Here is a 72,089-nt window from a genome sequence, read left to right on the forward strand (position 1 = left end):
AAGACATCCACGAGCATTCTAACCCACTGGAAAAACCTAACACATGTTGCATCCATGCGCTCAGTTAAAATGTGTCAACAAGTTACTTGTATATCTGAGTACAAATATTAACTGTGTTAAACAAAATGCTTCATAGACATAATATAATATATTTAGAATATGCATGCTTTAATCTCGACCCCAACTATATAACTATCCATCCTGCATTCAGGACCATTTTCACCATATGTAGAAAAAGGACTTGTTCACAACCAAGTTCCATGTCCATGTCCCCGTAGGAACTGGAAGAGGTAAATCACATCAGTGCGACTCTATATGAAGCCACACATATGACTTTGCTGGTAAAATACATACTAGACTATGAAGTTTAAATTTATTCATTTCTTATAAAATAGTATTCAAAACACATAAATGGTCAAAAGAAAACTATATTTCTACTTGGACTAAATAATTTAAAATCTCATACCGACGTTTTGAAAATTAATCATAAAATCTTGCACAAGATAACAAAAATCCAACCATGCCGCACTCGATGGTACAAATGTCTACCAATTTATCTTTGTCCTATCCGTATACATTGTAGAGAGAGTGGTGAGTAGGCGTGCACATGGGGAAGTGCTCGAAAATTGAAAGCATCAAGGCGAACAAGTGATTGGTTAGTACAATTTTTGCTGGCCTTTAACAACATAAATTAATGCAGAAAAATGATTAAGTGTGCAACCTTTCATTATGATGACAATTGGGTGAGACATGAAAAGATACTCCCTATGACCTTATGGCTTAGTGTAGAAGTAGTGCTAGACTTCAGTACTATAAGTCTATAACAGGATGTGAGACTTACGATGACGATCTCATTTATAACCAGTTGGCATGAATGGTATAAGTTGGAGAGATGTGGCGTCGGATGAGAATGGAAGTGGAGACTCGATGATTAGTAATTAGACATGTTCTTCCAGGAATCCAACTATAATCAATGTTTTTGTCATGATTACTCAATGATAATATTTTTTCCTTTTTTCTAACCCTGATGCAAGCCCACGTCCTTTCTAATTATTAAATTTTCTTGGCAAGATTGTTTGATTTGTAGGATTATATGTGAGGATTTTTTGAATAGCTCGCTTCAAGTTCATAGGAAAACTTTCTCAGGGTTTTTTAATTTTGAAAATTATTATGGTTCAAGACATCATATGTCTTTCTGGCGAGGTAATAGATTCCACTCTTATGTCAACTTCCATGGTTTAGGGTTCTTCATTGTTCCAATCATGTTTAAATCTGAACACAAATTTGATGGTAAAATAGAAGGTATTGAGTTCCCACGCAAAAAAAAAGGTGCGGAGTTAAAGAAAAATAAAACACATTTGTTTCAAAAATAGATGTTGCAGAAAAATGTGTAGTCAATTTAGTCAAATTTTTAATTTAATTTGGTAATGCATATCCAAATAAAAACTAACAGGGAATGTTGTATTGTGAAGATTTTCTATGTGTTAAGTCACATATTTTACAATGCATGATGAATGCCACATATTTCAAAGCATAGATATAAATGAGAGAAATAAAAATCTTGACAAAGTGAAATAATTTTTTAACATTTACCTCGCGTGCCCATTAACTAGAATAATATTGTATTCCTCATATTAGGCAAATTCATTTTGATCTTCCATTTGAAAGTCGTTGCTGTGGTGGACTGTATTTATTTGGGACCATATCATATATAATATCGTTGCTAATGACAGACAATCTGAATATTCTCATCTCATAATAATCTATATCGCACAAAAATAATAGGCTAGTGCATTTTCTAAATTTTAGTTTAGTGTATCGATCTAGCATCTTGAACAAACAACATACATATGCTCGTGAATAAGACTAAATAAAACATGTCTCACACGCAAGTGATGTTTTTATTTAACATAATATTATGTGTTCGTTATTGATTTTTATTATTTCCTATATTGGTATAGAATAGCATAAGAACATAGGTTGTCTATGTTTAACTATTTCCGACACAATAAAAATGATGCCTTCCCACATGCAATGGCCACTGCGTTAGTTTCTATGATAATATAACAGGATGTACTTTGAAGTGTCGAAATGTGTAGAAGGCATGTGGACAACAATCTGGATGCACTAAGATACAATGTATCAGATTTCTAGCGCTGGTCATTTTTCTGCCACATATTTGTAGCTACAGAAAACAATTTACATGAAACATACCTCCTACCGGAACAGATGAGAGATCGTGCAGGTGTATGATTTTTTTTTATGCACGGGCGAATATCCTGGATGTGTATTGTGTTGGCGGCGATCTACTGGATGCGGACATGAATGACATGATGGATAGATTCATCCACCTACTTCATGAAATATAGCAATTGATCGACCTACTTCGTGATGGGAATGACAGACTGTAAACTGTTAAAAATAAATATAGCAATTCTATTAAAAAATAACATCACTTTAATATTCACTATTTTTTTGTAGATAACGGCCAAGCATTCTGGGAGGTTCACCAATTTATATTTGGTAAAATTGTTGGAATAACAGCATATTCATATATGTTTGGATAACCGATCTTGTTAGTTCAGAAGACGATCTCTTGAAATAACAGTCATGTGATGTACAAAAAAACTCTATGAAATGTACATTTTTCGGGTAAGTGGCATAGTTAGTTTTGTGCACATATTGCATTTTCACTGCATAAAATACAGATCAACTTGTATAAATTTGAAAATATATTGAAATTTAGGCCCAGCAGAAGGATTGATTTTTCAGGAAAACGTAATTACTTTAAATAAGTTTTTGTTGGAAGAAAAAAAACACTTGTTTCCTTTTCTACGGCTGGAGGCATGTAGCATCGGACTTGTTTTCTACTCTGCCGTGGAATATACAGACAATTTCTGGATATTCCGGTCTTCTGGGTAGGAGTTATTCGTATACTATGTCTATAGTGTGGTATAGGAGTAGAAGTATAGATACCTGTCCTCTGCGTCCTTCACCACAGCGGCGTCCAAAGCTACGTTGTTCCTGTACAGGGCCACCTAACAGGAGGACACGGTGCACCCATTTTAAATTCCGGCCGGCCGAATCAGCAGATCAACCAAGAAATAGAGCACCAGCGCAGAAAGAAAGAATATACATGTTTCATGGATGGGTTCTGTACCTGGATATTGGACGAGCCAGCTGAAGAAAGTGGAGATTGGACGGGATGGTATTCCTCGTCCGCCAGATCAAACTCCTCCTGGACGCCGGGGGCTTCCGCTAGCATGAGCAGGGCCGCTGCTGCTTCCTCTTCGGCGCTCTGCGTAGGACTCAATGAGATTTCTACGGTGGCCAGGAAGGTGGACGGCGGTGAAGCAGGGTTGGTCGGATTCATCTCTGCCGTGATGTAGTGCGACGAGAGGAGAGAGACGGCAGGATAAAAATGTGTAAAGGGATTGTAGGAATCTGAATGGAACGATGGGGCAGTGATTATTTATCATGGTGTATACAGCACTAGATCTGTAGATCAGGCTGTCATTGTTAGAGAAGATTGGCAGCGTTTCACTAAATTTATTGTGGTATATTTGAAGTTTCTTTCAGGGATATAGAAAACATATCTAATAATGAATTAAGAGGATCTAAATAGCAATTGAAGCATAAGACTATGCCTTTTTTGCTTGTGCAAATAAAGGAAAGAAATATATGCCCAGTTGGTGTCGCCTAGCAAATTGCCTATGTATCCACTCTCTTAGCTGGAACAATCTTGCCTATGTTCACACTCAAGTCTATCCCCCAATAGATTATTTTGTGATAAATTCTTGCCTTTTATAACCAAGCCTTGTATTTCAAAGCTTTCCTTTTTTTGAATTTGTATTTCTAGCTTTCCTGTTTTCATGAAACAATGGGTCGATTGTTTCGGTGGGTTTTCCCATGTACGTTGGCCCATAAATAGAGCCTTTTGAAAAGAAGCCTACTATATAAAAAATGTTACGAGAATGCTTGTAGGGTTGTCTGTGTTGTGCTTCCGCTGATGTCCATGCTATCTTGAGTGCGTAGTGATGTGCGCGTGGTGCAAATTTCGCCAGTACAGTAGGTGGGTGGCGGGAGCCGAACTGCTATTTGCGTTCCGGGAGTGGTCGAACGTCGGAGGGGAACTTTTATTGGCCCCTGGTGTTCTGCTGGCGAGCCGATCCATCGTCTTTGCCACCCACTGGCCTCCTCCCTTTGTGATCAGCGTTAAGCTTGCCTGCCTGCTTGATGACCCAATAGTTACAGTTGGTATGATTAGCTGGCCTATCAGGGAGACCGTGAATCTAACAAGGTCGGTCCAATATCCTATCAAGGATGGATGGTCCATCCTGGTTTGCCTTTAGTGGCTTCTTCCATTGATCGGGCTTCGGATTGTGAAATCCGGCATACACCGCTGTGTCGCGTATGTTGTTATGTTTGGTTCATCGTGGCTTGCCGTTGCCATCTCGGATTTCGGAAGTGCCCGGGCCGCTGGCGTCATTGCTTTTACAAGCAAGCCAGTTGTCTTCTCCCACGCAGAAGCGGTTCATTAGAGCGGTGTGGGCTGTCATGGATTTGGGTCCTTCCTGGCCGAGGTGACGTGCGAGCCATTCATCCCGGACGCTATGTTTGAAGGCCGCGAGGGCTTCTGCGTCCGGACAGTTGACAATTTGGTTCTTTTTGACTAAGAACCTGGTCCATAGCTCCCTAGCCGACTCGCCGGGCTCCTGGACAATGTGACTTAAGTCATCGGTGCATAATGGCCGGACATATGTTCCCTGATACGTCTCCAACGTATCTATAATTTTTGATTGCTCCATGCTATATTATTTACTGTTTTGAATGTTTATGGCCTTTATTATACACTTTTATATCATTTTTGGGACTAACCTATTAACCCAGAGCCCAGTGCCAGTTTCTGTTTTTACCCTGTTTTAGGGTTTCAAAGAAAAGGAAAACCAAACGGAGTCCAATTGACCTGAAACTTCACGGAACTTGTTTTTGGAAGGAAAGAAGCCCAGAAGACATGGAGTGCACGTCGGGGGATCTGCGAGGAGGTCACGAGGCAGGGGGGCGCGCCCACCCCCCTGGGCGCGCCCTCCACCCTCGTGAGCCCCTTGTGGCCCCCTTGACGTACTTCTTCCGCCTATATATCTCCATATACCCTAAAAACATCCGTGAGCACGATAGATCGGGAGTTCCGCCGCCAGAAGCCTCCGTAGCCACCGAAAGCCAATCTAGACCCGTTCCTGAAGGAAATATGCCATAGAGGCAATAATAAAGTTATTATTTATTTCCTTATTTCATGATAAATGTTTATCATTCATGCTAGAATTGTATTAACCGGAAACATAATACATGTGTGAATACATAGACAAACAGAGTGTCACTAGTATGCCTCTACTTGACTAGCTCGTTAATCGAAGATGGTTATGTTTTCTAGCCATAGACATGAGTTGTCATTTGATTAACGGGATCACATCATTAGGAGAATGATGTGATTGACATGACCCATTCCGTTAGCTTAGCACTTGATCGTTTAGTATGTTGCTATTGCTTTCTTCATGACTTATACATGTTCCTATGACTATGAGATTATGCAACTCCTGTTTACCGGAGGAACACTTTGTGTGCTACCAAACGTCACACCGTAACTGGGTGATTATAAAGGAGCTCTACAGGTGTCTCCGAAGGTACATGTTGGGTTGGTGTATTTCGAGATTAGGATTTGTCACTCCGATTGTCGGAGAGGTATCTCTGGGCCCACTCGGTAATGCACATCACTATAAGCCTTGCAAGCATTGCAACTAATGAGTTAGTTGCGGGATGATGTATTACGGAACGAGTAAAGAGACTTGCCGGTAACGAGATTGAACTAGGTATTGAGATACCGACGATCGAATCTCGGGCAAGTAACATACCGATGACAAAGGGAACAACGTATGTTGTTATGCGGTCTGACCGATAAAGATCTTCGTAGAATATGTAGGAGCCAATATGGGCATCCAGGTCCCGCTATTGGTTATTGACAAGAGAGGTGTCTCGGTCATGTCTACATAGTTCTCGAACCCGTAGGGTCCGCACGCTTAACGTTCGTTGACGATATAGTACTATGAGTTATGTATGTTGGTGACCGAATGTTGTTCGGAGTTCCGGATGAGATCACGGACATGACGAGGAGCTCCGGAATGGTCCGGAGGTAAAGATTCATATATTGGATGATATGGTTAGGCCAAGGGGTCAAGCCCACAGGGCTATAAGTCGGTGCAAAAGGAGTTTTTCGGAGGCCAGGGGGCCAAACGCCGGAGACCCTGGCGTCTGGCCCTGGGCCAGACGCCGAGGCCCATGGCTTCTGGGCCAGACGCCAAGGTTTGTGGAGTTTGGTCCTGGAGTCCGAGTGGGACTCTTGCCTTTCGGGCAAAACCGACTTTGAGGAGGCTTTTGCTCCAAGTTTCGACCCCAGGGCTCAACATATAAATAGAGGGGCAGGGCTAGCACCAAAGACACATCAAGAAACACCAAGCCGTGTGCCGGCAACCCCGTCTCCTCTAGTTTATCCTCCGCCATAGTTTTCGCAGTGCTTAGGCAAAGCCCTGCGAAGATCGTTCTACACCAACACCGTCACCACACCGTCGTGCTGCCGGAACTCATCTACTACTTCGCCCCTCTTGCTGGATCGAGAAGGCGAGGATGTCACCGAGCCGTATGTGTGCAGAACTCGGAGGTGCCGTGCTTTCGGCGCTTGGATCGGTCGGATCGTGAACACGTTCGACTACATCAACCGCGTTGATATAACGCTTCCGCTTCGGTCTACGAGGGTACGTAGACAACACTCTCCCCTCTCGTTGCTATGCATCACCATGATCTTGCGTGTGCGTAGGAATTTTTTTGAAATTACTGCGTTACCCAACAGTGGCATCCGAGCCTAGGTTTTATGGTTTGATGTTATATGCACGAGTAGAACACAAGTGAGTTGTGGGCGATATAAGTCATACTGCTTACCAGCATGTCATACTTTGGTTGACCGATATTACGCGTACGCTTACGCGAGACTGGTTCTACCGCCGTGCTTTGCACACAGGTGGCTGGCGGGTGTCAGTTTCTCCAACTTTAGTTGAACCGAGTGTGGCTACACCCGGTCCTTGCGAAGGTTAAAACAGCACCAACTTGACAAACTATCGTTGTGGTTTTGATGCGTAGGTAAGATTGGTTCTTGCTTAAGCCCATAGCAGCCACGTAAAACTTGCAACAAATAAAGTAGAGGACGTCTAACTTGTTTTTGCAGGGCATGTTGTGATGTGATATGGTCAAGACATGATGTTGAATGTTATTGTATGAGATGATCATGTTTTCTAACCGAGTTATCGGCAACTAGCAGGAGCCATATGGTTGTTGCTTTATTGTATGCAATGCAATCGTGCTGTAATGCTTTACTTTATCACTAAGCGGTAGCGATAGTCGTGGAAGCATAAGATTGGCGAGACGACAACGATGCTATGATGGAGATCAAGGTGTCGCGCCGGTGACGATGGTGATCATGACGGTGCTTCGGAGATGGAGATCACAGGCACAAGATGATGATGGCCATATCATATCACTTATATTGATTGCATGTGATGTTTATCTTTTATGCATCTTATCTTGCTTTGATTGACGGTAGCATTATAAGATGATCTCTCACTAAATTATCAAGAAGTGTTCTCCCTGAGTATGCACCGTTGTGAAAGTTCTTCGTGCTGAGACACCACGTGATGATCGGGTGTGATAGGTTCTACGTTCAAATACAACGGGTGCAAAATAGTTGCACACGCGGAATACTCAGGTTATACTTGACGAGCCAAGTATATACAGATATGGCCTCGGAACACAGAGACCGAAAGGTCGAGCGTGAATCATATAGTAGATATGATCAACATAGTGATGTTCACCAATGAAACTGCTCCATCTCACGTGATGATCGGACATGGTTTAGTTGATTTGGATCACGTGATCACTTAGAGGATTAGAGGGATGTCTATCTAAGTAGGAGTTCTTAAGTAATATGATTAAATTGAACTTAAATTTATCATGAACTTAGTGCTGGTAGTATTTTGCAAATTATGTTGTAGATCAATAGCTCGCGTTGTTGCTTCCCTATATTTATTTTGATATGTTCCTAGAGAAAATTGTGTTGAAAGATGTTAGTAGCAATGATGCGGATTGGATCCGTGATCTGAGGTTTATCCTCATTGCTGCACAGAAAAATTATGTCCTTGATGCACCGCTAGGTGACAGACCTATTGCAGGAGCAGATGTAGACGTTATGAACGTTTGGCTAGCTCAATATGATGACTACTTGATAGTTTAAGTGCACCATGCTTGATGGCTTAGAATCGGGACTTCAAAGACGTTTTGAACGTCGTGGACCATATGAGATGTTCCAGGAGTTGAATTTAATATTTCAAGCAAATACCCAGTTGAGAGATATGAAGTCTCCAACAAGTTCTATAGCTAAAAGATGGAGGAGAATCGCTCAACTAGTGAGCATGTGCTCAGATTGTCTGGGTACTACAATCGCTTGAATCAAGTGGGAGTTAATCTTCCAGATAAGATAGTGATTGACAGAATTCTCTAGTCACCATTACCAAGTTAGTAGAACTTCGTGATGAACTATGATATGCAAGGGATAACGGAAACAACTCCCAAGCTCTTCGTGATGCTGAAATCAACGAAGGTAGAAATCAAGAAAAACATCAAGTGTTGATGGTTGACAAGATCACTAGTTTCAAGAAAAGGGCAAAAGAAAAAAAAAGGGGAACTTCAAGAAAACAGCAAGCAAGTTGTTGTTCATGTGAAGAAGCCCAAGTCTGGTCCTAAGCCTGAGACTAAGTGCTTCTACTGCAAAGGGACTGGTCACTGGAAGCGGAACTACCCCAAGTGATTGGCGGATAAGAAGCATGGCAAAGTGAACATAAGTATATTTGATATACATGTTATTGATGTGTACTTTACTAGTGTTTATAGCAACCCCTCAGTATTTGATGCTAGTTCAGCTGCTAAGATTAGTAACTCGAAACGGGAGTTGCAGAATAAACAGAGACTAGTTAAGGGTGAAGTGACGATGTGTGTTGGAAGTGGTTCCAAGATTGATATGATCATCATCGCACACTCCCTATAATTTCGGGATTAGTGTTGAACCTAAATAAGTGTTATTTGGTGTTTGCATTGAGCATGAATATGATTTGATCATGTTTATTGTAATACGGTTATTCATTAAATAAGAGAATAAATTGTTGTTCTGTTTACATGAATAAAACCTTATATGGTTACACATCCAATGAAAATAGTTCGTTGGATCTCGATCATAGTGATACACATAATCATAATATTGAAACCAAAAGATGCAAAGTTAATAATGATAGTGCAACTTATTTGTGGCACTGCCGTTTAGGTCATATTGGTGTAAAGCGCATGAAGAAACTCCATGCTGATGGGCTTTTGGAATCACTTGATTATGAATCACTTGATGCTTACGAACCATGCCTTATGGGCAAGATGACTAAAATGCCGTTCTCCGGAACAATAAAGCAAGCAACAGATTTGTTGGAAATCATACATACTGATGTATGTGGTCCGATGAATATTAAGGCTTGCAGCAGGTATCATTATTTTCTGACCTTCATAGATGATTTGAGCAGATATGGGTATATCTACTTGATGAAACATAAGTCTGAAACATTTGAAAAGTTCAAAGAATTTCAGAGTGAAGTGGAAAATCATCGTGACAAGAAAATAAAGTTTCTATGGTCTGATCGCGGAGACAAATATTTGAGTTACGAGTTTGGTCTTCAATTAAAACAATGTGGAATAGTTTCGCAAACTCATGCCACCTGGAACACCACAGCATAATGGTGCGTCCGAACGTCATAACCATACTTTATTGGATATAGTACAATCTATGATGTTTCTTATCGATTTACCACTATCGTTTTGGGGTCATGCATTAAAGACAGCTGCATTCACGTTAAAAGGGCACCATTTAAGTCCGTTGAGACGACACAATCTGAACTGTGGTTTGGCAAGAAACCAAAGTTGTTGTTTCTTAAAGTTTGGGATTGTGGTGCTTATATGAAAAAGTTTCATCCTGATAAGCTCAAACCCAAATCGGAGAAGTGCGTCTTCATAGGATACCCAAAAAGAATAATGTTGGGTACACCTTCTATCACAGATCCGAAGGCAAGCTATTTGTTGCTGGGAATGGATCCTTTCTAGAGAAGGAGTTTCTCTCGAAAGAAGTGAGTGGGAGGAAAGTAGAAAACTTGATAAGGTAATTGTACCTTCTCCCTTATTGGAAAGTAGTTCATCACAGAAATCTTTTCCTGTGACTACTACACCAATTAGTGAGGAAGCTAATGATGATGATCATGTAACTTCAGATCAAGTTACTACCGAATCTCGTAGGTAAACCAGAGTGAGATCCACACCAGAGTGGTACGGTAATCCTGTTCTGGAAGTCATGTTACTAGACCATGACGAACTTGCGAACTATGAGGAAGCGATGATGAGCCCAGATTCCGCGAAATGGCTTGAGGCCATAAAATCTGAGATGGGATCCATGTATAAGAACAAAGTATGGACTTTGATTGACTTGCCCGATGATCGGCAAGTAAATGGATCTTCAAGAGGAAGATGGACGTTGATAGTAGTGTTACTATCCACAAAGCTAGACTTGTCGAAAAAGGTTTTTGACAAAGTTCAAATTGTTGACTATGATGAGAGCTTCTCACTCGTATCTATGCTTGAGTCTGTCCGAATCATGTTAGCAATTGCCGCATTTTATGAAATCCGGCAAATGGATAAACAAAAACTGCATTCCTTAATGGATTTATTAAAGAAGAGTTGTATACAATGCAACCAGAAGGTTTTGTCAATCCTAAAGGTGCTAACAAAATATGCAAGCTCCAGCAATTCATCTGTGGACTGGTGCAAGCATCTCGGAGTTGGAATATACGCTTTGATGAGTTGATCAAAGCATATAGTTTTATACAGACTTGCGGTGAAGCCTGTATTTACAAGAAAGTGAGTGGGAACACTACAGCATTTCTGATAAGTATATGTGAATGACATATTGTTGATCGGAAATAATGTAGAATTATTCTGTAAAGCATAAAGGAGTGTTTGAAAGGAGTTTTTCAAAGAAAGACTTCAGTGAAGCTGCTTACATATTGAGCTTCAAGATCTATAGAGATAGATCAAGACGCTTGATAAGTTTTTTCAATGAGTACATACCTTGACAAGATTTTGAAGTAGTTCAAAATGGAGCAGTCAAAGAAAGAGTTCTTGCCTGTATTACAAGGTGTGAAGTTGATTAAGACTGAAAGCCCGACCACGGCAGAAGATAGAAAGAGAATGAAAGTCATTCCCTATGCCTTGGCCATAGGTTCTATAAAGTATGTCATGCTATGTACCAGATCTATTGTATACCCTGCACTGATTTGGCAAGGGAGTACAATAGTGATCTAGGAGTAGATCACTAGACAGCGGTCAGAATTATCCTTAGTGAAATAAATGATATGTTTCTCGATTATGGACGTAACAAAAAGGTTCGTCGTAAAGGGTTACGTCGATGCAAGTTTTTTGACACTGATCCAGATGATTCTAAGTCTCAATCTAGATACATATTAAAAGTGGGAGCAATTAGCTAGAGCAGCTCCGTGCAGAGCATTGTTGACATAAATATTTGCAAAATACTTACGGATCTGAATATAACAGACCCGGTGACTAAAATTATCTCACAAGCAAAACATGATCACACCTTAGTACTCTTTGGGTGTTAATCACATAGCAATGTGAACTAGATTACTGACTCTAGTAAACCCTTTGGGTGTTGGTCACATATCGATGTGGACTATGGGTGTTAATCACATGGTGATGTGAACTATTGCTGTTAAATCACATGGCGATGTGAACTAGATTATTGACTCTAGTGCAAGTGGGAGACTGAAGGAAATATGCCCTAGAGGCAATAATAAAGTTATTATTTATTTCCTTATTTCATGATAAATGTTTATTATTCATGCTAGAATTGTATTAATCGGAAACATAATACATGTGTGAATACATAGACAAACAGAGTGTCACTAGTATGCCTCTACTTGACTAGCTCGTTAATCGAAGATGGTTATGTTTCCTAGCCATAGACATGAGTTGTCATTTGATTAACGGGATCACAACATTAGGAGAATGATGTGATTGACATGACCCATTCCATTAGCTTAGCACTTGATCGTTTAGTATGTTGCTATTGCTTTCTTCATGACTTATACATGTTCCTATAACTATGAGGTTATGGAACTCCCGTTTACCAGAGGAACACTTTGTGTGCTACCAAACGTCACAACGTAACTGGGTGATTATAAAGGAGCTCTACAGGTGTCTCCGAAGGTACATGTTGGGTTGGCGTATTTCGAGATTAGGATTTGTCACTCCGATTGTCGGAGAGGTATCTCTGGGCCCACTCGGTAATGCACATCACAATAAGCCTTGCAAGCATTGCAACTAATGAGTTAGTTGCAGGATGATGTATTACGGAACAAGTAAAGAGACTTACCGGTAACGAGATTGAACTAGGTATTGAGATACCGACGATCGAATCTCGGGCAAGTAACATACCGATGACAAAGGGAACAACGTATGTTGTTATGCGGTCTGATCGATAAAGATCTTCGTAGAATATGTAGGAGCCAATATGGGCATCCAGGTCCCGCTATTGGTTATTGACAAGAGAGGTGTCTCGGTCATGTCTACATAGTTCTCGAACCCGTAGGGTCCGCACGCTTAACGTTCGTTGACGATATAGTACTATGAGTTATGTATGTTGGTGAACGAATGTTGTTCGGAGTCCCGGATGAGATCACGGACATGACGAGGAGCTCCAGAATGGTCCGGAGGTAAAGATTCATATATTGGATGATATGGTTAGGCCAAGGGGTCAAGCCCACAGGGCTATAAGTCGGTGCAAAAGGAGTTTTGCGGAGGCCAGGGGGCCAAACGCCGGAGACCCTGGCGTCTCGCCCTGGGCCAGACGTCGAGGCCCATGGCGTCTAGGCCAGACGCCTAGGTTTGTGGCGTTTGGTCCTGGAGTCTGAGTGGGACTCTTGCCTTTCGGGCAAAACCGACTTTGAGGAGGCTTTTGCTCCAAGTTTCGACCCTAGGGCTCAACATATAAATAGAGGGGCAGGGCTAGCACCAAAGACACATCAAGAAACACCAAGCCGTGTGCCGGCAACCCCGTATCCTCTAGTTTATCCTCCGTCATAGTTTTCGCAGTGCTTAGGCGAAGCCCTGCGAAGATCGTTCTACACCAACACCGTCACCACACCGTCGTGCTGCCGGAACTCATCTACTACTTCGCCCCTCTTGCTGGATCGAGAAGGCGAGGACGTCACCGAGCCGTACGTGTGCAGAACTCGGAGGTGCCGTGCTTTCGGCGCTTGGATCGGTCGGATCATGAACACGTTCGACTACATCAACCGCGTTGATATAACGCTTCAGCTTCGGTCTACGAGGGTACGTAGACAACACTCTCCCCTCTCGTTGCTATGCATCACCATGATCTTGCGTGTGCGTAGGAATTCTTTTGAAATTACTGCGTTACCCAACAGTTCCGGCACCCTGCTGGAAGGGGCAATCCTTCTCCGGTGGCCATCTTCATCATCCCGGTGCTCTCCATGACGAGAAGGGAGTAGTTCTCCCTCGGGGCTGAGGGTATGTACCAGTAGCTATGTGTTTGATCTCTCTCTCTCTCTCTTGTGTTCTTGAGGTGATACGATCTTGATGTATCGCGAGCTTTGCTATTATAGTTGGATCCTATGATGTTTTCTCCCCCCTCTACCCTTGTAATGAATTGAGTTTCCCCTTTGAAGTTATCTTATCGGATTGAGTCTTTAAAGATTTGAGAACACTTGATGTATGTCTTGCCGTGTGTATCTGTGGTGACAATGGGATACCACGTGATTCACTTGATGTATGTTTTGGTGATCAACTTGCGGGTTCCACCCATGAACCTATGCATAGGGGTTGGCACACGTTTTCGTCGTGATTCTCCGGTAGGAACTTTGGGGCACTCTTTGAGGTCCTTTGTGTTGGTTGAATAGATGAATCTGAGATTGTGTGATGCATATCGTATAATCATACCCACGGATACTTGAGGTGACATTGGAGTATCTAGGTGACATTAGGGTTTTGGTTGATTTGTGTCTTAAGGTGTTATTCTAGTACGAAATCTAGGGATGTTTGTGACACTTATAGGAATAGCCCAACGGATTGATTGGAAAGAATAACTTTGAGGTGGTTTTGTACCCTAACATAATCTCTTCATTTGTTCTCCGCTATTAGTGACTTTTGAGTGACTCTTTGTTGCATGTTGAGGGATAGTTATGTGATCCAATTATGTTAGTATTGTTGAGGGAACTTACACTAGCGAAAGTATGAACCCTAGGCCTTATTTCCTATCATTGCAATACCGTTTACGCTCACTTTTATCATTAGTTACCTTGCTGTTTTTATAATTTCAGATTACAAATACCTTTATCTACTATCCATATACCACTTGTATCACCATCTCTTCGCCGAACTAGTGCACCTATATAATTTACCATTGTATTGGGTGTGTTGGGGACACAAGAGACTCTTTGTTATTTGGTTGCAGGGTTGCTTGAGAGATACCATCTTCATCCTACTCCTCCCATGGATTGATAAACCTTAGGTCATCCACTCGAGGGAAATTTGCTACTGTCCTACAAACCTCTGCACTTGGAGGCCCAACAACGTCTACAAGAAGAAGGTTGTGTAGTAGACATCAAGCTCTTTTCTGGCGCCGTTGCCGGGGAGGTGAGCGCTTGAAGGTATATCTTTAGATCTTGCAATCGAGTCTTTTAGTTTCTTGTTTTATCACTAGTACTAGTTTATAAACGAAAACTATAAAAAATGGAATTGAGTTTGTCTCATACGCTTCACCTTTTTAATATCTTTCGTGAGTATGATGGAAAGGATATTTGTGCTCAAGTGCTAGAAGAAGAAATCTATAAAATGTTTGGCACTAAATGTTTGAATGATGAGCATGATTGCAATGTTGTTAGTATGAATTCCTTGAATATCCATGATGCTAATGATAGGCAAAGCCACAAGCTTGGGGAAGCTATGTTTGATGAAGATGATATTTTTTGTCCCCCAAGTTTTGATGAGCAAATTTATTATGATGAAATCATGCCTCCTATTTATGATGGTTATATTGATGAAAGTGTATTTGGAGAGGTCATGACTTTATTTTGTGATGAATCCAGTATTCCGGAAGAGGTTCCAATTGATTATGAGAACAAAGTTGCTATCTATGATGATTATTGTGATGACTTGTATGCTATAAAGAATAATGATATCCATGAATCTTGTCATCATGATTTTAGTTTTCAATTGGATTATGCCTCACATGATAATTATTTTGTTGAGTTTGCTCCCACTATTATTCATGAGAAGAATTTTGCTTGTGTGGAGAGTAATACAATTTCTATGCTTGTAGATCATGAAAAGAATGCTTTAGGTGCTGGTTATATTGTTGAATTCATTCATGATGCTACTGAAAATTATTATGAGGGAGATCATATGCTTGTAGGAATTGCAATAATATCAAGTTTCCTCTCTATGTGCTTAAAGTTTCGAAGTTATGCTTGTTTTGCCTTCCTATGCTAGTTGATTATTGTTCCCATAATTTGTTTGATCACAAAATCCCTATGCATAGGAAGTGGGTTAGACTTAAATGTGCTAGTCATATTCTTCATGATGCTCTCTTTATGTTTCAATTCTTATCCTTTATGTGAGCATCATTGAAATCATCATGCCTAGCTAGGGGCGTTAAACGATAGCGCTTGTTGGGAGGCAACCCAAGTTTATTCTTGTTCTTTAATGTTTGCTCCTGTTTAGTAATAAATAATTCATCTAGCCTCTATTCATATGTGGTTTTATGTGTTTAATTAGTGTTTGTGCCAAGTAGAACCTTTGGGAAGACTTTGGGAAAGTCTTGTTGATCATGCTGTCAAAAACAGAAACTTTAGCGCTCACGAGAATTGCTGCCATTTTTATTTGGAGAGTTATATTTAGTTAATTATTTTTGAATATGATTAATAGATAAATTCCTCAGGTCCAGAAATTTATTTGAGAATTCTATGAGTTCCAGAAGTATATGTTTGATCCAGATTACTACAGAATGTTCTGTTTTTGACAGATTCTGTTTTTCATGTGTTGTTTACTTGTTTTGATGAATCTATGGCTAGTAAAATAGTTTATAAACCATAGAGAAGTTGGAATACAGTAGGTTTAACACCAATATAAATAAAGAATGAGTTCATTACAGAACCTTGAAGTGGTGATTTATTTTCTTATACTAACGGTGCTTACGAGTTTTCTGTTAAGTTTTGTGTTGTGAAGTTTTCAAGTTTTGGGTAAGGATTCGATGGACTACGGAATAAGGAGTGGAAAGAGCCTAAGCTTGGGTATGCCCAAGGCAACCCAAGGTAATATTAAAGGATATCCAAGAGCCTAAGCTTGGGGATGCCCCGGAAGGCATCCCCTCTTTTGTCTTCGTTCATCGGTAACTTTACTTGGAGCTATATTTTTATTCACCACATGATATGTGTTTTGCGTGGAGCGTCAATTTATTTTGTTAGGATTTGCATTATTTTATTTAGAACAATGTTTTGCATCTTTTATTTCAATAAAAGTTGCATTGATATCCTTTACTATGCCTATGTTACAAGTATACATGTTGCTGTTTAAAAACAGAAAGTTTACCGCTGTTGCAATAATTCCCTATAAAAGTCAGAATGATATAAAATGTTGAAACCTTTTGCATATTAAGATCTGATAAATTTACTACAGTGGGAATTTTCTTTCATAATTTTTGGAGTTAGGGAAGTATGGATGTTGCTGCATTCTTTACAGACTATCCTGTTTAGGCAGATTGCTGTTATGTTTGCATTGTTTGCATATGTTTGCTTCTTTAATGATTCTATTTGAGGATAGGACTATTAAATATGAAGAGGCATTTAGTATTCAATGTTGAATAATAATTTTAGTGATTTGCTACAGTAGAGTATGATAAGGTTTTTGCAATGGTTTATACTAACTTATCTCACGAGTCCTTGTTGACTTTTGTGTGGATGAAGCTTTTGAGATTTAGGGAGACCGTGATATGAGAGGAATTAACGAGACACAAAAGCTCAAGCTTGGGGATGACCAAGGCATCCCAAGATAATATTTCATGAAGTCTGAAGCATCTAAGCTTGGGGATGCCCCGGTTGGCATCCCACCTTTCTTCTTCAACAACTATCGGTTAGTTTCGGTTGATCCTATGTTTTTTTCTTCTTCACATGATGTTTGCCATTCTTAGAATGTCATTTTATTTTGCTTTGCTTGTTGTTTGAATAGAATACCAAGATCTTAAATTATTAAATGTTATAGAGTCTTCACATAGTTGCATAATTATTCAACTACTCATTGATCTTCACTTATATCTTTCGGAGTAGTTTGTCGTTTGCTCTAGTGCTTCACATATATCTTTTAGAGCATGGTGGTAGTTTTATTTTGAAGAAATAGATGAACTCTCATGCTTCACTTAGATTATTTTGAGAGTCTTAAATATCATGGTAATTTACTTAAAATCCTAATATGTTAGGTATACAAGAATAGTAAAACTTTCATATAGAGTATTGAATACTAAGATAAGTTTGATGCTTGATGATTGTTTTGAGATATGGAGGTAATAATATCAAAGTCGTGGTAGCTGAGTTGTTGTGAATTTGAGAAGTGCTTGCGTTGAAGTTTGCAAGTCTAGCATGCACGTATGGTAAACATTGTGTAACAAATTTGAAACATGAGGTGTTATTTGATTGTCTTCCTTATGAGTGGCGGTCGGGGACGAGCGATGGTCTTTTCCTACCAATCTATCCCCCTAGGAGCATGCACGTAGTGTCGAGGTTTTTGATGACTTCTACATTTTTGCAATAAGTATGTGAGTTCTTTATGACTAATGTTGAGTCCATGGATTATACGCACTCTCACCCTTCCATCCTTGCTAGCCTCTTCGGTATCATGCATTGCCATTTCTCACATTGAGAGTTGGGACAAACTTCACCGGTGCATCCAAACCCCGTGATGTGATACACTCTCACACATAAACCTCCTTATGTCTACCTCAAAACAGCCACCATACCTACCTATTATGGCATTTCCATAGCCATTCCGAGATATATATTTCCATGCAACTTTCCATCATTCCGTTCATCATGACACACTCATCATTGTCATATTGCTTAGCATGATCATGTAGTTGACATAGTATTTGTGGCAAAGCCACCGTTCATAATTCTTTCATACATGTCACTCTTGGTTCATTGCATATCCTGGTACACCGGTGGAGGCATTCAGATCATCATTATTATAGCACTGAAACAAGTGAGGAATAAATAAAAAAAGAAAGGCCATAAAAAAGGGAGTAGGCCCCAAAAAAAGGCCATAAAAAGGCCCAAAAAATGAGTGAAAAAGAGAGAAGGGACAATGTTACTATCCTTTTACCACACTTGTGCTTCAAAGTAGCACCATGATCTTCATAGTACAGAGTCTCTCATATTATCACTTTCATATACTACTGGGAATTTTTAATTATAGAACTTAGCTTGTATATTCCAACAATGGGCCTCCTCAAGTGCCCTAGGTCTTCGTGAGCAAGCAAGTTGGATGCACACCCACTTAGTTTCTTTTGTTGAGCTTTCATACATTTATAGCTCTAGTGCATCCGTTGCATGGCAATCCCTACTCCTTGCATTAACATCAATCGGTGGGCATCTCCATAGACCATTGATTAGCCTCGTTGATATGAGACTTTCTCCTTTTTGTCTTCTCCACATAACCCCCCCTCATTATATTCTATTCCACCCATAGCGCTATGTCCATGGCTCGCGCTCATGTATTGCGTGGAAGTTTATAGGTTTGAGATTACTAAAGTATGAAACAATTGCTTGGCTTGTCATTGGGGTTGTGCATGATGAGAGCATTCTTGTGTGAAGAAGATGAAACATGACTAAACTATATGATTTTGTAGGGATGAACTTTCTTTGGCCATGTTATTTTGAGAAGACATAATTGCTTAGTTAGTATGCTTGAAGTATTATCATTTTTATATCAATATGAACTTTTGTCTTGAATCTTATGGATCTGAATATTCATACCACAATTAAGAAGAATCACATTGAAATTATGCCAAGTAGCACTCCACATCAAAAATTTTGTTTTTATCATTTACCTACTCGAGGACAAGCAGGAATTAAGCTTGGGGATGCTGATACATCTCCAACATATCTATAATTTTTGATTGCTCCATGCTATATTATTTACTGTTTTGAATGTTTATGGGCTTTATTATACACTTTTATATCATTTTTGGGACTAACCTATTAACCCAGAGCCCAGTGCCAGTTTCTGTTTTTACCCTGTTTTAGGGTTTCGAAGAAAAGGAAAACCAAACGGAGTCCAATTGAGCTGAAACTTCACGGAACTCATTTTTGGAAGGAGAGAAGCCCAGAAGACTTGGAGTGCACGTCGGGGGATCTGCGAGGAGGTACGAGGCAGGGGGACGCCCCCCTGGGCGCGCCCTCCACCCTCGTGAGCCCCTCGTGTCCCCCTGACGTACTTCTTCCGCCTATATATCTCGATATACCCTAAAAACATCCGTGATCACGATAGATCGGGAGTTACGCCACCAGAAGCCTCCGTAGCCACTGAAAGCCAATCTAGACTCGTTCCGGCACCCTGCTGGAAGGGGCAATCCTTCTCCGGTGGCCATCTTCATCATCCCGGTGCTCTCCATGACGAGAAGGGAGTAGTTCTCCCTCGGGGCTGAGGGTATGTACCAGTAGCTATGTGTTTGATCTCTCTCTCTCTCTCTCTTGTGTTCTTGAGGTGATACGATCTTGATGTATCGCGAGCTTTGCTATTATAGTTGGATCCTATGATGTTTTCTCCCCCCTCTACCCTTGTAATGAATTGAGTTTCCCCTTTGAAGTTATCTTATCGGATTGAGTCTTTAAAGATTTGAGAACACTTGATGTATGTCTTGCCGTGTGTATCTGTGGTGACAATGGGATACCACGTGATTCACTTGATGTATGTTTTGGTGATCAACTTGCGGGTTCCACCCATGAACCTATGCATAGGGGTTGGCACACGTTTTCGTCGTGATTCTCCGGTAGGAACTTTGGGGCACTCTTTGAGGTCCTTTGTGTTGGTTGAATAGATGAATCTGAGATTGTGTGATGCATATCGTATAATCATACCCACGGATACTTGAGGTGACATTGGAGTACTGTAACATCCCAAATTTTCTATTTGGAATGTTATACACTAGATCATCATTGCATATCATATTTATTTGCATTTTGGTTGATCCTAGAAACTTCACGCAACTCAAGGACCCTCGGAGAGAGTTGGGGATTTCGTTATTTTCGTATTTGAGTTTTCTCAAATTTTGAAAATAGGATAATTTAATTTTATTTATTTTATCTTCAATTATTTCTAATATAAAAATATGAGAGAGGGAATAAAATGACTTTTCCAAAATAAGAAAATATTGAGGATTTAAGAAAAAAATAAAATAAGATTTTATTTTGGATTTATTTGCTATTTTATTCGAATTTAGGAAAAATGCGCGGTTTTCAAAATTGCATTTAGGCCCCAAATAAATATTCATCCTGTGCGGCTTGATTTTAGAAGCCGGGGAAAATTTATTTCGGGATTTTTGGAGTCAGTTTATTATTCCTTTTGTTTTTTTCTAAGCGTAATAATTATAAAAAAACGCGAACCGACCTACGGGCCATATCCGGCCAGGACTCCATGGCCGGGGCTTTATATAGCGCCGCCCCGGGCCGCCTCCAGGCCAAACCGTGCCCCGCCCTGCAAACCCTAGCCGCCGCCGCCTGCTGCCGCCGCTGACGAGGTCGAGCCGCCCGCCGGTTTTTTTAGAAAACCGTTGGTTTTCACCGGTTTATTTTCGTTTTTTTAGATTCGTTTTTTAGATAGATCGGTTTTTTTTGGTTTAGTTATTTAGCGAGCGTTCGCTCATTTGTTCATTTTAACGAACGCGTTCTTCGTTTAGATCTAGATAACGAACGTTCGTTCGTTAATCTGTTCGTCGTTTTTCTCTTTCTCGGATTAAATCCGCGATTTTTCTGATTGCGATTTCTGATCCGATTTTCGTTCTAGTATAACTTTTCACTCGCTTATCGGAATCAGGCGATTCAAGCGCCTGGAGTTTTGTATCGAAACCTTTTTCCGTTTAACCAACTCAAACAAGTTTTTTCCTCTGTAAAACTTGACCTAGATCCAGAATAGTAAACGAAGCTTGTTTCTTTTGCCGTTTGTATTTCGTTGCTTCGTTCGATTTGATTCTTTTTGCCAGCCGGAGTTCTTAAGTTGAACTTTCTGGTTAGATCTATTATTTGAGTTTTACGTGTGCATTAGTTGAGTACTTATTGTATGCTTGTTTGTTTGCGATAGAGTACCCGGAGTGCGCCGCCTGCTACTTCGAATCTCTAGGTTTCACGGATCGTCAGCAAGGCAAGTAACACTTTGATCATACCTCCTACTACCCAGTTTTTATTGCATTAGATCAATCCTCAGACATTGCATGATTAGGATCTAATTAAATTGTGTGTTTTGGGAAGTAGATGAGGTAGTACCTATTACCTGTTTTATTATCAAACATTTGGGAGTTACTTCTATGTTTGCTTATTATGCGGTGCTGTGCCAGTAGACATGGATTGGGTGAGTGTATCCATGACAGATGTGAGATTGTTAAATTAATGGTTTATCTAAGGTGGCTACTTAAATACACATCTGGGTGGATTGAGGCACCTGGGTATGCCAGCGATTGCTTGTTTTTCTTTTGGACCGCCACCCAGGCTCAAAGGGATCATGAGATTATTCATACTAGAAACTTCCGTGTGCATCCACAAGCTACTATGGGCTCTAGCATAGTTGATTAAGTCATGCGAACTCTTACAGTGGTAGACTAGCAGATGTAGGGGAAAGTAGGTGTAACGGTCTACCCGATCGTAAGGTGCTAGCGCTTCTGAAAGACTATGTCTCAGTCATCCGTTTCTCAAACACCATGTAGTGCGAGAATCCCAACTGAGGAGATCAAGTCTTGTGGGGAAAAGTGCGCAAACCTCTGCAAAGTGTATAAATCTAATCATGGTTAGCCGTGTCCCCGGTTATGGACATCTTGAGTATCTAGTACTTGGATTATCGTGTGAATCTCATCATGTTACTCTAAATAATTTTGTTGGGTTTTAATGATGATGCTTAATTGGGATTGAGAGGGTGTCTACACTCTCCATGTTTAACAACCACCATGATAGTTAAATAAAAATTTATTCTTTGTAGTAGGGAAAAATTGGCTTTACGCAAAACTGTAACCATAGAGCTTTCCAGCAGCCAAAGATGCATGTAGTATAGTCTTATTCCTTTATTGCTCTCTATGTGTTACATTGCCAGCATATCCCATGTGCTGACCCGTTTTGGGCTGCAACGTTCATGTTGCAGACTTTTCAGACGACGAGTAAGGTGCCTTTAGGTCGTGGTTCTATACTCAGTGATGCCGTTGGAGTTGATGGACTCACTTATCTTCCAAGCCTTCCGCTGTTATCGTTATTCGATGGCCTTAAGCCATATTTATTGTAATAAGTTCTCTTTTGAGACACTCGTTGTAATAAGTGTGTGATTGCTACTTTGTTATAAATCCTTCAAGTACTGTGTGGTGTCAGCATTACTGATCCAGGGATGACACCGGAGCACAGAGATTGGACCTTTTGAGGTCTGGTCGCTACAAGTATGTAGGTGACATTAGGGTTTTGGTTGATTTGTGTCTTAAGGTGTTATTCTAGTACGAACTCTAGGGCTATTTGTGACACATATAGGAATAGCCCAACGGATTGATTGGAAAGAATAACTTTGAGGTGGTTTCGTATACTACCATAATCTCTTCGTTTGTTCTCCGCTATTAGTGACTTTGGAGTGACTGTTTGTTGCATGTTGAGGGATAGTTATGTGATCCAATTATGTTAGTATTGTTGAGGGAACTTACACTAGCGAAAGTATGAACCCTAGGCCTTATTTCCTATCATTGCAATACCATTTACGCTCACTTTTATCATTAGATACCTTGCTGTTTTTATATTTTCAGATTACAAATACCTTTATCTACTATCCATATACCACTTGTATCACCATCTCTTCGCTGAACTAGTGCACCTATACAATTTACCATTGTATTGGGTGTGTTGGGGACACAAGAGACTCTCTGTTATTTGGTTGCAGGGTTGCTTGAGAGAGACCATGTTCATCCTACGCCTCCCACGGATTGATAAACCTTAGGTTATCCACTTGAGGGAAATTTGCTACTGTCCTACAAACCTATGCACCTGGAGGCCCAACAACGTCTACAAGAAGAAGGTTGTGTAGTAGACATCATTCCCTGGAAAGTTGTCTCGAAAGGCGTCTTCCAAATCTTCCCAGTTGACAATAGAATTTTTTGGCAAACTGTTTAGCCAGTATCGAGCTGGCCCTTTAAGCTTGAGAGGTAGGTATTTAATGGCATGGAGGTCGTCTCCGCAGGCCATGTGGATATGGAGGAGATAATCCTCGATCCATACCGCGGGGTCTATTGTCCCATCGTATGATTCGATGTTAATGGGTTTAAACCCGTCTAGAAATTCGTGTTCCATTACTTCGTCCGTGAAGCAGAGGGGGTGTGCGGATCCTCTATGTTGGGCCACACTATGAAGTACCTCCCGTGGGCTCCATTTACGGTGCTCGGACCGGGCATGGTCAGCTCTATAGTGTCCGGATAGGCGACCATCATCGTCGGTCGGGGTATATCTTCGTGATCTGTACATCGATCTTGTGCGTCCTGCTCTACCCTTCGTGCCAGATGGGTTGGTATGGTGCTCTGCTTGGGCTGCTGCTTTGTCTGGACCGAAGTGCGATCGCCCCGCCGCATTATTCGATGGTGGTATGGGCTCCATCGCACTGCCATCATATTGAGGGAGTCACCTACTCTTGGGGTGGCTTTTGTCTAGGCTGCTAAAGCCGTATTCTTCGGCGGCCAAGACCTCGGTCCATCTATCATTGAGCAAGTCTTGGCTTGCTTGAAGCTGCAGCTGCTTCTTTCTTAAGCTCCTTGAAGTGGCTATAAGTTGGCGTTTAAAGCGCTCCTGCTCGAGAGGTTCCTTTGGCGTGGTAAAATCCTCGCTGCCGAGGATCTCCTCCTCCTTGGAGAGGGGGAAATAGTTGATGTCCTCCGATTCCCCACATGTGGCCAGTTCGGCAGGGCTGTCTTACCCGTCTTCATGTCCCTCCTGCTCGGATTCTACTTCAACAGGGTCTTCGTTGTCCTGAGTATCGTCTTCTCCTATGCTGGCAGTGACTTCTCTTGGGCGATGTCAGGGCTGTGTACTAGGCGGTTTATCCTGGAACGGATTCTCCTTCTCATCGTCGAGAGCATCATAAGGTGTGTCTATCATACACACATCATACCAGGAAGTGCCTGTCCCGTGTCTAGCGGGTAGTAAGTTCTGGCCTTGCCCATCATCATCTTCCATACCGTCGATGTCTCCAGCGCGGGGATCGGGCGTGTTGGTTACATCTTTAACAGTGTCCATGAAGTGGGTGGTGGGTGGGAAGGAAAATTCTCCGTTGACCGCCGCAAGTTCGAACCGAACATAGTTCGGAGATGGGTCGCCCGCCAGGGATAGGGTTTTTAGCGAATTTAGTATGTCGCCCATGGGCGAGTGTTGGAAGACATCTGCGGCGCTGAACTTGAAGATTGATAACTGATCGAGTTCGGCGTACGCAGGCTCGCAGGGTTCAGAGCTCGACATCGGAGGCGAGTCTAGGGTTCCGTTGATGCAGATACCGTACGAAGTGGAATCCGCGTGTGGCTCCAGCGCCGTGGAATCGGTGGTCCCCGTGATGGGGTTGAGCTTCCCATCTTCGGACGACTTAACTGCTCCGGATTTGAGGCCGGAGCTGCTACATGAGCTATCTCCTGGATGCGGCCTGATTACCGGTTTAAGCCATGTTCATCGGGGTGATGGGGAGCGATTGTCGCGGTCTCGAATCCATCAAAGATCAAGTCTCCATGGATGTCCGCAACGTAATTCAAGCTCCCAAATCTGACCTGATGGCCAGGGGCATAGCTGTCGATCTACTCCAGATGGCCAAGCGAGTTGGCCCGCAGTACGAAGCCGCTGAATATGAAGATCTGTCCGGGAAGGAAGGTTTCTCCCTGGACAACGCTATTACTGACGATCGAAGGGGCCATCGAGCCCTTTGCTGACGGCATAGTGGAACTCTCAATGAAAGCACCAATGTCGGTGTTAAAACCGGCGGATCTCGGGTAGGGGGTCCCGAACTGTGCGTCTAGGATCGATGGTAACAGGAGACGGGGGACACAATGCTTACCCAGGTTCGGGCCCTCTCTATGGAGGTAAAACCCTACATCCTGCTTGATTGATATTGATGAATATGAGTGTTACAAGAGTGGATCTACCACGAGATCATAATGGCTAAACACTTGAAGTCTAGCCTATGTGGGTATGATAATGAGTATATGTGATGTCCTTTCCAGACTACCCCCTTCGGTTCATATAGACACCGAGGGGATCTAGGGTTTACATGGAGTTGCTTACATAAGAAGGAATCTTCGATTTCTAAGCTTGCCTTCCATGCTAAGTAGAGTCCAATCCGGACACGATGTAGTCTTCGGCCTTCATGTCTTCACAGCCCATCAGTTCGGCCCAAAGGATAATAGGTCGGACACCCGAGGACCCCTTAGTCCAGGACTCCCTCACCCTCACTCTCCATTATGGGTCCTGTCTCCAATTCTTTCCTTTCACACAATGTTGCTTCCAAGTACCTCCTTACGACTGTCCATACATTTTTCCCATTCTTTTATTTTCATGTCTTCACTTGTTTTAGAAATCAAATATGGACAATTGTGACTTGTACGATGACCTGGCTGTATGTTCAAAACATCAAGGCGACCATTCTGATACATCAGATGAGGCACACAATCCAACAAGATTTTCTATTGAAAAACATAGTAATAACTTCGTAGTTAGCAATGTACTTAAGTTGTAAAAGAATTTATGCAAAAGATGCATGGATGTCATAATAGTAAAAAATCTTACCATGGCATCTCCATGGATGTTACTGTGGTTCAACACGTGCACTAGTGGCACGTATTCACAATAATGTGGAGGAGTTTGATAATAGTTATTGTAATTCTCAAGATCAGTACAAAATGGGATCAGATGATTTTTCTCCTCATAAGTTAACTCAGAGCCATCTGTGTAGTAGGTTCTGTCTACCATCTTCCGCACATTGTTTGAAGAATAAAAATAAGCTATCAATGGAAATAAGCTATCAACTATTTTGAAATGAACAATATAAATTAGTTAATAACTATGTTTGAGAAACTCACATAGCGGTAGAATTGGAAGTTTATCAATAAGGAACCAAATGTCCATATTGTCTTGGTCGATGTCAGGATCACCAAGATCCATGGTGACAAGCATACCCACATAAAAACCATACATCTTGCAAAGTGCTTCCCAATTTTTGCAACCAAAATGGGTTACGCTCTCAAAATTATACATATTTACTTCAAAATCCATATCATGATGGGTCCTTAGGCGAATTTTCTTTGTTTCGAAATTTTCATGGTCTTCAAAATCCATCCTCTCCAAGACATAGCGTCTTGCATGGAATGGGATAAGCTACTCGAATTGTAAAAGATGAAAATTACACGTTTAAATAGTTGAAGTCGTGCTTAATTATGAAAAAACACTTGTCATCGTTGTGTACCGTTTCAACATCAAAGGTATCCGGGAGCTTAATGCTGAAGCGCCGATCTTTGTCCAGGTGAGACCTGTCGCACAGACCTCGGTCGTCGTTGCACCAGCTGCACTCCCCTGGGAGTCTTTCATCGTCTGATGACGACATTTCCAATGTTCATAATTCAAAGATTAAACTTGTACAATTCAATATATGTACTACAAAAACTAAATTAGATCATTAGTATTCATCATGGGTTGACTATCGGTCTGTGGAGTCTTTTTCTTGAAAACTCTCAGCTCGCGTGGTGTATACATTCGACCGTTGGTGATGGTCGCTCCTCCTTTGGTTCCCGAGTGCATTAAACCAAAATGTCTAGCACACGGGAACGAAAGAGGAGCGACCCCCACGACAACAGTCGGGATTTTTCGTCCTCTCATATGTGGTGGAGACTCTCACTCATTGATTCCTCTCTGACATTTGCGACCGTCGGTGATGGTCGTTAATCATGCTTCCCCTAGTGCATAACAAAGGTCTAGCACCCGCAGAAGAAGGAGAAACGACACCCACGACAACAGTCGGGCTTCTTCCTCCGCTCTCATATATGGTTGATACACTCCCTCACTGATTTTTCAACCTTCGGTGATGGAGCCTCGACAAACTTAAAGTCAACCCGAAATGTCATTTAATTATTTTTCTAGAAAATCCAGGCCACTCGATATTTGCTACATATTCTAGCACAAGTCATGCCAGAATGCATGAAAAAAATCTGGCATGACCTTTGCTAAAAAAGGACATATCGAGTGCTTGAAATTTGCCGGAACGGAAATTAATCAACAGTTCGACAAAACATAGGCCACTATAGGAGGTGTAACCTGCAAACATGGCCGGCCACTTGGGCAAGCACATATCCTATTTGAGCAACACAACATATGCATGTTTATATCTACATCATATGAGCATTCAAACTTGATGCAGTAGTTTTACAATTTGAGCATTCAAAGCAAAACCAAATCGTAAAATAAGTTAGTATTCAAATTAGCATTCATTTAATAAGCAAAACTAATTCATCGGTTTCAGTCGTACATCTTCGAATATAATCACTAATAGATCTCGAATGGTAACATACATATAACATCACTAATACAGCTAATACCGTAGCGAATGACGGGTATCGGCGCGGGCGATGGACACCCAAAGAGGGAACCATCACAGGATCATAGCTCCAGTGAGATCCCTGAAAAACCTCCCAGGTATTGGAGAACCTGCCCTCCAACGCAACCATGTAGCGACGGACGTGCTCGTCCTCCTCGCTGACACGGTGACGTGCCACCTCCGCGGGGTACTAAGCCTCCGCACTGTCACTGGCCCACGCGACCGCCACCAAAGAAGGTTCGGGTCAACGATGGGTTGGCTCCTCACCAAGCTGCGCCCCCCGGAAGGTAGCACCTCCCAAGTCTAGCCTGGCGGAGCCCAGTCCCAGACATGGCTCCTCACCAATCCCAGGCCTTCTCCGCCGAGTCGACAATGAGGATGCGGGATAGGCATCATCGACGTCGATGCTGGAATAATTGCTTTAACTAAAAAAATAACAACAATTGTGGCACCTAAAACACCTAAATTCTATTAACTACACATAATTAAAAATCTACATTTTGAACATGATTCGATCATAACTAGGGTTTATACTACATTATTCTAAGATTAAACACCTAAAATACCTAAATTAAATTAACAACATGGGGTGGCTGCTCTCACCTCGATCGAGGTCGGAGGGGGTCGGTGATGGGGACGACGGCGGGGATGATGCAGGGGCTCCTTGATTTCTATAAAAACTTAATATAAACAAAAACATTATTATCGCCATCTTAGGACTTAGTGAAACTCCATAAGCTACATTAAATTATTCTATTCAAATTTACTTATTCAAAATTTCTAAAAATTTCCTATTCTATTCAAAAGACCTACATTTACTTATTTTTTTCAATTTCATATTTTATTCTATTCAAATTTACTTATTCAAAATTTATAAAAATTTCCTATTCTATTCAAAAGACCTACATTTACTTATTCTTTTGAAATTACTTATTCAAATTTTCTAAAAATAAAATATACTAAAAACCTACATTTACTAAAAACAAAAACCTACATTTAACAAAAACTAAAACCTATTTAAAGAAACGGGACGGCGGAGACCGGGAGGAGGAGGACGAGGGAGGAGGAGGAGGGGAAGGAGGAGGAAGGACGAGGGAGGAGGAGGAGAGAGCAGGAGAGGGAGGAGGCAGGAGGAGGGGGCCGCCGGAGAGGGAGGAGGAGGATCGGAGGGGGCAGCCGACGGAGAGGGAGGAGAGAGGAGGGCCGTGGGAAGAGGGACAGAGGAGGGCGGTGAGAGGAGGAGGAGGGAGGGACCCTCTTCCTCGCCCCCTAGCTAATTCCTCCCGCTACCCCGACCCACGCCGCCGCCGCCGACCCCCCGCACCCTCCCTCGCTCCACCGCCACCGACGACCCACCGCACCCTCCCCCGCTCCACTGCCGCCGCCGACCCCCCGCACCCTCCCCCACTCCACCGCCGCGGCCGACCCCCTGCACCCTCCCCCGGCCCGCTCCACCGCGGCCGCCGACACCCCGCACCCTCCCCCGCTTTTTGATAATATTTTCAAATAACAAATTTGATGATATTTTCAAATAACAAATTTGATGATATTTTCAATTAAAAATAAAAAACAAATTTGCTGATATTAAAAAAACAAATTTGATGATATTTGATGATATATTTTGTTCTAGTCCTCATGAAAATAATAAATTTGATAAAAAAACAAATTATTAGATGCAACAAAAAATAATGAAAAAAAGAAGTTACTAATGGCGCACCAGAGGAGGGTGAGCCATTGCTATCAGAAAAAAGTTACTAATGGCGCAGCAGAGAATGGTGCGCCATTGCTATGAGTGTTTTTATGGCGCACCCCTCGACGGTGCACCATTACTAACATTCCCCCCTCTATAGCTGGATACCCAGCCCTTCGCCCGATACCTCCTTCCCTCTCCCTCGCCAGATCCCCTTCCATCCCTCGCCACACCCGCTCCAGCTCCCCTGCGCCGCCGCCCTCGCTTCCCCGTGCCACCGCCCCCGCGCCCCCCGACCCGCGAAGCACGTGGCCGCTGGCCTCCCCACGACCAACTGAGGCGCCCAGGAGGACCGCCGTCGTCTTCCTCTTCGACTACGAGGACCCGGACGAGCTCGGACGCCCTCGAGCCACCCCTTCGACGCCGCCGCCGACCCCGACCCCGACCCCTCCGGCGACTGGCCACGCCCGCCCAGGTACCTCTCCTCCTTCCTCCCTCTCCACCCTTCCTCCCCATTCCCTCCCTCCCTAGTTCTTCTTGCTATATGGATCAGAACATATGGAGCATTACTATTGTTCTTCTCTGAACCATTACCATTCCCTCCCTACCTAGTTCTTCCTCCCCATTAATTTGCAGGATCAGAACAAGTTTGTAACAGGATGCTCTACAATGTTGATTAGGTGCATTACTATTGCTATATGGAGCAGCAATTTACTATTGCTATATGCTCTAGTTTGTATCAATGTGATTGTAGTTTTTCTTGTCATCAAGTTTAGTTGATGTTTATTTAAATATAGCTTATATGACCAGCCACTCTATGTATGATTGTGGCTTGAAGGTTCTGGAAGAACGTTTTTCCTTCAAATTCTATCTGGTGGCATTGTCCTAGACTCCCTAGTTGTGTTGTTAATTGTGCTTCTATTAAAAGAATTGGGAGTTACTCACTGTACTAGAACTCTGTAGGTTGAATTTTGGTTAACTAATACTGACGTTATGAGAATGTAAGCACCTATTATTGCTACTGATATCATTGGCTCATTGCTGCCTTTGTGCAATGCATAACTGTTAAGAGTGATTTGGAGGATTCAAGATTCTATGAAGCTCTTTTGACATTTAAAACTCAGAACTAAAGGTACTTAATAAACTCAAAAGCATTGATGATAACTCTTGTTGCCTAGAAACAGAGGTAGTTTACATATTGCATTGCTGGTGTTTGTTTATGTTCAGAGTTTAAGCATGTGTAGTGTAGTGTAGTGTAGTGAGCTTGTTCTAGTGTAGTGAGGTCTGAACCATTGCACGATGTAGTGTAGTGTAGTGAGCTCTGAACCATGTTTAGTGTTGAGTACTTCAAGTTTACTGAACCTATTCATTTTTGTGGACTTAGTGAACATGATAAGACAAGCCAGATGCTCTATTTTTAATTAACAGTAATCCATGATCAGCAACAGTTTCTTTCACTAATTTTCAGTTAACAGCAATCCATGATTTTTTTCAGCTAAAACTACTCATGATTTTTTGTTGGGTGACCTATTAGATCTGGAATGGAAGCTCACATAAGTTGAGCTGATTTTTGTCCATATGAATGCAGAGGACCATATGGTCTGTGGCCTTTTCATCCATATGAAAGTAGAGGCACATCGTGGTGCTAGTTTGCTGGGTTTTGTCTCCGACCATCATGTCGTGATGATTTTACAGGTACCCCGAGAGGCCCTTGAGTTTGCCGGAATGTCGATTAACTTCCGTTCCGGAAAATTCGGGTACTCCATATGTCTTATTTTCATCAAAGGTCATGCTGAAATTTTCCGTGAATTTTAGCATGACTTTGCTAAAAATCGGACATATGGGGTACTTGCTACTAATGCATGGGCCGGGGTATCTTAGTACTTAATTAAGTAGGATCAACTGCCCCGCCATTCTTGCTGCATTAAACCATAGGTGGCAATAGAGCCAAGTGATTAGGCCCAACTTAGAATTCTCGTTAGCATCGATAAACCCTAGATGATAAACCCAACATAGGTGGCAATAGAGCCAAGTGATTAGTGCCATGTGATTAGGCCCAACCTAGGGTGCCTCGGCATCGATAAACCCTAAATGATGAAAACTTAACTTCGCTTCTATAGGGTGCCTCGGTGTCGATGAGAACCTAAATGATGTACGCTTAGGCTTTTAGGGTGCCTCGACGTTGACAAAACCTAAATGATGAAAGCGTAGGCTTTTAGGGTGCCTCGACGTCGACAGACCCTAAATGATAAAACCTTGGCTTTTAGGGTGCCTCGGTGTCGATAAGAACCTAAATGATGAAAGCTTAGGCTTTTAGGGTGCCTCAACGTCGACAAACCCTAAATGATAAAAGCTTAGCTTTTAGGATGCCTCGGTGTCGACAAACCCTAAATGATGTAGTTTTGAATTATGAATGTAGGATATGTCGTCATCATCATTGGACGACGAAAGGGACGACGAAAGTCTCCTGGCAGAGTGCGACTGGTGCCACGACGATCGAGGTCTGTGCGACATGCCTCACCTGGACGATGATCGGCGCTTCAGCATTAAGCTCGAGGAGACCTTCAAAGTTGAAACGGTACACAACGACGACAAGTGTTATTTTCATAATTAAGCATGACTTCAACTATTTCAATGTGTAATTTTCATCTTTTACAATTCGAGTATAGCTTATCCCATGCCATGCAAGACGCTATGTCTTGGAGAGGATGGATTTTGAAGACCATGAAATTTCTGAAACAAAGAAAATTCACCTAAGGACTCATCACGATGTGGACTTTGAAGTAAATCTATATAATTCTGAGAGCGTAACCCATTTTGGTTGCAAAAATTGGGAAGCATTTTGCAAGATGTATGGTTTTGATGAGAGTATGCTTATCACCATGGATCTTGGTAATCCTGACATCAACCAAGACAATATGGACATTTGGGTCCTTGTTGATACGCCTCCAGTTCTACCGCTATGTGAGTTTCTCAAACATAGTTATTAGCTAATTTATATTGTTTATTTCAAAATAGTTGACAACTTATTTCCATTGACAGCTTATTTTTATTGTTCAAAGAATGTCCGGGAGATGGTAGACAAAACCCACTACACTGATGGCTCCGAATTAACAACTTACAAGGAGAAAAATCATTTGGTCAGATTTTATACTTACATTGAGAATTACAATATCTACAATCAAACTCCTCAACATTATGGTAAATACGTGCCACTAGTGCATGTGTTCAACTACGGTAACTACCATGGAGATACCCTAGTAAGATTTTTACTATTACGACATCCGTGCATCTTTTGCATACACTTAAAACTAGTACATCATTGCTAACTATGAAGTTATTACTATGTTTTCAACAGATAATCCCAGAGAATTGTGTGCCTCATATGATGTATCTGAAAGGTAGTGTTAATGTTTTGAACATACAGCCAGGTCGTCCTACGAATCTCAACTGTCCATACGAGATTTCTAAAAGAAGTGGAGACATGAAAATCAAAGGATGGAAAAAATGTATGGACAGTCGTAAGGAGCTTCTTGGAAGCAAAAGGAAGCGAAGCACAAGAATTGGAGACAGGATGTTCTCCATTCTCCATAATGGAGAGTCAGGGTCTATATTGTTTTATGCTATTTTAGCTTAAATAGGGTATTTAGGTCCTGCCTAATACTGATGATCATGTGCTAAGAACAATTAAGTAGGGTTGGTTCGAAGACTATCAAGATGATGATTGTATGACTTGTTATGAATAACGAGTAGAAGTTGTATGATGATGATTAGTAGGACTTGTTAGGATTAGTATTACTTCCGACAAACTCGATACTCGCGGTCTCGAGACTTGTAATGTTTTATCTTTGTTCGGTCTTTTGAATTCGAAGACTAATATGATGAATTGTATTCGGAGACTAATCTTCTATTGTATTCGATGAATCTGCTGTTGCTGTGTGCTACTGTCTATATTCTGTCAAATAATATATTTTGTAACATGTGCAAAAATCAGAAAAGTAAAAAAAATTAAAACCTAATATTCATACTAATGGCGCATCACTACAGAATGCGCCATTAGTATGCCAAGTATACTAATGGCGTATCCATCCGCAGTGCGCCATTAGTGTGCCAAAGCACATGGTTAAATATGGCCCCTGGGAGGCACACTAATGGCGCATGGTGTTATATACTAATGGCGCACTGGATGGTGCGCCATTAGTAAAAATTACTAGTGGCGTGCTACTAATGGCGCACCGGTGATGCGCCATTAGTAGGCAAAACCGGTGCGCCATTAGTAGGCCTTTTCCTAGTAGTGTTGTAGAGTTGTACCCGCTTTGGAAGTGTCCGCGTCTTCAGTCTTCTCATCATCTTGATCCTTGTAAATGTCCATGGAGGTCCCAGAAGTAGCAGCGCTAAAAGTTTCAGAACTCACTCCGTCAAGCCAGAGAATGAGTCGACAGGAACATAGAAGTTCCCAAACGACGCAAAAGCAAAGAGAGAAAGCAAAGCACTTTCGCAGAAGTGATGGGAACATCCACCTTGATCTTGGGCAAGGCCTTCCGAGGCTTTGAGGGGGCGGTCTTGAGCTGCTTGGCGGCCTTTTAAGTCAGTTCCGGAGACGAAGTCTGAGTGCGTTTTTGCACTTGTGTCTTGGAGGAGCTACCTTGCCATGCCCGCCTGTAGGGTCTTGAGACTGTTTGGATCGGCATTCTGAGCGAGGTGGTGAGTCGACTTCCTCACTACCGTCCGAGTCATCGCTATCATCTTCATTGTCATTAGGGGATTGCCAGTCGCCACTCTCATCGGTGCTCTCCGTTCCCTCTTGGACTTGCTCCCCGTTTGGCATCGAGTACATCTCAGTATAAATCAGCAAGGCAAGAAGTTAAACAAGCATCAATCAGATTCAAGGACAGTTGCAAAACAGAATAAAATGCACTCGGTAACAAAGGTCAGACCTTGTCCGGCTCGTTTTCGGTGTCGAATGGTGCAACTCTTCTGGACCCCCTGGGGTTGTCTTTGTTTCCAGTGATGCTCCGCAGCCACTACTCCACCATCTCCTTGGTGACTTCCTCTGGGTCAATCCGAGCGGTGTCACTAGGGCCCGAGTACATCCACATTAGATGATCGCGAGCTTGAAGAGGCTGGGTGCGTCTATTGAGAAACACCTCCAACAAATCCATGCCAGTCATGCCTTCACGGACTAATTGGACTACCCAGTCGACTAGCATGGACACCTCTCCTTTCTCTGCTGGAGTTGTGGTAAATGAAGAGGGTTGGCAGACTCGGTCCATGGTGAAGGGAGGAAGACCAGTCGGCTGACCAGGAGTGGATACATCTTGGCAATAGAACCAAGTCGACTGCCACCCTCTAACTGACTCGGGAAGGGTCATAGAAGGAAAAGTATCCCTACCCCTCGTCTAAATCCCTAAACCCCCACACATTTGGATCACGTGTGTATTTTCGTCATTCGGATTTGCCTTCTTCATAGTTTGAGAGCGGCAAGTAAAGATGTGCTCGAATAAACCCCAATGCGGTTGATAGCCCAAGAAGTTTTCACACACAGAGATGTACGCAACGAGATATGTGATTGTGTTGGGGGAGAAGTGATGAAGTTGGGCACCAAAAAGTTCAAGAAACCCCGAAAAGGATGTGGAGGCAGAGTGAAACCGCGGTTGACATGGGTGGCAAGGAGGACGCACTCACCCTCCTGCGGCCGAGGCTAGGTCTCTTTCCCCGGCAACCTCCAAGACCTGTGGGCAATCAAGACTCCATTGGACAGGTCCTCCAAGTCTTCTTTCTGGATCATGGATTGAATCCAGTCCCCCTGGATCCAACCAGGCGGCAAACTGGACCTCGACGACGACCCCCGACTCGTCTTCTTGCCCTTTGCCGCCGCCGCCTTCTTCGAGCGCTCCAGGGCCGCCGTCTTGTCCTTACCCATGGATACGGAGTACGCGCGGGCGAGCGGAGACGACGAAGATGGCGGAGAGCTCGGTGGAGAAGTAGAGGAGGAAGGGGACGATTGGGAGGCACTATGCGTTACATCGGCCCGAGCGCTATTTATGAGACCACTTCCGAGTGGCTGACGAGTGGGCCCGAGCGATCTTATCATATCCCGCAGCAGGTGCTCGCCCGATACGTGGCGGAAAAGGCGGCGTGAAGATCGAGGTGCCCCCATCTATCCACTCCGATTACTGCGGTGCGCTCCATCCCGCGTGCTTCCCCGAAATTTCGAATCACGTGAAATCTGGGAACGGAAAAGCAACCAATCGAGTTGAGGATTACGTACCATAACTCACTCAAAGTTATCAACATAACTCACTCGACGACCTCTGAATTGATCAAGGCGACTGAAACTAAGCTGAAGCCCCAGCATGACTCCCTGATTCCGATGAAATGCCTCCGAGGCGTGGAATCGAGTCGGAACCGACTTCAACTCTCTTTTCAGTCGGACCTCAATCCATTCGAGGGCTAATGACGATGTCATTAACCTAGGGTAGGGTCATAGGCCTGACCTAGACGCCCTACCCAAGGTCACTACCCTAGAGTCAAGAACATTCAAAGTACAACAAAGGATACCGACTGAAGTAACCTTGGAGTGCAATCCACTCGACCAATTATCTCACTCGGATACCCCAATTCCATTCGACCAAGAAGAAGTCACTCGACCATACAAGAAATCACTCGGAGTACAGAAGAGCCACTCAAGATGGCAACGGTCAGGCGTTCACTCCGCAATCTTTAAGATCATTTATATCTCTTTATAGCTGGCGTTATCAGTAAAGCGCTATCTTAATGTACATTGAACCCTGTGTAACGGGCGATGACTAGGGTGCTGGCGCACTCTATATAAGCCACCCTCCACCTCTGGCACAAGGGTTCGCACCCCCTGTAACTTTCACACATATATACTCCAGTAGATCAAGCCTCCGGGCACTGAGACGTAGGGCTGTTACTTCCTCCGAGAAAGGCCTGAACTCGTAAACCTTGTGTGCATAACTTCACCATAGCTAGGACCTTGTCTCCTTCTACGTACCCCCTATTCTATTGTCAGACTTTCTCCCACGACACCCCCACCCTTGTGGTCCCCTCGTGACTCCACTGACCTATTTCTTCCGCCTATATATTCTCAAATATCCCAAAACCAACCGGGGGAGCCACGAAACCACTTTTCCACTGCCACAATGTTCTGTACCCGTGAGATCCCATCTAGGGGCCTTTTTCGGCATCCTGCCGGAGGGGGATTCGATCACGGTGGGATTCTACATCAACACCATTGCCTCTTCGATGAAGCGTGAGTATTTTACCACAGACCTACGGGTCCATAGCTAGTGGCTAGATGGCTTCTTCTCTCTGTTTGATCCTCAATACAAAGTTCTCCTCGATGTTCTTGGAGATCTATTCGATGTAATACACTTTCACGGTGTGTTTGCCGAGATCCGATGAATTGTGGATTTATGATGAGCTTATCTATGAATATTATTTAAATCTCCCCTGAATTCTTTCATGCATGATTTGATATCTTTGCAAGTCTCTTCGAACTATCGATTTGGTTTGGCCAACTAGATTGGTTTTTCTTGCAATGGGAGAAGTGCTTAGCTTTGGGTTCAATCTTGCGGTGCTCAATCCTAGTGACAGAAGGGGAACCGACACGCATCGTATTGTTGCCATTGAGGATAACAAGATAGGGTTTTCATCATATTGCTTGAGTTTATCCCGCTACATCATGTCATCTTACTTAATGCGTTACTCTGTTCTTATGAACTTAATACTCTAGATGCAGGCATGAGTCGGTCGATGTGTGGAATAAGAGGAATATATGCAGAATCGTTTCGGTCTACTTGACACGGACATGATGCTTATATTCATGATCATTGCCTTAGATATCGTCATAACTTTGCGCTTTTCTATCAATTGCTCAACAGTAATTTCTTCACCCACCCAATTATTTTCTATCTTGAGAGAAGCCTCTAGTGAAACCTATGCCCCCTGGGTCTATTTTCCATCATATAAGTTTCCAATCTACAATTCTAGTTTCCTATTTACTTTCTTCGCAATCGTTTACTTTCCGATCTATAAACCAAAAATACCAAAAATATTACTTTACCGTTTATCCATCTATATCAGATCCCACTTTGCAAATAACCGTGAAGGGATTGACAACTCCTTTATCGTGTTGGGTGCAAGTCGTTGGTGTTTGTTTGTGCAGGTATTCGGTGGATTGTTGCGTTGTCTCCTACTGGATTGATACCTTGGTTCTCAAAAGCTGAGGGAAATACTTACTCTACTTTGCTGCATCACCCTTTTCTCTTTAATGGAAAAACCAACGCAAGCTCAAGAGGTAGCAATGACCCACACAGACGACGAGGTTCTTCAAAAGCAACGCCTTCAGGAAGGGAGCAACGCTCAACCGTCGTCGTCACCAAATCTGACCATCTGACGCCAAGATCTAGGTTTTCACCCTGAAGAATTAGTCTGAGCATATTCGAGCAATGCCTTTGACAAGGTAACGACGTAAAACATCGCCATTGCCAAGTGTACCCAACTCGGGTCAGACATAGGTTTTCACCCCGGAGCTCGAGAACGGGTGCTTGAGTAGCACCACTTTCGAAGTCACTAATGTGTTGTCGCCACCACTTTTCCTCAATCCCAGCAACTATATGCGATGGAGCTGCACAATCATCCCTTTGTGTCAATTCATCGTCCTTTCGGGATGGAACTCTCTCTTTGTTGAAGTCAACCACTGAATCTGTAGCACATCTCTTTGTCGAAGTCAACCACTGAATCTGTAAAGATGGAACTCTCCCAAAGAATTTTCGGGATGTCGGTTTTATATCCATGCTGAATTGTTGGTGTTTAACCTTCGAACTATAGAGAAAGCGCGAGCTAGTGAAAGTTAATAAATCTTTCAATGCTGATGTTGATGATGGTTAACGAAAATGAGATGTGCCAAAACTTTATTGAAACGGTCCTACAACAAGTATACATATTGAAGAAAGTGAAGGGGTAAAAAGTAACATCTATGAATCTGAAAGTGTCTCTAATTGATCCCAAAACCTAAAAGCCCATGAAGCCAGGCCGAAAACTTCAATTCCAAAACAGTTTTGAAATTAAGGAGGCTACATTCTAATCGATTCCCAAAACCTAAAAACTCGTAAAACAATTTGACCTGCATTTCCCCCGTGTAGTGCATCCATACGAACATTCCACTTCATAATATGAAATTCATAAATTGGACTCCAGCTTGACATTAAAGGAAACTTCCAGCTTCTTAATTTGAGATAATCATTCAAACATAGCTTAAACAAAATACCTCCCAAGCATAACAATATTAAAATTAAGCATAGCACTAAAAATAATTCAACACAAAGCCTAACTATAAACATAAGCTTAGCTTAACTTTTTCACTGACACCTTATGTCTCATTATAGGAGGAGGAGCAAGAGAAGATGATGACGTTGTCGGCCGTCGTCCTCATCCTCCCCGGGAATTCCTTTCCTACCGATGCTGCCTCCTCGCCGGTAGTGATGCCCCCCCTCCCACCCGAACTCGTCGCGGTCTTCCAACTCCTTAATTGTGTGTAGTCGATATTTTTGACAAGTATTTTAAGAAATGACTAAGAGATTAAAAGGGAATTCGAGGCATCTTTGATAGAGCAGTGGAGGCGAAGGAGATGGAGCGCCGCAATCTAGTGGATCTGTGATGGATTCGTGGGCGAGGTTACAAAACTCATGGTGACAACGCAGGTTATTTGTGAGTTCTGCTTCAGTGCTCTCTCATAGTGACTTCATCATTGGAAGTTGGAATGACAACCCAAGGTGATTCGGGCTTGGTAGTGTGCCCCCAGTATAGGGACTTTAGTGGAAACACTAGGTATCATGCGTTTGTACCTATTAATGGTGATCTTTGCGCATTGTTTCCTTGTTATAAGTACTGCCCGAAGATTGCACGAAAATCATTTTTGGGCGAAAATCCGTGGTCTAATCCTGTGCAGTTGGATTCAACGACGATGACGACCACACGTCTTTTTTTTCCAGAGGTGTCGTTATCTGAGAACGTTGCTCGCAAATAACTGCTCGAGCACCAAAACACCATGTTCTCTCACGTAAAAAAAAACACCATGTCTCCCTCTTTTCTCTTTTTATTATTTGTTTGAGCGGGTCTCCCTCTTTTCTCAACTGACCAGTTTTTTTAAGAAGATCTCAACTGTTTTTTTTTAGGTGAAGAAGATCTCAACTGACCAGTTTAGACGCTGCCTCTTTTTTGTAGTCAACTATAAGCCACAACAGCCCACGTGAGGAGCCGGCCCATAAGCGCTCTCCGGCTGCTTGCCTCCTCCGAGGCTCCAACCCCAGCCGATGTCGAGCGACGGAATCGAGGCGACGAGCACGAGGTCCACGGAGGAACCGATGATGGAGACGAAGAGGAGGAGAACGGGGAAGGAGGGGTCCGTCGCCGGCGACGGCACCATCGCTCTCGAGGCGCTGGACTGCACCGTCTGCTACCACCCGCTCAGGCCTCCCGTCTTCCAGGTCATCCACGCCATCTGCCTTTGCCCTAATCTATTCTAAATTGACCTCGCCTAGATCCAACGACGCCTTAGGTATTTGGGTTGCCATGTTCTTCCTAGGGTTCCCCTTTTTCAACACTCTAAAAAGGGCACCATACAAGTTCCTATACAACTCGTGAGCATAGATCGCCCAGTTAAAATCGAATTATGGAACATCGTAGCATTGGGGAATTGGATGGCATGTTTCTTTTTATTAATTTCGACAAAGGGTTCTCTCTATGGTTTTCTTTTTTCTTTTAGCAAAAACGCCTAGAAGTTCAGGTAGAGATATTGTTAGACATGGAGGTGAGGGTATAAAATCAAACTGACGGTGATTTTGCTACACCCCAACTCGACGCATCCATGCAAGAAACTATGGCAACCCAAACACTGTAACACCCTACGCACCATGAGATATTATGTTTTGTCAAACACTTCTACGTGATTGTGTTATTGTTCCATTGACGCTTATCAAAGTCATCCTTTGACCAACACCAGTTTTTCTTAGGAATACTTGAAAACATGTACGCTGCTTAATTATGCAAATGTTTTTACCACATGCATGTATCAGCCATAGGTTTCTCACAAGCAAAATCTAATGTCAATTAAAGCGTGGTGCATTTGTTTTGTGATACAATGCAGTGTGCGGTTGGGCATGTGATCTGTTCGTCTTGCCACGACAAGCTCAAGAACAAGAACAAGTGCCACGCTTGTGCCACCACCGGAGGCTACAACCGTTGCATAGCGATCGACCACATCCTGGAGTCTGTCCAGGCCCCTTGCTCCAACTCCATATACGGTTGCACCGTCAAGACGCGTTACCTCGAGCGACAGGAACACGAGAAGTCATGCGCACTTGCACCGTGCTTCTGCCCCGAAGCTGGTTGCGGTTTCGCCGGCTTGACCACCCAGCTCCTTCACCATCTCACTGACGATCACAATATACCAGTTACAGAGTTTCCATCCGGATGGTGTCTCACCCTCGAGATACAACAGAGTATGCGGGTTCTCCACATGAAAGAAGAAGAAGGCGGCCCCATGTTCCTAGCTAAGTTCACACCAGTGCTGCCTTTTGGCAATGTTGTCTCCATCTTGTGCGTTGATCCTCATGCCGTGCCGGGGGAGCGCAAGTTTAGGTGTGAGGTTGATTTCTACTGCAACACCCTGGGTTTGCGTCAGCTTTCAAATTTCCAGATTGTAAGCACCAGTCTTTCAGATGGCTTCCCAGCGGAGCTTGGCAGCAACCCATTTCTTGTGCCAACAGGTTCTTCTAACTCTCCCACTACCAGCAGCAGCCTCACCATCCGCATTGCAAAGATAATCCATGACAGGCCAATAAGTGACTGGCGTTGGAAATCAAGATCGTAGCCTGATACTGGAGACTTGCTCACAAAGACGTGTTAGAAGTTTTGTCTTTATCCTAGAGGCCGCAACTAAATTAAACTTTGTGATATATTCGTCTTGTACATCTTCAGCAGAGAGGTTCTGTTTTACTAGGAATATGGTGCCTTCGTGCTTTCTTCTTTACTTGGTCAGTTCTTGTGAACTATGCAATGCATTGGTCTTGCTGATTGCACTTTATGATGGGACTGTCCATAGGGCATTTGTTGAACTTTAATGCTGTCACACCTTTTCGTTTATCTAGTTTTTCCTATAAAGCAGCGCTAATATTTGTGTTTGTCCATGAACGCTCCCTTGTGGTTGTGCCTTAGGCATTACTCATAAACCATGTCATCATGATCAGGTACCTTGCTCCCACTCCATGTACGGGTGCACCATCAAGACACGTTACGTCAAGGGAGCGGATCACGAGAATTCATGCACATGTGCGCGGTGCTTCTGCTTAGAAGACTGCGGCTTTGCTGCCCCAACTCCCATGTTCCTGCAACATCTCAACGACAAGCATAATTGCCCATCATCTGAGTTTGAGTACGGGCATCGTTCCATCCTGCTGATCCAGGACGAAATGCATGTTCACCACAGCCGAGACGGTGGCCGCCTGTTCCTGGTAAAATTCACACCAGTGCTGCCTTTTGGCAATGTCGCCTCGATCTTGTGTATTGATCCTCAACCCGCTGATTGGAAGCGCAGGTTCAGTTGTCTGGTTGGTTTCAACTGCAACACCATTGGCTGATATCCGTATTCTATTTTTCATCCCAGGAGTACCCATCTGTTTTTTTGGAAAATAAGGAAGACCCCGGACTCTGCATCTGGACGATGCATGCAGCCATTTTACTAATTATTCACAAAGATCTTACAATATAATGCATCAGTAAGTCTGAAGCCACCATCTTGGCAATATTTCTCGCTACTCCCATCCACTTGATGAAGGGTGCCGATTGGCCGAGCCGAATACCAAACAGACATCGAACTAAGGCCTATCATAAAAAATCAGAGGCCCAACCAAGCCATTGCCCGATCTTGGACACACACCGGTATGGAGCACTCTCAGATGTTGCCGCCGTCATCTTCCACAGATTCATCTTCAGAATAGTTACTAACACATCGACATTGTCAGGCCCGATCCATCACCTGCTCCGGCCACCGACCGAAGACCAGGTTTTCACCTGGATCTGTCCCAAGAACATCCAACTGACAACCTGTGCACCGACCAGACCGCCTTCAAAGCCCTAGATCTGGCCGCCCAGATCCGGCGACCATCTGCAGCAGCACTGCCACCATGGGCACCTTGGCACACCGGCCACTGCCTGTGTGTGCACCACTGGAGCCTGGGAGGAGGGCAGGCAACCCACCTCGCCAAACCGCGAGAGGCACCAAGAGGTCCACGAGCTCGTCACCGTCTCTGATCCGAACCAATCTGGAGCCAAAGGCACCAGATCGCCGGCGTAGATCCGCCTTGGACAGGGACAACACCACGCCATGCCGCCGCCGGAAGTTCGAACTTCAACTGCCGCTACCTTCCTGGGCCGCCGTCCTGAGATCCAGGCCGGACGTCGCTGCCACCACCAGCCACGTCCCGCCACCGCCGCACCGCCAGCCATAGGATCCATGGCTGCCGTGACCGCGCGGACGCGCCAAGGGGTCAGCACCACCCGATCTTCCACGTCGCCCTGCATCTCCGCCGCCTCCGCCCATCGCTGCGCCGCCACGTTGTGGCGTCGCCGGAGGTGAGCCGCCGCCCCGCCGCGACCCAGATCCGAGAGACGCGCTTCGACGCTATTGGGCGACCCGCCTCACTCGATCCTGACGCGGGAGGGAAAAAGACCTCCGCCACCGACGTCGGCCGCCCGGGGGCTTCCTCCAACGGCGACGGAGGGGAGTACACGGATGGGACATGCCCGGCGGCTGCACTTGACAGAGAGAGAGAGGTGCGGGTGCATGGCCGTTAGTTAGGTAACTTCCTTGCCATCTCCACGTCCATGGGGACACGACCGTTAGTTACTCACTTAGCCAGCTCCACGTCCAGTGGGGCCCAGCTGGTCTCTTCGCCGTCTTCCTTTGCCCTTTGGGACCTTTGCCATCTGTTGGCGGACGACAAAGAACTGGCTGATGGCAGATCATATCTTTGCCATCAGCCAGTTCTTTGCCGTCTGCTTATTGCAAGCGGACGGCAAATATCTTGTGTGTCGTCCACTAGCAGACGGCAAAGAACTGGCCGATTGGAAATTCTCTGATTCCTGTAGTGATAGCTTATGTAGCTCAGGTATAATCTATAGTAATGGGGTCACAACCTCAACGATGGCCTCACTCCGAGAGGTAGTGATTGCAAAAGGTAGGGGCGGCGGGAATGGTGTGACACGAGAAGAGAAACATCCATAGAGGCATGCACCCCCTTGTTCGTGGAGTGAACCTGAAGCATCACAGCTAATCCCACAACCAGGCCATGCATGAGGTGTCTTCTTGAATGTCATGTCGCCAAAGTGGCAATGGCACGCGGCGCAGAAGAACTAGGTGTTGTGTCTGGGACGGGTGCCGCAAGAGTTGGTCGCCAAGAAGGGAGGGGCGTCTAGGGGATGACGACAACATGGATCCCAGTATTCGCTCCATCTGGGTTGACGCGAGAGTAGCGATCACTGCGTCTACGGTGGACATAACTTGAGGAGGCAACCTGTGATCCACCTCAAGGATCGTCCGCATGGGTGCCGTCAGCTGGCTAGAGAACTGATACATATCCATCGTATATATTTTCCAAATACTTTTGGTCTTGTTTTGGAGTCTAATTTGCAAAATTTGGACGGAACTAACTCGGACTCGCGTTGTTATCAGCGGAACTACCATGGTGTTGTTTTGGTGGAGAAATAAATTTTCTTGGAATCGGGCGAAACTTTGTGGAGATTTTTTATTGAATAAATAAAAATACTGGAATGAAGATACACCGAGGGGGGCACCAGTTGCTCACAAGGCAACATGGCGCATCTACCCCCCTAGGGCGTGCCTTGATGCCTTGTGGGTCCCATAGGCGGTCGTCTGACCTAATTCCAAGGCTATAATTTCCATTACCCCGAGAAAAAAATAAGAGAAGAAGTTTCATTGTGTTTTATGACACGAAGCCACCACCACCTCCTGTTCTTCATCGGGAGGACTGATCTGGAGTCCGTTTAGGGATCCAGAGAGGTGGATTTGTCTTCATCATCGTCAACTCTTCTTCACCAAAAATTTCATGATGCTCACTACCGGGAGTGAGTAATTCCTTCATAGGCTTCCTAGATGGTGATGGAGTTGGAGGATATTTTTCATGTAATTGGGTCAATTTGTTGCTATGACTTTGCTATGCTTAAGGCTTGTCAGTAGGGCCCTAGTGCCATGTGATTTCTGATCTGAACCCTCAATGTTTTCATCAATATATTTGAGTTCTTGATCATGTTTTGCAAGTTGCATGATCCTATTATGTGTTATGGTCCGTAGTCCCCAAGGTGACAATAAATGGGATTTACTTCGGTGATGACCGTAGTATGAGGAGTTCCGGTTCTCGATTAAAAGAAGGCCTTAATATCCCTTAGATTTCCTTATGGACCCCACTGCCACGGGAGCAGAGGAAAAAAAGATGTCATTCAAGGACTTACTATAAGCACTCGTATGACTATACACGGAATTCATGCCTACATTGAATTGATGAACTGGAGCTATTGTGTATCGCTCTAGGTTGTGACTATTACATGATGAATATTATCCAACACAACCATCCATCGCCGATCTAATGCCTACGCTTTTTCTCATATTGATCATTGCTAAGTTACTAAACACTACTAAAAATTGCTACTGCTACTACCACCAAACTATATCATATTGATCTTTGCTAAGTTACAATTACTACAAAACTGCTACTGCCACTGTCACCACTGCCACCAAACTATCATACTACCATGCTACTAAACACTTCACTGTAGATATTTAATTCCCCATGTGTGGTTGAAGTGACAACTCAACTGCTAAAGCTTAGAAATATTCTTTGGCTCCCTTTGGGTCGAAGCAATAAATTTGGGTGAAATACTACCCTCAAAGACTATTGCGATCCCCTATACTTATGGGTTATCAAGGTCGTGCTAGTGTTGCGAGGGGCCACGAGATGTGGTGGGACAAGAGAGGCCACTGCCTTGAGCTTGAGCTTGGGGACGAGTGTGTAGTGCACCATCCACCCACCAACGGCATGGTCCGACCTGCGGAATGTGGGAGCAGCTATGACAGGATCCGTGACAGGAGAGGCCGCCGACAAGGCCAGAGAGACAAACTTCGCAGGCATGGAGAGAATCACGGACACTGGATCTGCGACCTTGCTCGGATGCATCACTAGCACCACCTCGGACAAGACAAATACATGGCCGGGAGGTGTAACATCATTGGCGGCGGCTGAAGCTAGAGCCCCCGATCCGGATTTGACTTGGGTTGGAACGGGGATGGAAGCAGGACGACAAACGACACGAAATCAACGAGCAACGTGGGAGGTAAAGGCGGCAGCATGACGACTAAGTCGTGTCCAACGGGGCCGGAGTGGCCGCCGATGTCTGCTAGCAGGACGTCTCGGGTTTCAAAATTTTCTCCCATCTTGTTTTTCCATACATGTGATGTTGATGATTCCTGAGAAGTAAGAATCAAGGACATGGAGAACCAAAATCTTGTATTTCTTGCACATGCACTATTCACTACCAAATTTCATGTTTTTTAGTGCGGTTCACACCAAAATGTATTTCATGATGAAATTTTACAAAAAAATAGTTCCACTATTCCCTATATTCACGTGTATCGGAATTTTTGAAACTTCAAAATGTGGGTTTCAAAATATTTTTAAAAAAGGAGATCATGGAACCCAGGAGCAAGAACGCCGCACTCGTCATAGATGGTACTGCAAAAATAAACTAGTGAATTAATGATGGCTAAGGAAGCTTGATGTTGGCGGCGCTGAATGATGCTATCGATGTAGCTAGTCGATCGATGCTACTTTGCGTCCATGTTCTTGCGTAAGTAACAACTAGCTGTACTGCTTTTCTTTTTTGCATTTAGGCTTTCGGTGGATGTGTAATGGCTCTGCTGAGCTTAGACCAGTTTAGTAGCTGTTTTTACATTTGTCCTTGTAATGTATCTGTATGGTTACGTTAGTAAAACTGGGAGGAAAGTCAATATAAGAAAATGAACGATGTTAGGATGAAATAGTTCACACCTAATAGATAGTGTTTGTGTGTGTGTGTGTGTGTGGGGGGGGGGGGGGGGGTGTTTATTGCTCAGTGACCAACACCAACATTGACGACAAGAACAGGGAAGGCTACATCATCTAGCACCGCAAACAGACCAACCTTACTCAGCCTAGCAAGGGCAAGTGACTGAGGTGAGGATGGGCCAAGGTTTCGGCTTCGTTTGTGATTTTTTTTCCAGCCCTTAACAAGATGCTGAAAATCGACAATTTCACTTTCAGAAAAATCTCGGATGAATATTAAAACAAATGTTGGAATTTTGGAATAAATATGTCCGTAATTTGCCCAATTTTTTTTACGTCAAGTGGAACGAAAGTTAACATTCCAACGTAACCCTCACAGATTAGTTCAAGACTTACCATCCACAACCATCAAACAGTAGTTCAATGTTTAAACAACATAGTACAACCAACAATCTCTCAATTTGATTTAATCTGCCGACAAGGACATTTACCAAGCTCAGGAGAGATGCCCGACTTTTGCCATAAGCCAGAAATACATAACTCTAGGATGGGGTGACCATGGTCTCTTGGTCTCGCCCCGTCGACGTTGGTCATTCTCGTGTCTTAGGCCCTATTATGGCATCAGACCCGGTGCTAGCTCGCCGCCTCTTTGCCCGGAACCTTTGCAAGTTCTCCAGGCGAGCCTTGACATGTTTCGAGCACATGGCGTAGCCGTATTGCGCCAGCTTGCCGCAAGTCCAGCCATGACCATTGCCGCGATTGCACCGCCGCTCTGCCTGCATTATCAAGGGTTCAGCTTCAATCTCTAGTTCTTGAACAGCTACTTCTGCCTCCGTCCGTTCTCCATCAGTTTCCCCATCTAGCTCTTTATCAGTACTTCCATATCTATACACAAGTGCACAATCAGATATATTCCCAAAAACACAACATGTTTGTTGTGCAAAGTAAATAAAGACTTCAAAATACATAGAAAACGAATATTTTTTTTAAAAGTTCAGATTATAACCTGGATTTTGTTCTCATGATAAAGTGATACAGTACACTATCAACTAAAAGTACAAATGTAAGAAAGAAAAGACATCCACGAGAATTCTAACCCACTGGAAAAACCTAACACATGTTGCATCCATGCGCTCAGTTAAAATGTGTCAACAAGTTACTTGTATATCTGAGTACAAATATTAACTGTGTTAAACAAAATGCTTCATAGACATAATATAATATATTTAGAATATGCATGCTTTAATCTCGACCCCAACTATATAACTATCCATCCTGCATTCAGGACCATTTTCACCATATGTAGAAAAAGGACTTGTTCACAACCAAGTTCCATGTCCATGTCCCCGTAGGAACTGGAAGAGGTAAATCACATCAGTGCGACTCTATATGAAGCCACACATATGACTTTGCTGGTAAAATACATACTAGACTATGAAGTTTAAATTTATTCATTTCTTATAAAATAGTATTCAAAACACATAAATGGTCAAAAGAAAACTATATTACTACTTGGACTAAATAATTTAAAATCTCATACCGACGTTTTGAAAATTAATCATAAAATCTTGCACAAGATAACAAAAATCCAACCATGCCGCACTCGATGGTACAAATGTCTACCAATTTATCTTTGTCCTATCCGTATACATTGTAGAGAGAGTGGTGAGTAGGCGTGCACATGGGGAAGTGCTCGAAAATTGAAAGCATCAAGGCGAACAAGTGATTGGTTAGTACAATTTTTGCTGGCCTTTAACAACATAAATTAATGCAGAAAAATGATTAAGTGTGCAACCTTTCATTATGATGACAATTGGGTGAGACATGAAAAGATACTCCCTATGACCTTATGGCTTAGTGTAGAAGTAGTGCTAGACTTCAGTACTATAAGTCTATAACAGGATGTGAGACTTACGATGACGATCTCATTTATAACCAGTTGGCATGAATGGTATAAGTTGGAGAGATGTGGCGTCGGATGAGAATGGAAGTGGAGACTCGATGATTAGTAATTAGACATGTTCTTCCAGGAATCCAACTATAATCAATGTTTTTGTCATGATTACTCAATGATAATATTTTTTCCTTTTTTCTAACCCTGATGCAAGCCCACGTCCTTTCTAATTATTAAATTTTCTTGGCAAGATTGTTTGATTTGTAGGATTATATGTGAGGATTTTTTGAATAGCTCGCTTCAAGTTCATAGGAAAACTTTCTCAGGGTTTTTTAATTTTGAAAATTATTATGGTTCAAGACATCATATGTCTTTCTGGCGAGGTAATAGATTCCACTCTTATGTCAACTTCCATGGTTTAGGGTTCTTCATTGTTCCAATCATGTTTAAATCTGAACACAAATTTGATGGTAAAATAGAAGGTATTGAGTTCCCACGCAAAAAAAAAGGTGCGGAGTTAAAGAAAAATAAAACACATTTGTTTCAAAAATAGATGTTGCAGAAAAATGTGTAGTCAATTTAGTCAAATTTTTAATTTAATTTGGTAATGCATATCCAAATAAAAACTAACAGGGAATGTTGTATTGTGAAGATTTTCTATGTGTTAAGTCACATATTTTACAATGCATGATGAATGCCACATATTTCAAAGCATAGATATAAATGAGAGAAATAAAAATCTTGACAAAGTGAAATAATTTTTTAACATTTACCTCGCGTGCCCATTAACTAGAATAATATTGTATTCCTCATATTAGGCAAATTCATTTTGATCTTCCATTTGAAAGTCGTTGCTGTGGTGGACTGTATTTATTTGGGACCATATCATATATAATATCGTTGCTAATGACAGACAATCTGAATATTCTCATCTCATAATAATCTATATCGCACAAAAATAATAGGCTAGTGCATTTTCTAAATTTTAGTTTAGTGTATCGATCTAGCATCTTGAACAAACAACATACATATGCTCGTGAATAAGACTAAATAAAACATGTCTCACACGCAAGTGATGTTTTTATTTAACATAATATTATGTGTTCGTTATTGATTTTTATTATTTCCTATATTGGTATAGAATAGCATAAGAACATAGGTTGTCTATGTTTAACTATTTCCGACACAATAAAAATGATGCCTTCCCACATGCAATGGCCACTGCGTTAGTTTCTATGATAATATAACAGGATGTACTTTGAAGTGTCGAAATGTGTAGAAGGCATGTGGACAACAATCTGGATGCACTAAGATACAATGTATCAGATTTCTAGCGCTGGTCATTTTTCTGCCACATATTTGTAGCTACAGAAAACAATTTACATGAAACATACCTCCTACCGGAACAGATGAGAGATCGTGCAGGTGTATGATTTTTTTTTATGCACGGGCGAATATCCTGGATGTGTATTGTGTTGGCGGCGATCTACTGGATGCGGACATGAATGACATGATGGATAGATTCATCCACCTACTTCATGAAATATAGCAATTGATCGACCTACTTCGTGATGGGAATGACAGACTGTAAACTGTTAAAAATAAATATAGCAATTCTATTAAAAAATAACATCACTTTAATATTCACTATTTTTTTGTAGATAACGGCCAAGCATTCTGGGAGGTTCACCAATTTATATTTGGTAAAATTGTTGGAATAACAGCATATTCATATATGTTTGGATAACCGATCTTGTTAGTTCAGAAGACGATCTCTTGAAATAACAGTCATGTGATGTACAAAAAAACTCTATGAAATGTACATTTTTCGGGTAAGTGGCATAGTTAGTTTTGTGCACATATTGCATTTTCACTGCATAAAATACAGATCAACTTGTATAAATTTGAAAATATATTGAAATTTAGGCCCAGCAGAAGGATTGATTTTTCAGGAAAACGTAATTACTTTAAATAAGTTTTTGTTGGAAGAAAAAAAACACTTGTTTCCTTTTCTACGGCTGGAGGCATGTAGCATCGGACTTGTTTTCTACTCTGCCGTGGAATATACAGACAATTTCTGGATATTCCGGTCTTCTGGGTAGGAGTTATTCGTATACTATGTCTATAGTGTGGTATAGGAGTAGAAGTATAGATACCTGTCCTCTGCGTCCTTCACCACAGCGGCGTCCAAAGCTACGTTGTTCCTGTACAGGGCCACCTAACAGGAGGACACGGTGCACCCATTTTAAATTCCGGCCGGCCGAATCAGCAGATCAACCAAGAAATAGAGCACCAGCGCAGAAAGAAAGAATATACATGTTTCATGGATGGGTTCTGTACCTGGATATTGGACGAGCCAGCTGAAGAAAGTGGAGATTGGACGGGATGGTATTCCTCGTCCGCCAGATCAAACTCCTCCTGGACGCCGGGGGCTTCCGCTAGCATGAGCAGGGCCGCTGCTGCTTCCTCTTCGGCGCTCTGCGTAGGACTCAATGAGATTTCTACGGTGGCCAGGAAGGTGGACGGCGGTGAAGCAGGGTTGGTCGGATTCATCTCTGCCGTGATGTAGTGCGACGAGAGGAGAGAGACGGCAGGATAAAAATGTGTAAAGGGATTGTAGGAATCTGAATGGAACGATGGGGCAGTGATTATTTATCATGGTGTATACAGCACTAGATCTGTAGATCAGGCTGTCATTGTTAGAGAAGATTGGCAGCGTTTCACTAAATTTATTGTGGTATATTTGAAGTTTCTTTCAGGGATATAGAAAACATATCTAATAATGAATTAAGAGGATCTAAATAGCAATTGAAGCATAAGACTATGCCTTTTTTGCTTGTGCAAATAAAGGAAAGAAATATATGCCCAGTTGGCGTCGCCTAGCAAATTGCCTATGTATCCACTCTCTTAGCTGGAACAATCTTGCCTATGTTCACACTCAAGTCTATCCCCCAATAGATTATTTTGTGATAAATTCTTGCCTTTTATAACCAAGCCTTGTATTTCAAAGCTTTCCTTTTTTTGAATTTGTATTTCTAGCTTTCCTGTTTTCATGAAACAATGGGTCGATTGTTTCGGTGGGTTTGCCCATGTACGTTGGCCCATAAATAGAGCCTTTTGAAAAGAAGCCTACTATATAAAAAATGTTACGAGAATGCTTGTAGGGTTGTCTGTGTTGTGCTTCCGCTGATGTCCATGCTATCTTGAGTGCGTAGTGATGTGCGCGTGGTGCAAATTTCGCCAGTACAGTAGGTGGGTGGCGGGAGCCGAACTGCTATTTGCGTTCCGGGAGTGGTCGAACGTCGGAGGGGAACTTTTATTGGCCCCTGGTGTTCTGCTAGCGAGCCGATCCATCGTCTTTGCCACCCACTGGCCTCCTCCCTTTGTGATCAGCGTTAAGCTTGCCTGCCTGCTTGATGACCCAATAGTTACAGTTGGTATGATTAGCTGGCCTATCAGGGAGACCGTGAATCTAACAAGGTCGGTCCAATATCCTATCAAGGATGGATGGTCCATCCTGGTTTGCCTTTAGTGGCTTCTTCCATTGATCGGGCTTCGGATTGTGAAATCCGGCATACACCGCTGTGTCACGTATGTTGTTATGTTTGGTTCATCGTGGCTTGCCGTTGCCATCTCGGATTTCGGAAGTGCCCGGGCCGCTGGCGTCATTGCTTTTACAAGCAAGCCAGTTGTCTTCTCCCACGCAGAAGCGGTTCATTAGAGCGGTGTGGGCTGTCATGGATTTGGGTCCTTCCTGGCCGAGGTGACGTGCGAGCCATTCATCCCGGACGCTATGTTTGAAGGCCGCGAGGGCTTCTGCGTCCGGACAGTTGACAATTTGGTTCTTTTTGACTAAGAACCTGGTCCATAGCTCCCTAGCCGACTCACCGGGCTCCTGGACAATGTGACTTAAGTCATCGGTGCATAATGGCCGGACATATGTTCCCTGATACGTCTCCAACGTATCTATAATTTTTGATTGCTCCATGCTATATTATTTACTGTTTTGAATGTTTATGGCCTTTATTATACACTTTTATATCATTTTTGGGACTAACCTATTAACCCAGAGCCCAGTGCCAGTTTCTGTTTTTACCCTGTTTTAGGGTTTCAAAGAAAAGGAAAACCAAACGGAGTCCAATTGACCTGAAACTTCACGGAACTTGTTTTTGGAAGGAAAGAAGCCCAGAAGACATGGAGTGCACGTCGGGGGATCTGCGAGGAGGTCACGAGGCAGGGGGGCGCGCCCACCCCCCTGGGCGCGCCCTCCACCCTCGTGAGCCCCTTGTGGCCCCCTTGACGTACTTCTTCCGCCTATATATCTCCATATACCCTAAAAACATCCGTGAGCACGATAGATCGGGAGTTCCGCCGCCAGAAGCCTCCGTAGCCACCGAAAGCCAATCTAGACCCGTTCCTGAAGGAAATATGCCATAGAGGCAATAATAAAGTTATTATTTATTTCCTTATTTCATGATAAATGTTTATCATTCATGCTAGAATTGTATTAACCGGAAACATAATACATGTGTGAATACATAGACAAACAGAGTGTCACTAGTATGCCTCTACTTGACTAGCTCGTTAATCGAAGATGGTTATGTTTTCTAGCCATAGACATGAGTTGTCATTTGATTAACGGGATCACATCATTAGGAGAATGATGTGATTGACATGACCCATTCCGTTAGCTTAGCACTTGATCGTTTAGTATGTTGCTATTGCTTTCTTCATGACTTATACATGTTCCTATGACTATGAGATTATGCAACTCCTGTTTACCGGAGGAACACTTTGTGTGCTACCAAACGTCACAACGTAACTGGGTGATTATAAAGGAGCTCTACAGGTGTCTCCGAAGGTACATGTTGGGTTGGCGTATTTCGAGATTAGGATTTGTCACTCCGATTGTCGGAGAGGTATCTCTGGGCCCACTCGGTAATGCACATCACTATAAGCCTTGCAAGCATTGCAACTAATGAGTTAGTTGCGGGATGATGTATTACGGAACGAGTAAAGAGACTTGCCGGTAACGAGATTGAACTAGGTATTGAGATACCGACGATCGAATCTCGGGCAAGTAACATACCGATGACAAAGGGAACAACGTATGTTGTTATGCGGTCTGACCGATAAAGATCTTCGTAGAATATGTAGGAGCCAATATGGGCATCCAGGTCCCGCTATTGGTTATTGACAAGAGAGGTGTCTCGGTCATGTCTACATAGTTCTCGAACCCGTAGGGTCCGCACGCTTAACGTTCGTTGACGATATAGTACTATGAGTTATGTATGTTGGTGACCGAATGTTGTTCGGAGTTCCGGATGAGATCACGGACATGACGAGGAGCTCCGGAATGGTCCGGAGGTAAAGATTCATATATTGGATGATATGGTTAGGCCAAGGGGTCAAGCCCACAGGGCTATAAGTCGGTGCAAAAGGAGTTTTTCGGAGGCCAGGGGGCCAAACGCCGGAGACCCTGGCGTCTGGCCCTGGGCCAGACGCCGAGGCCCATGGCTTCTGGGCCAGACGCCAAGGTTTGTGGAGTTTGGTCCTGGAGTCCGAGTGGGACTCTTGCCTTTCGGGCAAAACCGACTTTGAGGAGGCTTTTGCTCCAAGTTTCGACCCCAGGGCTCAACATATAAATAGAGGGGCAGGGCTAGCACCAAAGACACATCAAGAAACACCAAGCCGTGTGCCGGCAACCCCGTCTCCTCTAGTTTATCCTCCGCCATAGTTTTCGCAGTGCTTAGGCAAAGCCCTGCGAAGATCGTTCTACACCAACACCGTCACCACACCGTCGTGCTGCCGGAACTCATCTACTACTTCGCCCCTCTTGCTGGATCGAGAAGGCGAGGACGTCACCGAGCCGTATGTGTGCAGAACTCGGAGGTGCCGTGCTTTCGGCGCTTGGATCGGTCGGATCGTGAACACGTTCGACTACATCAACCGCGTTGATATAACGCTTCCGCTTCGGTCTACGAGGGTACGTAGACAACACTCTCCCCTCTCGTTGCTATGCATCACCATGATCTTGCGTGTGCGTAGGAATTTTTTTGAAATTACTGCGTTACCCAACAGTGGCATCCGAGCCTAGGTTTTATGGTTTGATGTTATATGCACGAGTAGAACACAAGTGAGTTGTGGGCGATATAAGTCATACTGCTTACCAGCATGTCATACTTTGGTTCGGCGGTATTGTTGGATGAAGCGGCCCGGACCGACATTACGCGTACGCTTACGCGAGACTGGTTCTACCGCCGTGCTTTGCACACAGGTGGCTGGCGGGTGTCAGTTTCTCCAACTTTAGTTGAACCGAGTGTGGCTACACCCGGTCCTTGCGAAGGTTAAAACAGCACCAACTTGACAAACTATCGTTGTGGTTTTGATGCGTAGGTAAGATTGGTTCTTGCTTAAGCCCATAGCAGCCACGTAAAACATGAAACAAATAAAGTAGAGGACGTCTAACTTGTTTTTGCAGGGCATGTTGTGATGTGATATGGTCAAGACATGATGTTGAATGTTATTGTATGAGATGATCATGTTTTCTAACCGAGTTATCGGCAACTGGCAGGAGCCATATGGTTGTTGCTTTATTGTATGCAATGCAATCGTGCTGTAATGCTTTACTTTATCACTAAGCGGTAGCGATAGTCGTGGAAGCATAAGATTGGCGAGACGACAACGATGCTATGATGGAGATCAAGGTGTCGCGCCGGTGACGATGGTGATCATGACGGTGCTTCGGAGATGGAGATCACAGGCACAAGATGATGATGGCCATATCATATCACTTATATTGATTGCATGTGATGTTTATCTTTTATGCATCTTATCTTGCTTTGATTGACGGTAGCATTATAAGATGATCTCTCACTAAATTATCAAGAAGTGTTCTCCCTGAGTATGCACCGTTGTGAAAGTTCTTCGTGCTGAGACACCACGTGATGATCGGGTGTGATAGGTTCTACGTTCAAATACAACGGGTGCAAAATAGTTGCACACGCGGAATACTCAGGTTATACTTGACGAGCCAAGTATATACAGATATGGCCTCGGAACACAGAGACCGAAAGGTCGAGCGTGAATCATATAGTAGATATGATCAACATAGTGATGTTCACCAATGAAACTGCTCCATCTCACGTGATGATCGGACATGGTTTAGTTGATTTGGATCACGTGATCACTTAGAGGATTAGAGGGATGTCTATCTAAGTAGGAGTTCTTAAGTAATATGATTAAATTGAACTTAAATTTATCATGAACTTAGTGCTGGTAGTATTTTGCAAATTATGTTGTAGATCAATAGCTCGCGTTGTTGCTTCCCTATATTTATTTTGATATGTTCCTAGAGAAAATTGTGTTGAAAGATGTTAGTAGCAATGATGCGGATTGGATCCGTGATCTGAGGTTTATCCTCATTGCTGCACAGAAAAATTATGTCCTTGATGCACCGCTAGGTGACAGACCTATTGCAGGAGCAGATGTAGACGTTATGAACGTTTGGCTAGCTCAATATGATGACTACTTGATAGTTTAAGTGCACCATGCTTGATGGCTTAGAATCGGGACTTCAAAGACGTTTTGAACGTCGTGGACCATATGAGATGTTCCAGGAGTTGAATTTAATATTTCAAGCAAATACCCAGTTGAGAGATATGAAGTCTCCAACAAGTTCTATAGCTAAAAGATGGAGGAGAATCGCTCAACTAGTGAGCATGTGCTCAGATTGTCTGGGTACTACAATCGCTTGAATCAAGTGGGAGTTAATCTTCCAGATAAGATAGTGATTGACAGAATTCTCTAGTCACCATTACCAAGTTAGTAGAACTTCGTGATGAACTATGATATGCAAGGGATAACGGAAACAACTCCCAAGCTCTTCGTGATGCTGAAATCAACGAAGGTAGAAATCAAGAAAAACATCAAGTGTTGATGGTTGACAAGATCACTAGTTTCAAGAAAAGGGCAAAAGAAAAAAAAAGGGGAACTTCAAGAAAACAGCAAGCAAGTTGTTGTTCATGTGAAGAAGCCCAAGTCTGGTCCTAAGCCTGAGACTAAGTGCTTCTACTGCAAAGGGACTGGTCACTGGAAGCGGAACTACCCCAAGTGATTGGCGGATAAGAAGCATGGCAAAGTGAACATAAGTATATTTGATATACATGTTATTGATGTGTACTTTACTAGTGTTTATAGCAACCCCTCAGTATTTGATGCTAGTTCAGCTGCTAAGATTAGTAACTCGAAACGGGAGTTGCAGAATAAACAGAGACTAGTTAAGGGTGAAGTGACGATGTGTGTTGGAAGTGGTTCCAAGATTGATATGACAATCATCGCAGACTCCCTATAATTTCGGGATTAGTGTTGAACCTAAATAAGTGTTATTTGGTGTTTGCATTGAGCATGAATATGATTTGATCATGTTTATTGTAATACGGTTATTCATTAAATAAGAGAATAAATTGTTGTTCTGTTTACATGAATAAAACCTTATATGGTTACACATCCAATGAAAATAGTTCGTTGGATCTCGATCATAGTGATACACATAATCATAATATTGAAACCAAAAGATGCAAAGTTAATAATGATAGTGCAACTTATTTGTGGCACTGCCGTTTAGGTCATATTGGTGTAAAGCGCATGAAGAAACTCCATGCTGATGGGCTTTTGGAATCACTTGATTATGAATCACTTGATGCTTACGAACCATGCCTTATGGGCAAGATGACTAAAATGCCGTTCTCCGGAACAATAAAGCAAGCAACAGATTTGTTGGAAATCATACATACTGATGTATGTGGTCCGATGAATATTAAGGCTTGCAGCAGGTATCATTATTTTCTGACCTTCATAGATGATTTGAGCAGATATGGGTATATCTACTTGATGAAACATAAGTCTGAAACATTTGAAAAGTTCAAAGAATTTCAGAGTGAAGTGGAAAATCATCGTGACAAGAAAATAAAGTTTCTATGGTCTGATCGCGGAGACACATATTTGAGTTACGAGTTTGGTCTTCAATTAAAACAATGTGGAATAGTTTCGCAAACTCATGCCACCTGGAACACCACAGCATAATGGTGCGTCCGAACGTCATAACCGTACTTTATTGGATATAGTACAATCTATGATGTTTCTTATCGATTTACCACTATCGTTTTGGGGTCATGCATTAAAGACAGCTGCATTCACGTTAAAAAGGGCACCATTTAAGTCCGTTGAGACGACACAATCTGAACTGTGGTTTGGCAAGAAACCAAAGTTGTTGTTTCTTAAAGTTTGGGATTGTGGTGCTTATATGAAAAAGTTTCATCCTGATAAGCTCAAACCCAAATCGGAGAAGTGCGTCTTCATAGGATACCCAAAAAGAATAATGTTGGGTACACCTTCTATCACAGATCCGAAGGCAAGCTATTCGTTGCTGGGAATGGATCCTTTCTAGAGAAGTTGTTTCTCTCGAAAGAAGTGAGTGGGAGGAAAGTAGAAAACTTGATAAGGTAATTGTACCTTCTCCCTTATTGGAAAGTAGTTCATCACAGAAATCTTTTCCTGTGACTACTACACCAATTAGTGAGGAAGCTAATGATGATGATCATGTAACTTCAGATCAAGTTACTACCGAATCTCGTAGGTAAACCAGAGTGAGATCCACACCAGAGTGGTACGGTAATCCTGTTCTGGAAGTCATGTTACTAGACCATGACGAACTTGCGAACTATGAGGAAGCGATGATGAGCCCAGATTCCGCGAAATGGCTTGAGGCCATAAAATCTGAGATGGGATCCATGTATAAGAACAAAGTATGGACTTTGATTGACTTGCCCGATGATCGGCAAGTAAATGGATCTTCAAGAGGAAGATGGACGTTGATAGTAGTGTTACTATCCACAAAGCTAGACTTGTCGAAAAAGGTTTTTGACAAAGTTCAAAGTGTTGACTACGATGAGAGCTTCTCACTCGTATCTATGCTTGAGTCTGTCCGAATCATGTTAGCAATTGCCGCATTTTATGAAATCCGGCAAATGGATAAACAAAAACTGCATTCCTTAATGGATTTATTAAAGAAGAGTTGTATACAATGCAACCAGAAGGTTTTGTCAATCCTAAAGGTGCTAACAAAATATGCAAGCTCCAGCAATTCATCTGTGGACTGGTGCAAGCATCTCGGAGTTGGAATATACGCTTTGATGAGTTGATCAAAGCATATAGTTTTATACAGACTTGCGGTGAAGCCTGTATTTACAAGAAAGTGAGTGGGAACACTACAGCATTTCTGATAAGTATATGTGAATGACATATTGTTGATCGGAAATAATGTAGAATTATTCTGTAAAGCATAAAGGAGTGTTTGAAAGGAGTTCTTCAAAGAAAGACTTCAGTGAAGCTGCTTACATATTGAGCTTCAAGATCTATAGAGATAGATCAAGACGCTTGATAAGTTTTTTCAATGAGTACATACCTTGACAAGATTTTGAAGTAGTTCAAAATGGAGCAGTCAAAGAAAGAGTTCTTGCCTGTATTACAAGGTGTGAAGTTGATTAAGACTGAAAGCCCGACCACGGCAGAAGATAGAAAGAGAATGAAAGTCATTCCCTATGCCTTGGCCATAGGTTCTATAAAGTATGTCATGCTGTGTACCAGATCTATTGTATACCCTGCACTGATTTGGCAAGGGAGTACAATAGTGATCTAGGAGTAGATCACTAGACAGCGGTCAGAATTATCCTTAGTGAAATAAATGATATGTTTCTCGATTATGGACGTAACAAAAAGGTTCGTCGTAAAGGGTTACGTCGATGGAAGTTTTTTGACACTGATCCAGATGATTCTATGTCTCAATCTAGATACATATTAAAAGTGGGAGCAATTAGCTAGAGCAGCTCCGTGCAGAGCATTGTTGACATAAATATTTGCAAAATACTTACGGATCTGAATATAACAGACCCGGTGACTAAAATTATCTCACAAGCAAAACATGATCACACCTTAGTACTCTTTGGGTGTTAATCACATAGCAATGTGAACTAGATTACTGACTCTAGTAAACCCTTTGGGTGTTGGTCACATATCGATGTGGACTATGGGTGTTAATCACATGGTGATGTGAACTATTGCTGTTAAATCACATGGCGATGTGAACTAGATTATTGACTCTAGTGCAAGTGGGAGACTGAAGGAAATATGCCCTAGAAGCAATAATAAAGTTATTATTTATTTCCTTATTTCATGATAAATGTTTATTATTCATGCTAGAATTGTATTAATCGGAAACATAATACATGTGTGAATACATAGACAAACAGAGTGTCACTAGTATGCCTCTACTTGACTAGCTCGCTAATCGAAGATGGTTATGTTTCCTAGCCATAGACATGAGTTGTCATTTGATTAACGGGATCACATCATTAGGAGAATGATGTGATTGACATGACCCATTCCGTTAGCTTAGCACTTGATCATTTAGTATGTTGCTATTGCTTTCTTCATGACTTATACATGTTCCTATAACTATGAGGTTATGCAACTCCCGTTTACCAGAGGAACACTTTGTGTGCTACCAAACGTCACAACGTAACTGGGTGATTATAAAGGAGCTCTACAGGTGTCTCCGAAGGTACATGTTGGGTTGGCGTATTTCGAGATTAGGATTTGTCACTCCGATTGTCGGAGAGGTATCTCTGGGCCCACTCGGTAATGCACATCACAATAAGCCTTGCAAGCATTGCAACTAATGAGTTAGTTGCAGGATGATGTATTACGGAACAAGTAAAGAGACTTACCGGTAACGAGATTGAACTAGGTATTGAGATACCGACGATCGAATCTCGGGCAAGTAACATACCGATGACAAAGGGAACAACGTATGTTGTTATGCGGTCTGATCGATAAAGATCTTCGTAGAATATGTAGGAGCCAATATGGGCATCCAGGTCCCGCTATTGGTTATTGACAAGAGAGGTGTCTCGGTCATGTCTACATAGTTCTCGAACCCGTAGGGTCCGCACGCTTAACGTTCGTTGACGATATAGTACTATGAGTTATGTATGTTGGTGAACGAATGTTGTTCGGAGTCCCGGATGAGATCACGGACATGACGAGGAGCTCCAGAATGGTCCGGAGGTAAAGATTCATATATTGGATGATATGGTTAGGCCAAGGGGTCAAGCCCACAGGGCTATAAGTCGGTGCAAAAGGAGTTTTGCGGAGGCCAGGGGGCCAAACGCCGGAGACCCTGGCGTCTCGCCCTGGGCCAGACGTCGAGGCCCATGGCGTCTAGGCCAGACGCCTAGGTTTGTGGCGTTTGGTCCTGGAGTCTGAGTGGGACTCTTGCCTTTCGGGCAAAACCGACTTTGAGGAGGCTTTTGCTCCAAGTTTCGACCCCAGGGCTCAACATATAAATAGAGGGGCAGGGCTAGCACCAAAGACACATCAAGAAACACCAAGCCGTGTGCCGGCAACCCCGTATCCTCTAGTTTATCCTCCGTCATAGTTTTCGCAGTGCTTAGGCGAAGCCCTGCGAAGATCTTTCTACACCAACACCGTCACCACACCGTCGTGCTGCCGGAACTCATCTACTACTTCGCCCCTCTTGCTGGATCGAGAAGGCGAGGACGTCACCGAACCGTACGTGTGCAGAACTCGGAGGTGCCGTGCTTTCGGCGCTTGGATCGGTCGGATCGTGAGCACGTTCGACTACATCAACCGCGTTGATATAACGCTTCAGCTTCGGTCTACGAGGGTACGTAGACAACACTCTCCCCTCTCGTTGCTATGCATCACCATGATCTTGCGTGTGCGTAGGAATTCTTTTGAAATTACTGCGTTACCCAACAGTTCCGGCACCCTGCTGGAAGGGGCAATCCTTCTCCGGTGGCCATCTTCATCATCCCGGTGCTCTCCATGACGAGAAGGGAGTAGTTCTCCCTCGGGGCTGAGGGTATGTACCAGTAGCTATGTGTTTGATCTCTCTCTCTCTCTCTCTCTCTCTCTCTCTCTCTTGTGTTCTTGAGGTGATACGATCTTGATGTATCGCGAGCTTTGCTATTATAGTTGGATCCTATGATGTTTTCTCCCCCCTCTACCCTTGTAATGAATTGAGTTTCCCCTTTGAAGTTATCTTATCGGATTGAGTCTTTAAAGATTTGAGAACACTTGATGTATGTCTTGCCGTGTGTATCTGTGGTGACAATGGGATACCACGTGATTCACTTGATGTATGTTTTGGTGATCAACTTGCGGGTTCCACCCATGAACCTATGCATAGGGGTTGGCACACGTTTTCGTCGTGATTCTCCGGTAGGAACTTTGGGGCACTCTTTGAGGTCCTTTGTGTTGGTTGAATAGATGAATCTGAGATTGTGTGATGCATATCGTATAATCATACCCACGGATACTTGAGGTGACATTGGAGTATCTAGGTGACATTAGGGTTTTGGTTGATTTGTGTCTTAAGGTGTTATTCTAGTACGAAATCTAGGGATGTTTGTGACACTTATAGGAATAGCCCAACGGATTGATTGGAAAGAATAACTTTGAGGTGGTTTCGTACCCTAACATAATCTCTTCATTTGTTCTCCGCTATTAGTGACTTTTGAGTGACTCTTTGTTGCATGTTGAGGGATAGTTATGTGATCCAATTATGTTAGTATTGTTGAGGGAACTTACACTAGCGAAAGTATGAACCCTAGGCCTTATTTCCTATCATTGCAATACCGTTTACGCTCACTTTTATCATTAGTTACCTTGCTGTTTTTATAATTTCAGATTACAAATACCTTTATCTACTATCCATATACCACTTGTATCACCATCTCTTCGCCGAACTAGTGCACCTATATAATTTACCATTGTATTGGGTGTGTTGGGGACACAAGAGACTCTTTGTTATTTGGTTGCAGGGTTGCTTGAGAGATACCATCTTCATCCTACTCCTCCCATGGATTGATAAACCTTAGGTCATCCACTCGAGGGAAATTTGCTACTGTCCTACAAACCTCTACACTTGGAGGCCCAACAACGTCTACAAGAAGAAGGTTGTGTAGTAGACATCAAGCTCTTTTCTGGCGCCGTTGCCGGGGAGGTGAGCGCTTGAAGGTATATCTTTAGATCTTGCAATCGAGTCTTTTAGTTTCTTGTTTTATCACTAGTACTAGTTTATAAACGAAAACTATAAAAAATGGAATTGAGTTTGTCTCATACGCTTCACCTTTTTAATATCTTTCGTGAGTATGATGGAAAGGATATTTGTGCTCAAGTGCTAGAAGAAGAAATCTATAAAATGTTTGGCACTAAATGTTTGAATGATGAGCATGATTGCAATGTTGTTAGTATGAATTCCTTGAATATCCATGATGCTAATGATAGGCAAAGCCACAAGCTTGGGGAAGCTATGTTTGATGAAGATGATATTTTTTGTCCCCCAAGTTTTGATGAGCAAATTTATTATGATGAAATCATGCCTCCTATTTATGATGGTTATATTGATGAAAGTGTATTTGGAGAGGTCATGACTTTATTTTGTGATGAATCCAGTATTCCGGAAGAGGTTCCAATTGATTATGAGAACAAAGTTGCTATCTATGATGATTATTGTGATGACTTGTATGCTATAAAGAATAATGATATCCATGAATCTTGTCATCATGATTTTAGTTTTCAATTGGATTATGCCTCACATGATAATTATTTTGTTGAGTTTGCTCCCACTATTATTCATGAGAAGAATTTTGCTTGTGTGGAGAGTAATACAATTTCTATGCTTGTAGATCATGAAAAGAATGCTTTAGGTGCTGGTTATATTGTTGAATTCATTCATGATGCTACTGAAAATTATTATGAGGGAGATCATATGCTTGTAGGAATTGCAATAATATCAAGTTTCCTCTCTATGTGCTTAAAGTTTCGAAGTTATGCTTGTTTTGCCTTCCTATGCTAGTTGATTATTGTTCCCATAATTTGTTTGATCACAAAATCCCTATGCATAGGAAGTGGGTTAGACTTAAATGTGCTAGTCATATTCTTCATGATGCTCTCTTTATGTTTCAATTCTTATCCTTTATGTGAGCATCATTGAAATCATCATGCCTAGCTAGGGGCGTTAAACGATAGCGCTTGTTGGGAGGCAACCCAAGTTTATTCTTGTTCTTTAATGTTTGCTCCTGTTTAGTAATAAATAATTCATCTAGCCTCTATTCATATGTGGTTTTATGTGTTTAATTAGTGTTTGTGCCAAGTAGAACCTTTGGGAAGACTTTGGGAAAGTCTTGTTGATCATGCTGTCAAAAACAGAAACTTTAGCGCTCACGAGAATTGCTGCCATTTTTATTTGGAGAGTTATATTTAGTTAATTATTTTTGAATATGATTAATAGATAAATTCCTCAGGTCCAGAAATTTATTTGAGAATTCTATGAGTTCCAGAAGTATATGTTTGATCCAGATTACTACAGAATGTTCTGTTTTTGACAGATTCTGTTTTTCATGTGTTGTTTACTTGTTTTGATGAATCTATGGCTAGTAAAATAGTTTATAAACCATAGAGAAGTTGGAATACAGTAGGTTTAACACCAATATAAATAAAGAATGAGTTCATTACAGAACCTTGAAGTGGTGATTTATTTTCTTATACTAACGGTGCTTACGAGTTTTCTGTTAAGTTTTGTGTTGTGAAGTTTTCAAGTTTTGGGTAAGGATTCGATGGACTACGGAATAAGGAGTGGAAAGATCCTAAGCTTGGGTATGCCCAAGGCAACCCAAGGTAATATTAAAGGATATCCAAGAGCCTAAGCTTGGGGATGCCCCGGAAAGCATCCCCTCTTTTGTCTTCGTTCATCGGTAACTTTACTTGGAGCTATATTTTTATTCACCACATGATATGTGTTTTGCGTGGAGCGTCAATTTATTTTGTTAGGATTTGCATTATTTTATTTAGAACAATGTTTTGCATCTTTTATTTCAATAAAAGTTGCATTGATATCCTTTACTATGCCTATGTTACAAGTATACATGTTGCTGTTTAAAAACAGAAAGTTTACCGCTGTTGCAATAATTCCCTATAAAAGTCAGAATGATATAAAATGTTGAAACCTTTTGCATATTAAGATCTGATAAATTTACTACAGTGGGAATTTTCTTTCATAATTTTTGGAGTTAGGGAAGTATGGATGTTGCTGCATTCTTTACAGACTATCCTGTTTAGGCAGATTGCTGTTATGTTTGCATTGTTTGCATATGTTTGCTTCTTTAATGATTCTATTTGAGGATAGGACTATTAAATATGAAGAGGCATTTAGTATTCAATGTTGAATAATAATTTTAGTGATTTGCTACAGTAGAGTATGATAAGGTTTTTGCAATGGTTTATACTAACTTATCTCACGAGTCCTTGTTGACTTTTGTGTGGATGAAGCTTTTGAGATTTAGGGAGACCGTGATATGAGAGGAATTAACGAGACACAAAAGCTCAAGCTTGGGGATGACCAAGGCATCCCAAGATAATATTTCATGAAGTCTGAAGCATCTAAGCTTGGGGATGCCCCGGTTGGCATCCCACCTTTCTTCTTCAACAACTATCGGTTAGTTTCGGTTGATCCTATGTTTTTTTCTTCTTCACATGATGTTTGCCATTCTTAGAATGTCATTTTATTTTGCTTTGCTTGTTGTTTGAATAGAATACCAAGATCTTAAATTATTAAATGTTATAGAGTCTTCACATAGTTGCATAATTATTCAACTACTCATTGATCTTCACTTATATCTTTCGGAGTAGTTTGTCGTTTGCTCTAGTGCTTCACATATATCTTTTAGAGCATGGTGGTAGTTTTATTTTGAAGAAATAGATGAACTCTCATGCTTCACTTAGATTATTTTGAGAGTCTTAAATATCATGGTAATTTACTTAAAATCCTAATATGTTAGGTATACAAGAATAGTAAAACTTTCATATAGAGTATTGAATACTAAGATAAGTTTGATGCTTGATGATTGTTTTGAGATATGGAGGTAATAATATCAAAGTCGTGGTAGCTGAGTTGTTGTGAATTTGAGAAGTGCTTGCGTTGAAGTTTGCAAGTCTAGCATGCACGTATGGTAAACATTGTGTAACAAATTTGAAACATGAGGTGTTATTTGATTGTCTTCCTTATGAGTGGCGGTCGGGGACGAGCGATGGTCTTTTCCTACCAATCTATCCCCCTAGGAGCATGCACGTAGTGTCGAGGTTTTTGATGACTTCTACATTTTTGCAATAAGTATGTGAGTTCTTTATGACTAATGTTGAGTCCATGGATTATACGCACTCTCACCCTTCCATCCTTGCTAGCCTCTTCGGTATCATGCATTGCCATTTCTCACATTGAGAGTTGGGACAAACTTCACCGGTGCATCCAAACCCCGTGATGTGATACACTCTTTCACACATAAACCTCCTTATGTCTACCTCAAAACAGCCACCATACCTACCTATTATGGCATTTCCATAGCCATTCCGAGATATATATTTCCATGCAACTTTCCATCATTCCGTTCATCATGACACACTCATCATTGTCATATTGCTTAGCATGATCATGTAGTTGACATAGTATTTGTGGCAAAGCCACCGTTCATAATTCTTTCATACATGTCACTCTTGGTTCATTGCATATCCTGGTACACCGGTGGAGGCATTCATATAGAGTCATCTTTGTTCTAGTATCGAGCTGTAATCATTGAGTTGTAAATAAATAGAAGTGTGATGATCATCATTATTAGAGCACTGAAACAAGTGAGGAATAAATAAAAAAAGAAAGGCCATAAAAAAGGGAGTAGGCCCCAAAAAAAGGCCATAAAAAAGGCCCAAAAAATGAGTGAAAAAGAGAGAAGGGACAATGTTACTATCCTTTTACCACACTTGTGCTTCAAAGTAGCACCATGATCTTCATAGTACAGAGTCTCTCATATTATCACTTTCATATACTACTGGGAATTTTTAATTATAGAACTTAGCTTGTATATTCCAACAATGGGCCTCCTCAAGTGCCCTAGGTCTTCGTGAGCAAGCAAGTTGGATGCACACCCACTTAGTTTCTTTTGTTGAGCTTTCATACATTTATAGCTCTAGTGCATCCGTTGCATGGCAATCCCTACTCCTTGCATTAACATCAATCGGTGGGCATCTCCATAGACCATTGATTAGCCTCGTTGATATGAGACTTTCTCCTTTTTGTCTTCTCCACATAACCCCCCCTCATTATATTCTATTCCACCCATAGCGCTATGTCCATGGCTCGCGCTCATGTATTGCGTGGAAGTTTATAGGTTTGAGATTACTAAAGTATGAAAAAATTGCTTGGCTTGTCATTGGGGTTGTGCATGATGAGAGCATTCTTGTGTGAAGAAGATGAAACATGACTAAACTATATGATTTTGTAGGGATGAACTTTCTTTGGCCATGTTATTTTGAGAAGACATAATTGCTTAGTTAGTATGCTTGAAGTATTATCATTTTTATATCAATATGAACTTTTGTCTTGAATCTTATGGATCTGAATATTCATACCACAATTAAGAAGAATCACATTGAAATTATGCCAAGTAGCACTCCGCATCAAAAATTTTGTTTTTATCATTTACCTACTCGAGGACAAGCAGGAATTAAGCTTGGGGATGCTGATACATCTCCAACATATCTATAATTTTTGATTGCTCCATGCTATATTATTTACTGTTTTGAATGTTTATGGGCTTTATTATACACTTTTATATCATTTTTGGGACTAACCTATTAACCCAGAGCCCAGTGCCAGTTTCTGTTTTTACCCTGTTTTAGGGTTTCGAAGAAAAGGAAAACCAAACGGAGTCCAATTGAGCTGAAACTTCACGGAACTCATTTTTGGAAGGAGAGAAGCCCAGAAGACTTGGAGTGCACGTCGGGGGATCTGCGAGGAGGTACGAGGCAGGGGGACGCCCCCCTGGGCGCGCCCTCCACCCTCGTGAGCCCCTCGTGTCCCCCTGACGTACTTCTTCCGCCTATATATCTCGATATACCCTAAAAACATCCGTGATCACGATAGATCGGGAGTTACGCCACCAGAAGCCTCCGTAGCCACTGAAAGCCAATCTAGACTCGTTCCGGCACCCTGCTGGAAGGGGCAATCCTTCTCCGGTGGCCATCTTCATCATCCCGGTGCTCTCCATGACGAGAAGGGAGTAGTTCTCCCTCGGGGCTGAGGGTATGTACCAGTAGCTATGTGTTTGATCTCTCTCTCTCTCTCTCTCTTGTGTTCTTGAGGTGATACGATCTTGATGTATCGCGAGCTTTGCTATTATAGTTGGATCCTATGATGTTTTCTCCCCCCTCTACCCTTGTAATGAATTGAGTTTCCCCTTTGAAGTTATCTTATCGGATTGAGTCTTTAAAGATTTGAGAACACTTGATGTATGTCTTGCCGTGTGTATGGTGACAATGGGATACCACGTGATTCACTTGATGTATGTTTTGGTGATCAACTTGCGGGTTCCACCCATGAACCTATGCATAGGGGTTGGCACACGTTTTCGTCGTGATTCTCCGGTAGGAACTTTGGGGCACTCTTTGAGGTCCTTTGTGTTGGTTGAATAGATGAATCTGAGATTGTGTGATGCATATCGTATAATCATACCCACGGATACTTGAGGTGACATTGGAGTACTGTAACATCCCAAATTTTCTATTTGGAATGTTATACACTAGATCATCATTGCATATCATATTTATTTGCATTTTGGTTGATCCTAGAAACTTCACGCAACTCAAGGACCCTCGGAGAGAGTTGGGGATTTCGTTATTTTCGTATTTGAGTTTTCTCAAATTTTGAAAATAGGATAATTTAATTTTATTTATTTTATCTTCAATTATTTCTAATATAAAAATATGAGAGAGGGAATAAAATGACTTTCCCAAAATAAGAAAATATTGAGGATTTAATAAAAAAATAAAATAAGATTTTATTTTGGATTTATTTGCTATTTTATTCGAATTTAGGAAAAATGCGCGGTTTTCAAAATTGCATTTAGGCCCCAAATAAATATTCATCCTGTGCGGCTTGATTTTAGAAGCCGGGGAAAATTTATTTCGGGATTTTTGGAGTCAGTTTATTATTCCTTTTGTTTTTTTCTAAGCGTAATAATTATAAAAAAACGCGAACCGACCTACGGGCCATATCCGGCCAGGACTCCATGGCCGGGGCTTTATATAGCGCCGCCCCGGGCCGCCTCCAGGCCAAACCGTGCCCCGCCCTGCAAACCCTAGCCGCCGCCGCCTGCTGCCGCCGCTGACGAGGTCGAGCCGCCCGCCGGTTTTTTTAGAAAACCGTTGGTTTTCACCGGTTTATTTTCGTTTTTTTAGATTCGTTTTTTAGATAGATCGGTTTTTTTTGGTTTAGTTATTTAGCGAGCGTTCGCTCGTTTGTTCATTTTAACGAACGCGTTCTTCGTTTAGATCTAGATAACGAACGTTCGTTCGTTAATCTGTTCGTCGTTTTTCTCTTTCTCGGATTAAATCCGCGATTTTTCTGATTGCGATTTCTGATCCGATTTTCGTTCTAGTATAACTTTTCACTCGCTTATCGGAATCAGGCGATTCAAGCGCCTGGAGTTTTGTATCGAAACCTTTTTCCGTTTAACCAACTCAAACAAGTTTTTTCCTCTGTAAAACTTGACCTAGATCCAGAATAGTAAACGAAGCTTGTTTCTTTTGCCGTTTGTATTTCGTTGCTTCGTTCGATTTGATTCTTTTTGCCAGCCGGAGTTCTTAAGTTGAACTTTCTGGTTAGATCTATTATTTGAGTTTTACGTGTGCATTAGTTGAGTACTTATTGTATGCTTGTTTGTTTGCGATAGAGTACCCGGAGTGCGCCGCCTGCTACTTCGAATCTCTAGGTTTCACGGATCGTCAGCAAGGCAAGTAACACTTTGATCATACCTCCTACTACCCAGTTTTTATTGCATTAGATCAATCCTCAGACATTGCATGATTAGGATCTAATTAAATTGTGTGTTTTGGGAAGTAGATGAGGTAGTACCTATTACCTGTTTTATTATCAAACATTTGGGAGTTACTTCTATGTTTGCTTATTATGCGGTGCTGTGCCAGTAGACATGGATTGGGTGAGTGTATCCATGACAGATGTGAGATTGTTAAATTAATGGTTTATCTAAGGTGGCTACTTAAATACACATCTGGGTGGATTGAGGCACCTGGGTATGCCAGCGATTGCTTGTTTTTCTTTTGGACCGCCACCCAGGCTCAAAGGGATCATGAGATTATTCATACTAGAAACTTCCGTGTGCATCCACAAGCTACTATGGGCTCTAGCATAGTTGATTAAGTCATGCGAACTCTTACAGTGGTAGACTAGCAGATGTAGGGGAAAGTAGGTGTAACGGTCTACCCGATCGTAAGGTGCTAGCGCTTCTGAAAGACTATGTCTCAGTCATCCGTTTCTCAAACACCATGTAGTGCGAGAATCCCAACTGAGGAGATCAAGTCTTGTGGGGAAAAGTGCGCAAACCTCTGCAAAGTGTATAAATCTAATCATGGTTAGCCGTGTCCCCGGTTATGGACATCTTGAGTATCTAGTACTTGGATTATCGTGTGAATCTCATCATGTTACTCTAAATAATTTTGTTGGGTTTTAATGATGATGCTTAATTGGGATTGAGAGGGTGTCTACACTCTCCATGTTTAACAACCACCATGATAGTTAAATAAAAATTTATTCTTTGCAGTAGGGAAAAATTGGCTTTACGCAAAACTGTAACCATAGAGCTTTCCAGCAGCCAAAGATGCATGTAGTATAGTCTTATTCCTTTATTGCTCTCTATGTGTTACATTGCCAGCATATCCCATGTGCTGACCCGTTTTGGGCTGCAACGTTCATGTTGCAGACTTTTCAGACGACGAGTAAGGTGCCTTTAGGTCGTGGTTCTATACTCAGTGATGCCGTTGGAGTTGATGGACTCACTTATCTTCCAAGCCTTCCGCTGTTATCGTTATTCGATGGCCTTAAGCCATATTTATTGTAATAAGTTCTCTTTTGAGACACTCGTTGTAATAAGTGTGTGATTGCTACTCTGTTATAAATCCTTCAAGTACTGTGTGGTGTCAGCATTACTGATCCAGGGATGACACCGGAGCACAGAGATTGGACCGTTTGAGGTCTGGTCGCTACAAGTATGTAGGTGACATTAGGGTTTTGGTTGATTTGTGTCTTAAGGTGTTATTCTAGTACGAACTCTAGGGCTATTTGTGACACATATAGGAATAGCCCAACGGATTGATTGGAAAGAATAACTTTGAGGTGGTTTCGTATACTACCATAATCTCTTCGTTTGTTCTCCGCTATTAGTGACTTTGGAGTGACTGTTTGTTGCATGTTGAGGGATAGTTATGTGATCCAATTATGTTAGTATTGTTGAGGGAACTTACACTAGCGAAAGTATGAACCCTAGGCCTTATTTCCTATCATTGCAATACCATTTACGCTCACTTTTATCATTAGATACCTTGCTGTTTTTATATTTTCAGATTACAAATACCTTTATCTACTATCCATATACCACTTGTATCACCATCTCTTCGCTGAACTAGTGCACCTATACAATTTACCATTGTATTGGGTGTGTTGGGGACACAAGAGACTCTCTGTTATTTGGTTGCAGGGTTGCTTGGGAGAGACCATGTTCATCCTACGCCTCCCACGGATTGATAAACCTTAGGTTATCCACTTGAGGGAAATTTGCTACTGTCCTACAAACCTATGCACCTGGAGGCCCAACAACGTCTACAAGAAGAAGGTTGTGCAGTAGACATCATTCCCTGGAAAGTTGTCTCGAAAGGCGTCTTCCAAATCTTCCCAGTTGACAATAGAATTTTTTGGCAAACTATTTAGCCAGTATCGAGCTGGCCCTTTAAGCTTGAGAGGTAGGTATTTAATGGCATGGAGGTCGTCTCCGCAGGCCATGTGGATATGGAGGAGATAATCCTCGATCCATACCGCGGGGTCTATTGTCCCATCGTATGACTCGATGTTAATGGGTTTAAACCCGTCTAGAAATTCGTGTTCCATTACTTCGTCCGTGAAGCAGAGGGGGTGTGCGGATCCTCTATGTTGGGCCACACTATGAAGTACCTCCCGTGGGCTCCATTTACGGTGCTCGGACCGGGCATGGTCAGCTCTATAGTGTCCGGATAGGCGACCATCATCGTCGGTCGGGGTATATCTTCGTGATCTGTACATCGATCTTGTGCGTCCTGCTCTACCCTTCGTGCCAGA

General features: G+C 42.5%; 1 protein-coding gene across 1 annotated transcript; it reads left to right on the plus strand.

Moving 5' to 3' along the window:
- Positions 1-40,069: 40,069 nt before the first annotated feature.
- On the plus strand, positions 40,070-41,668 carry LOC147977899 (putative E3 ubiquitin-protein ligase SINA-like 6). Its single transcript, XM_087516476.1, has 2 exons — positions 40,070-40,269; positions 40,929-41,668. Exons 1-2 carry the CDS (start codon positions 40,096-40,098, stop codon positions 41,652-41,654), a joined length of 900 nt encoding a protein of 299 aa, XP_087372602.1. The 5' UTR covers positions 40,070-40,095; the 3' UTR covers positions 41,655-41,668.
- The last annotated feature ends 30,421 nt before the right edge of the window (positions 41,669-72,089 follow it).

Source organism: Triticum urartu, chromosome 3A (genome assembly GCF_056163025.1).
Source record: "Triticum urartu cultivar PI428250 chromosome 3A, HENAU_Tu73, whole genome shotgun sequence".
NCBI lineage: Eukaryota > Viridiplantae > Streptophyta > Magnoliopsida > Poales > Poaceae > Triticum > Triticum urartu.

What these genes read in the sequence shown, in the direction of transcription:
- LOC147977899 (XM_087516476.1), top strand. Translation starts at nt 40,096, where the DNA reads ATGTCGAGCGACGGAATCGAGGCGACGAGCACGAGGTCCACGGAGGAA. An exon ending in TCAGGCCTCCCGTCTTCCAG is followed by an intron (nt 40,270 to 40,928) that starts GTCATCCACGCC and finishes GATACAATGCAG; the next exon opens with TGTGCGGTTGGGCATGTGAT.